This window comes from Staurois parvus, unplaced genomic scaffold (genome assembly GCF_062004578.1).
Source record: "Staurois parvus isolate SC_StPar_1 unplaced genomic scaffold, SC_StPar_1.0 ptg000381l, whole genome shotgun sequence".
Lineage (NCBI taxonomy): Eukaryota > Metazoa > Chordata > Amphibia > Anura > Ranidae > Staurois > Staurois parvus.
The window spans coordinates 2,141,418-2,213,506 of NW_028318177.1; the positions used below are offsets into that span (position 1 = coordinate 2,141,418).

At 42.9% G+C, this 72,089-nt stretch overlaps 1 long non-coding RNA gene across 1 annotated transcript; it reads right to left on the minus strand.

Moving 5' to 3' along the window:
- Positions 1–3,599: 3,599 nt before the first annotated feature.
- On the minus strand, positions 3,600–50,782 carry LOC149455931 (uncharacterized). The gene is made up of 3 exons (XR_016313998.1): positions 50,666–50,782; positions 33,568–33,725; positions 3,600–3,749 (listed from the first exon to the last, which is right to left on the minus strand). It is a non-coding gene; the product is annotated as an uncharacterized LOC149455931 (long non-coding RNA).
- Between the last annotated feature and the right edge of the window lie 21,307 nt (positions 50,783–72,089).

Consider the following 72,089-nt stretch of genomic DNA (forward strand, 5'->3'; position numbering starts at 1 on the left):
TGCGAATATGAATATGCTAATACCAATATTCCCAAAAGTATATATCACACAAATATATAAAAAAAAAAAAAAAAGAAATTTAACAGTCCAAAAATAGATAAGAAATAAAATTAAATAATGTTATAAAAAGTCACTCTGTGCCAACTTCAATCATCAATCTTCATGTTCAGCCTTTCAATGGCTCACAAAGAAACCTCAACATAAAAAGAAAAATCACATAGTGCATTATCTTAAATCAAATATAAATGAAACAGATGTGATAAACGCAAACAACCATGCGTGATCACAAATAGTGAAAAAAGTGAAAGTGTCAAAACAGTGCCAGTGAATCAATCAAGTGAAAAATATGCATCCAAAAACAACATGTGAAACACTGGGGTTTATTTACTAAAGCTGGAGAGTCCAAAATCAGACTCCCTTCTGCATAGAAACCAATCAGCTTCCAGGTTTCATTGCCAAAACTTCATTGAACAAGCTGAGGTTAGAAGCTGATTGGTTTCTATGCAGAAGGGAGTCTGATTTTGGACTCTCCAGCTTTAGTAAATAAACCCCACTGTGTCCACATCCATGGAAACAATTGCTCTTCTCACTCTTGTGAGCACAGTGATATTCAATATCTGTTTATGCAATTGTCATTTGGGTGTGCATCTTGGGGAGACATAGATGTATATTTCTGTGTGGGGTGAGGAGTCCCTAAATGTTTGGATTGGTTTTATGCATTTTAGTTTTATTCCTTTTTTTTTTTTTTGCATCACTTTTTTACTATCATAATATTACAGAAAGCACCTTGATACTTTTTTATGAAGATGATGTACTCTTTAGGAAGTACCTGATTTGGTAAATTTCCTTGAGAAAAGGTCCAGGAAGTGACGAAACGCGCCGGGACACTTGACGACTAACGTATTAACGCTGAACCGGAAGTGCGATCGTAGCCATTTTGAAAGTGGGAACATGTGGTTGTTTCCATACTAATACAATCAATTGAGCTGTCTGTTACTGGGAGCTGTTATCTTCAGTTTTTAATGTAAGTTACTGAATAAATGATAGTTTATTTAATACACCATCATCTCTAATCCCTGATTTATTCCATGAGCAGAATGGAGGTGAAAATACAGGAATAATTTGGACCCTGGAAAGTGTTTTCATCCATTATCTGAGAAATGCCCTATGATACTGACATAGGGTAATTATTCACTGTTACACCAGCTGGAGTGGAACACTTTATCTAATATTTGTCTTTATTTTGCACAAATGAATCAGGAATTTTTTGGATAGAGTTGGTTTGGAAGTTTGATCACTTTTTGATATTAAGTGTGGTTTATACACTAAATTGGAGTGAATCACAGTTTTATTATTTGCAGTTGTAGTGTGCACAATTGGAGTGCATTCACGTTTATTACTTATTATTAATTTTTATATTGATGATATTATACATTTTCATTACTATTTAATATATTGTTTATATAGATACATTTTTTTTTCTCTTTTCTCTTCACGTGTGTTTGCACATGTTATGCAGTTTTTGCATGATTCACGATTAGTGGCACATTAATTATTTTTTAAAGAGTAATACACTATTTTGAGTTTATTTTTTTTTGAGGTACAAGAAAATATCGATACATCACGGGGAATAAAGTAAAGAGATACATTTATTTTGGAGGAAGAAAAAAATTTTATTATATGGAGACTGAATCTATATTTTTTTTGAATATATTGTGATTGAGGACATTTTGGACACTCATGATTGGTTATTGATATAGGTCAATTGTCACTCCACTTCCTTAAACTGAACCTCTCCAAAACTGAGTTTCTTGTCCTCCCTCCAGCCCGCACACCACCCCCCATTGACTTCTCCATCACATCCAACAACGCCACCATCAAACCCGCCCCGCAGGCCAGAGTACTTGGTGTCATTCTGGACTCCAACCTATCCTTCCAGCCCCAAGTCCAATCTTTAACAAACTCGTGCAGACTCCACCTCCGCAACATCGCCAAAATCTGCACGTTCCTAACCCCAGAAACCACTAAACAGCTCATCCACTCCCTCATCATATCACGACTCGACTACTGCAACTCCCTCCTCACTGGCCTGCCTCGCCACAGGCTATCCACGCTTCAGTCGATCCTGAATACGGCAGCCAGACTCATTCACCTTTTCAACCGCTCCGTTTCCGCCACCCCCCTCTGCCAATCCCTCCACTGGCTTCCGATTGCGCAACGGATCAAATTCAAAATCCTAACACTGACGTACAAAGCTGTCCACCATACTGCCCCGAACTACTGACCTAATCACTGACCTAATATCCAAGTACCGCCCAGCACGCACACTCCGCTCCTCACAAGACCTCCTTCTCTCTAGTTCCCTGGTCTCCTTCTCCCATGCCCACCTCCAGGACTTCTCCAGGGTGTCACCCATCCTCTGGAACTCCCTACCCCAACCCATCAGATTATCACCTACTCTCCTCTCCTTTAGGTGCACCCTGAAAACCCATCTCTTCAGGGAAGCCTACCCCACCCCCTGCTAACTTGTCGACCTCCTCCACTCTTCCTACCACTCCATTCCCCACAGCTATCTCCTCCTGTGCCACCATCCCCTCCCTCCTAGATTGTAAGCTCGAAAGAGCAGGGCCCTCAATCCCCTCATGTTTTGCATTGTATTGGTATTGTTCTGTCACATGTTCTGTCCCCCTTTGTAATGTACAGCGCTGAGCGAACTATTGGCGCTTTATAAATACTGTATAATATTAATAATAATTGTATGAGAAAAGGTTTTAAATTTTACATTTACTTTCAAGGGTGAAAGTGTTTGAGTTTTCTTTTAGGGTGTGGTAGTAATTGGTATAGATAGTTTGGGTGCTGTTAGATTGGTTTAAATGTTTGGATTGGTTTTATGCATTTTAGTTTTATTCCTTTTTTTTTTTTTTTTTTTGTGCATCACTTTTTTACTATCATAATATTACAGAAAGCACCTTGATACTTTTTTATGAAGATGATGTACTCTTTAGGAAGTACCTGATTTGGTAAATTTCCAGCCCAATAATGCTTTGGGTTAACACCAGGTAGGTTAATAAATGCAGAGCTGCAATAATTTTTTTCATTTAGATCTACCTGTATTTCAGCTTTAAAGTGATATTCCTTTAATATGGACTGTCACCCCCTCTAGGAAATTCCAGAGAACCCTGCTGTATTTTCTCTTTGAATCATCCCAACTTAATGTTGTGGGTGTTTCCAATACCTAGGTTGCATTCCCAATATTGAATGATCAATGGATTGTATAGAAAACAGAAAATGCCTAGCATCGGCAGTAAAAGACAGGATTAAGCGGACCCTTTTGTGGACAAAAGAAATATGGCTCAGGTCCATGTGTTGGCTGTAGCCCTGACTTTTTTTTTTATGGACTTTATCCGCTCGGTAATCTTGCTTGCTCTTCATGTTTTGCAGTCTGGACAATAAAGTTTGTATTGTTTTATGTTTTTAGGTCAGGTGTTATTTTGACAAAATCAAAGATTACACTACCAAAAGTGCCAAAGGTTTGTTTTTTAATAGAACATTTGATTTGCAAAAATCATTTAATATATGACAAATAATTCCCACAGCACTCTTGCCTATCTAAAGAGCGAGCTAGGTATGCTTTCTTCACAATGTCTTTTACTGTAACCGATGGTGAAGGCATTCAGAGGGAGAGTAATGATGATGAGTCGTTGATCTCTTGCATTCAGCTTTGTGTATACAGCTTGAGCTATTGAGCTCTGTAAAACAAAAAAAAAAAAGCAGGAAAAAAAAACTAAGGACCTGTTAAAAATGGCCTGAAGCCCCACCAGCTGTCAAAAACAAGAACACCTATCATATCATTCATACGCAGTATTTCATAGCTACTTAAAAAAAGAAAACATTTAAAACATTTTAAGTCTCTTAGATTATAAACTCCAAGGAGCAGGGCCCTCCTATTGAACTGTATTGTTGCTGTATTGTCTCCCTTTATTTTGTAAAGACCTGAGCAAACTGTTGGCACTATTTAAATCCTGTATAATAACAAGAAAAAGTGTATTTTTATTTATTTATTACAGGTATTTATATAGCGCCAGCAATTTACTCAATGCTTTACATATTGTACATTCACATCAGTCCCTTGTCTTTTTAGCTCTTTCATAATGAATTAGAAAAAAAAATATACTAGAGCATTATACAGTCCCTATATGTGTAGAAATCACAGACGATCCCCCCCCCCCCCCACAATTGTTTCTGTACCCTTCTTGCTTGACCTGGGCACGCTTTCAAGATTTACATTAGCATTTGAATTGTCCACATTTTGTTACTATTTAGTAGTCAAGTCATTTATAATTAATCGTGGCTACTGTACATCTTTCACGCTTGCAAAAATGTCTAAACTGGATTGTCTGAAGTCCTTGAGATTACAATGTGAAGTGCAGTATGAGGGAGCTCTGCAGTTTGCGCATAAACACTTTACAGTTTTTAGCTGCCATATAAACCCATTACCCAAACTTTTCCTGTTTTTGGTGACAAAACAAAATACAATGCTTTGTTTAATTATTGATACTGGACATTTAGTTTAACAAAATAATACATTTTAATATATTTAACTAAATTCTGTAAAATATTTTATTTATCAGCTTTTTGATACAGTAAACCTACCTGCCTACAGAAGCTTGAACTTCCTGTGTAAGGTTTTATTTTGTTTCCTCATCCCTGTTTGAGCAAGCATTAGCCGTCTGCTGCAATAATCATGATTTTCATCTGTCAGTTTGAAATGGCCCCTGGCACTTTGCTAATTTTCAGTCTCTTAGCTCTTGACAAGGACAGTACTTGTATGGTATTGTTGTTCAGGTTAACCTGTTTTCTGCTGTATGCTACTGGGCCATCTTCTACATAGCAATGTAAATTCTAGCATGCCTATTTTTTTAACAAATAGCTTAAAGAAAATGGAAACAAAAGTGGTGTTTTCCCCATAAATTATCAGCTTATCTTAATTGTACAGTACAGGACTGGTATTCTTAGACCATAGGTTATATGCTGGCTACCATCAGAAGATTGGACATTGGCAAAAGAAACTTGCTGGAACGTACCCATATAACCTCACCCACTTTGTGAGGCTCCAGTTTTTTGTCCTTAGGTGATGGACCGGTTCTCCTCAGGATAAGTAGTTCCTTTTTTTTTTAAACCATTGAATTGTTTTCCTCTAAAGCAGCTTTTATCAATCAGGGTGCCCAGGCACCCCGAAGTGTATTGAAGTTTTTTTCAAGGGTGCGTTGGCAGAATGCCTAAAAATTGGCCAAAAATTGTACACAAGCCAGCGGTGGATCAAGCCTGCCTTTTAGTTACACAAAGCCATAGGTTTTCTTTGTGCACAGTTACAACCTTCCAGCCACTGGCGTTATGACAACCAATGACACCATCAGTTGATATGGAGGATGTTGGTCACCTGCACAGCATCCTTGTTAAACCCTCCCATGCCACTGTCTGTCAGTAATGGGGTCAAAAAGAGAGAAACCTGAGGGAGAAGAGAAACGATGGAATACTATTGAGTATCTGTGTGCAAAAACGCATTTGCTTTGGAAGAATAAATCACCTCTAACATTGGGTGTCCTACATGTGTGGATGTTGCTGTATTAGGTAAAAAAGAATATTAAGAATAGTTTTTTTACATTTTAGAATGGGGTGCTTTGAGACTGTCCATAATTTTAAAGAGTGCCTCAAGATTGTTCATAACTTTAAAGGGTGATTTGACTGAAAAAAGGTTGAGAAACCCTGCTCTAAAGCACTTATGAAGATCTGCGTGGGGCCGGCCTATAGTGTTTACTTTGGGCACTGAATCCTGCTTTCCACTCTCACCTTGACACAAAGTACAATGTATGAAGTTAGCTGCATGGTGCTATACAGGCCCAGAGCTGTGGTCTATTTCTTTGGCTCTCAGGTCCTGAAATCCCCTTTGGTAGTATCAATGTCAGATCACAATTGCAAGGGAGTTGGGACTAAACTAAATTAATCTGAAGGAAGCCTACAGGAAATGAATAACGTCACTCAGGGCGATGGGTTTTCCCTTGTCCCAGAGCTATGTCCTATACTGACACCGCTCCTCCACAATCTGACTCTTTTTGGAAAACTCTCGGCACTTTTAAAAGTGTAAATTTCTAAAGGCTAGAAATGCCACATGTTCTCTGTTCTCTCTGACTCTTTTCAGGAACCTCGTTTACTTGAAGATATTATAGAGGCAGGTATTGAGGACCCTGATTTTGTAGTCAAGACTGCAGAGGATTTTCCCTCTTGCATTCTTGTGAGGTTCAAGCTACAGCTTCGAGCCAAATTGTTTCCACTGTGGACACATTAATTGAAGTGATGCCCATTAGTCTTTGCCCATGACTGGATGATTAGTTAAAGGGGCTTGCATTATTTCCTGCAGCATTCCGCTATTGCTTTTGCTTTATCACTGCTATTCCTTTCTATGGAGTTACAGTTGTTTATTTGCTTGCTAAATACTCAGACAACAGGCTCAAACCAGTATTCTGGGAAAATATTATTATTATACAGTATTTATAAAGCGTCAATAGTTCGCTCAGCGCTGTACATTACAAAGGGGGACAGAACATGTGACAGAACAATACCAATACAATGCAAAACATGAGGGGATTGAGGGCCCTGCTCTTTCGAGCTTACAATCTAGGAATAGGGGTTTTACATATATTAATCTAATCCATGATTGGGTTGGCCCACACCTAGGATATGGGACTGTCCACCGGGCTGTGCTAAGGACATCTGTGGCATGACTAAATTTACCCAGGGTTGTCATGGGCACCCGAGGACTAGTTGCTGAAAATTTGTTTACATACTTTGAGAGCGCTCCCTGGCAATGGTCTTACTGATTATACATAAGGAGTGAATGTGTTTTTCTCTATTGTAGACCTGTTAATACAGTACTTCCAGTGACTTTTGGTGTTTTGAGTTAAGCTAGTTACTGCCTGTTTATCTGCCTCATCTGGGAATGAGATATTCAAGATATTGCTGTGTGATGCATGTTTGACTGAGTGACTGGGGGTTCGGAACCTGTTTTTTACATAACGGCTTGTCATCTCTTTTAAGGGTGAGAGGTGAAGGTTATTCCTTTTTGTAATTGTTAATTTTAATATTTTGTAATTTTAAGTGATCATTTGGGTAACACTGCAGTTGTCCTCATCTGAAGCTACTTTTTGATGGTGGGCTCCTTTTGGCTCCCATCTAGTCTTGTTTTTTGCCTAATAGCACCTGATTCTCTGCAGCTAAAACAAGTCCCTATGTGCACTAAGATACTGGCTAAGTCTAAAAATACTTTTTTCATACAAGCACATTTTGTGCACTTTATCAGGACTGGCTCAACCCTAGTTTTAAAATTATTTGAATATCCCTGGAGTAGTCAAAACTCCCCATCCACATTCTGGAACGAAGAGCCATTAGAATGTCTCTACAACATTGGACATTCCTTCTACAAAGTCGCCTAGTCAGGGCACAGTCAGACAGTGCCACAGCTGTGGTCTATATAAGCCACCTGGAGGAAGCCAGAGGTCAAGCTGCCCTAAGAGAAACTAGTCTGATTCTATCCTGGGTGGAAAATTACATTCTATCCCTCTTGGCTGTCTACATCCCTGGAGTGGACAATTGTTGGTAAGTGGACTTCCTTAGTCACCAGAGCCTAGACCTGGGGGAGTAATCTCTGCACCCCAAGATCTTTAAAGAACTCTGCCACAGGAGGGGAAAGGCAGATGTGGACATCCTGGCCTCCAAGTTCAACACCAAGTTGAACAAATTCATAACCAATACAATGGATCCGGTAGCCTTCACAGTAGATGCTTTTGTGATTCCTTGGACTCCATTCCAACTGATTTATGCCATCCCTCCAGTAAAGATCCTCCCTTGGCTGCTGCTTCATAAGAGGAGGAAAGGGTCTCAGTGATTCTTATTGAACAAAAGTGGCACAGAGGAACAGGGTACCAGACATATGTACTTAGAATTCCGGCAGACTAGCCTTGGCCTCTTCCAAATAGACCAGATTTACTAGTCCAAGGCCCCCCTGGTGAGGAGAACTCACGCTCACTGTCATGGGAAAAGGGGAGATTGGAGGAAAGGGATAAGGATGCTGAACATGCTACTTGTTACCCTAAATACAGGTTTAACAAGTTCAGAAGATAAACTTATCTGCTGGAAGTCACTTCTGCAGAAAATGTTTTTATCTTCTGTTGTCCATTTTATACTTGATCACCTGTCGGAGCAATTGTTTCAGGTGTAATATTAATTTCAGATCTTTGGAATACTTTTTTATATATAACTTCTCTGTAAATAAACCTCTTCAACGAATAAGCATACACTTATATTTTATGAATAAAGCATGCTTCATAAGAAATACAGGATGCAAAATGTGTCAGAATAACTGGGTACTTTTTAAAAATCATTTCTTTCCTTTTTAAAAATGAATTCCATCATAAATTGGTGAAGCTATTAAAGTGTTAAAAATGGAAGGCGTTTCAAGGTTTATTTATTTTGTTTCGTGTGCTGTCTTGAATGCCTAGAACCAGTGCTCCTATCAAATCTGCTTCTGGCCAGGAGTTATCTCTATCTAATCTTCACTGCACTGGGTTCTCCCTCCTTTTTCCTTGGTGTCATGTAGCAGAGCGTTCCTCCTCGTTCCATTGTGGGGTTAAAGCATCCGACCTCATGAAGACATCTGGCAGAAGCTGTGGGTGTTGGCTGTGGCAGATCCTAGGTTCGTACCAGTCTCTACAAGGGAGCTGTCACGCCTGCTGATTTATCATTCCATAATGTCACGGGATATGGGATGTTGAAACTGTGGCTAGAATGTGAAATACCAAAAACATGAAGTTTATGATTTAGTGTCTGGGGAGGATCACTGCTGGCCTTGTGCTCATGACTTGTAGATGAGAGGCATGTGTGTTCTGAAGACCTCTGTGATGTCCAGGGGCATCCCTAACATTGCCATTCCTGTTTTCTTTCCTCTAACCATCTCAAAAGATACCACATGTATGGAACTACATGAATTATGTATGCCCTGTATGAAGATAGAAATACAGGATGTGTTTTGGTTAGCTTTTTATATTGTTTTATGTAGGACCTTGAGGGGTCTATAATTTAATGTAGTATTAAACTTTCAATGTTTCGAAATATATTCTAATCAATTAGTGAGACATTCCCCCAGTACATTGTTTAGCGTATAAATGTGCCCAAGCCCTTACTTTTTTTAAACTTCACTGCCTCCAGTTCCAGGTCCTTTAGTGCAGCTTCTCCAAACTCTCCAAGGAGAATGTGCATTCTGTGCCTAATCTCTATTGAGAGCGCAAGTGTCAGCAGCTGTCCATCAGCATCTTGGAGAAGGTTGGAGCAGGGGAGTGCAGCATTTAGGTTTTGGGGCTGGGTGTTTTGAGCTGGCACACATGGCATAGGGTCATGTCCTGACTGCGAGCGCACACATAAGTGTGGCTCTAAGACCCTGTGAGGGAAAGGAGCCACCCTGAAACAGAAATGGGTGCTAGGGTTGAGAGGAAAAGGTGAATCAAGATTGAAATTACAATTTTCTTTGAAAGCAGATGCCATCTATCTTCTGGTTGACGCAGTAGTTTCTCTGAAATAGCCTATTCATTTCAAATCAAACCGTTAATTCTCTTTGATTTCCTGTTTGTAAGATCAGCAGCTGATATGCCTTTTATTCCCCCAGCCACTTGCCTAGGCACATCCTTTCAGTAGTTCTTTCTCCAGGAAGCAGCAATGTAATTCAGTCCCCCTTACAATGGTGGGCGGACCAAGACTCTCAGACACATTCAACATGTACCCACCCCATTTATTACAATTCCCTGTAGTTGATGGGAACTGTAGTTTTCTTTTACAGCAGAGAGAAATGAGCTGATATAATGTAATCTGCTGTTACACATCCTCCTTGGCAGAGCAGGTGCTGTTATCTCTTGAACTGCAAAGACGAGTTCATGAAAATTCAATTAGACTTTTCTTCTAAATAGTAAGGATTTTCAAGATTTTATTAAAGTGGTAGTAAAGTCTATTGTTTGAAGTTTTACCTACAGGTAAGCATTTAATAAGGCTTACCTGTAGGTACAGTAAATATTTCCCAAACGCGCAACATTTAGGAGATACTTACTTTAGCAGCGCCGATGATGTCATCAGTGCATGCGCACTGCGCTCTCAATGGAAGGCATGCCTTCCATTGAGACAGTTGTGCCATGGCCAAGATTCCCGTGCGAATGTGCGGAAGTGACTTCATTGCAGCTCGGCCCGTTAAACGACCGCAGCCTCAAACCCAGAAGGAAGACCAGGTGAAGATGGAAGCCTCGGAGAGCCGTGACAGCGCTCCGCTGGAGAGCTTCGTTTTTAGGCAAGTCTTTCATAATGTGCTAGGATGGAATGCATTCTTTTTTTTTTTGCCTATCCCGGAGTTCTTTAAGAAGAAGCATACAATGTAAGCCTGTATCTCCAAAGTAGAAATTGCTAAAAATAATGAGGCTGATATAGTAGTATTAACCACTCCAATCACAAGAATTTCCTGATAGGGGAGCTGCAGGTGGGTTGAACAAAAAAAAAAAAAAACTTAACGTGTACCAAGCATTACTTTGCCTGTGTTTACCATTTTTTTTCCCCAAGTATTTATATTTGCAGCTGTCATCCTGTCAGCATCTGGTTTGGCAGCCAAGCAAGGCCCGTGCTTGTAATCACACTGGAGGAAATAACATTAAGGCTAGGTTCACACCTAAGTGGCTTTGTGAGCAGTGTTTGCATGGGCATGGCACCCCATTCATTTGAATGGGCTGCTGTGTCTGCATTTCATGCAGGAAAACGGTTCCTGTACATTTTTTAGAACGCAGTCCTAAGAAAATAGCATGGTGCTTTTATGCCATGCAATTTCCTACAACCGGAAATGTGCTGTGTGTCCAGATGCATGGGGGTGTCGTTAAGAATGAATGGCAGCCCTGTGTGTCTGTAAAAGAGCAGTGCAATTTGGCTGCTGGTGGTTGCAGGTGTGGGAACAGGTGTGATTTATACACTGTCCCACACCCGCACAAGTGTCAACCTAGTCTTAAAGTGTTGCTAAACCCACAACCGTAAAATCAGTGTGTATATGCAGTAAAGCATGCTTGTTATACTTACTGTGGAACTTAAGGGGTTAATCCTCTGCATTTTGTAAAAAGGATGTCTGATCCTGTCTTCTCTGATCCTCCCCTTCTTCCGCAGCCCCCATTTCATCTCCTGATAGAACACTATGCACATGCTCAGTTTGGTGTGTACTGCTAGAAAGTTTTTTTATTTTTCTTGGGAGGGTGCATGTGATCAGCACAGGGCCAATCAGCACTGTCCAGACAGAGGGTCAGGGGTTATGCAGCCTCATAGGGCACTGAGAGGAGAATGAAAATTCCTCCTACAAGCTTTAACCAGTGCTCAGCTAGACACACATAGAAATCACAAGACTGCTCTAACTGCTGATGTGAAAAGGTATTTAGCAGTTTATATTTACTAAAATAATTGCATTTCCATGTTCTGTGTACTGTGGGAGACCAGATATAGTTAATGCAGGGTCCGGGGAGACCAGATATAGTTAATGCAGTGTCCTGGGTTTAGTAACACTTTCAGGTTCAGGCACTTCTAGTTCATTAACATTGAGTGCAATTTAGCCTTGATAAGGGCGATGTTTTTGGACCCCCAAAACGCATTGAATATTCTTTGGATTTTCCCCCTGACCTTTATTGAAACAAATGGTATCTGGACCTCTTAGCAGTGGTGTGGTGCTCAATTTCCATTTTTTTACATTACACTACAAGCCAAGGAGACCATGGAGATCCTCCGGGGTGTAGAAGCCACCTGGAAACCAGACTATTTACATCAGTGTTTTAAGATTGCTTTACGGGTCCTGCTATGTTTTTCTAATTTATTCAACTATGTTAAACAAATGCACCTTGAAGATTCAACTGCAGTAAATGTTTGGTGAATGACAGATTCACAGCTTTAGGGTCTATGCACACTGGCTTAAAATTAAACGCCACTGCTCTTGGCAAAACAAATGCTAATTGTGAGCGTTTTTTTGTAGTAGCGTTTAGAAGCATTCAGCATTTTATATCTGCCAGAAAACCAGTCTTAAAAACGCAAAAAGTTTTTTTTTTTTCTCTCTCTCTCTGCTCTTTAACGCTGAGTTTAAAACATGCCTCTAAATGACCTAATGTTCATGGACACCTAGGATGATATTAGTTGCTTCTACAGGCAAACTGTTAAACTCCTCTATGAGTTTCTGGACAGTCTTGAGGCACCCCATTCTAAAATGTGAAAAACTATTCTAACAGGTTCATATAACGTAGCAACATCCACACATGTAGGACACCCAACATTAGAGGTGATTTATTCTTCCAAAGCAAATACACTTTTGCACACTGGTACTGAGAATGTATTCCAATGTTTCTCTTCTCCCTCAGTTTTTCTCCATCACTGAGCTAATGTGACCCCAGCACTGATGGAGAGGGGCAGGGGAGGGTCAAACTAGGATTCTGAACAGGAAGCTGACATTTTCCTTATCAACTTATGTCATTGTTTGTCAGGATGCCGGTGGCTAGAAGGTCCTAATGGTGCACAATGAAAACTTGTGGCTTTGTATAACTAAAAGGCAGACTTGTTCCACTCACTGGCTACAAGTTTTGGCCAATTTGTAGACATTTTTCCAAGGCTTTCCTGAAGAAACCTCAAGGCTGAGAGGCTGATCTACAAACTGGCTCCAGGGAGCTCTAAAACCTTGGATCATCTGTTTTACAGTTCTGTTTAACAGTTCTGAACCACATAAAGTGGCTGCTGTTCAGTAGCCATTGTTCTTTGTTTGGTGGCCCTGATAACCAAGATGGTTGAGCTCAAAATTTGAATAAGACCTTTCTAAATGATCTAGGCTCTATGCCACCTCTTCAGATATCTAGAGATATCTAGGAGCCTGCCTTGTAGAAATATTGACAATTTTTGAAAGTTTAATCTCTCTACAGGTGTACTCGAAAACATGGTGAAAAGAGACCATACAATTATTTTAGTAGTCTGCTTTAGCCAGTCATTTAATCTGTGTTCAGTATAAGCAACCCTCCTTCAAGTCTATAAATAAAATATTTTAGAACAGATCCACCAATAATAGTGGTTTAAACTGGATTTCTCACTGTTTAAAAATACCTATGAAATAGATCACATACACGCCACTACATTGTGTGATGTTTTTACAAACTGATGGAACAATTGACAAACAGAATATTGTAGTATATAATAATGCAGAGGGAAGCGGATTTCTTTTTTTCTTCTAATAATACAGAATGTTTAATCTCTGAAAGATCACAAGTGGCAGGGTATAAACCTGACATTTTGCTTTAAAGTTTTCCAGGATTGAGTTTAAAATTGCTCTCTAAACCAGAGCTAATTGGATGTGGAGCACTGAATTTTGTTGTCTGGAAATTGTAGCATTAGTCAGAGTTCAACATTCTTCTTTGTCGGGGTCAATGATACAAGATCGTCTGTAGCATATAAACTATTGCTGCTAGTTTCCACTACTTTTTAATTACGGGGAGGTTTTAGTCTAGATCTGATGTTGGGGGGCGGCGGGGAAACATTGCTGTATTAATTTCATGACTGCTCCATGTGTAATTCTGCTGACAACAGGGATAAGGCCACATCATAAAGTGCCTTTTGGATTGGAGTCAGGTATGGAGAAGTCACAGTCCACACAAGTTATAGATTACAGATTTCAAGTAATGTCCTTATATTACTGATGTCCATTACAAAGCATTGTCTGCCTGCCTTTGAAAATGGACTTGATATTTTTTTTCGTAATAAATGCATTTGTAGTGCAGTGTCTTCCTGTTATAACTAATCATCATATACCGGTAGATTGATTAGGCTTAATAGATATAAAGAACAACCTATAGCTTAGAAGGTAGAAAAGAAATTAATGCAAAACTCCAGCCAAAAACAACAAGATAAAAATGAATAGTCTTTAAAATAACAAAACCAGCTGTTATGGCCAAAATCATTCAACCTGCTTCCTCTGAGCACAGGTCACCCTAGACCAGCACCAGCCTGTGAGTGGACAGTGAAAGGAGAAGCAGCACAATAATGGGCTCATTTTTGCCACTCTGCTCTCTCCTATCAGCATGTTCTTTGTCAGCACATGAACTTATTGGCTCTTTGTGCAACTTTTTCCTCTCAAACTCCAGCCCTGCTGTACAAAGGTACCAGGTCCAACTTTGGTTCATACATGGTTTGCTTTTCAAATGGAATAGAACTCAAAAAGTGAATATTTGCTGTGTTCTAGGGAATGTCTAGAAATGTTAGTTGTGCCTTGGCAGTACCTTGAAAAAATGAACCTTTTCTGTCTGGAATATAGACTGAAAAGCAACAGTGCACTTTCAGGTATGCCTAGGCACTACCATGCTTATAGCCTCATAGTTGTATATCAGCAGCATGAGATGGAAGGCACTGTTGCCTCGGACTATTGGTGGTTTCACTGCTGTACTGCTCACTGTTCTATTTTGCTGAAGGCTCTGATATGAGGAAGAAAAGTCCTGCCTTTTTATCAAGTTTGCTGCTACTACTCAGAGGAAGGCATGGTAAGTTCGTAATTGTGAAAAGCTCAAAGCTACACTCAGGAATACTGCCAGGGAGGTTAAGAGAATTTCTAATAATAACCTGAAATAGGATTTTTGTTCTGTAGGAGTCTTCACCTGTAGGCCTGCAGGTAAAAAGCTGGCATTGCAAGCTGACCTAACCTTTAAGGTTGCACCCACACTGGCATTTTTAACAAGTCTGTTCTTGGTTCACCCCCTTGGTGCAGTTAATTTGTATAGTATGAGTGCTCCGAACCTTGCCCCAAAATGGGTAATTGCACTGTGCCCAAGACCACTCGGAAGCAGTGGTCCCGGGCAAGGTCCACTTGTGGTCCAGTGTGGTTTGCTTTAGTGTGGGTACAAACTGTGTCTGAGCATAGAACTCTCCTTAGATCACAGAGCACAGAAGCAAGGTTCAGTATGGTCTATGTAGCACCCTCTAGAGTGCTACTAGAATAGTGTAGTACATTGCAGGCAAAAGCATTGTGAATGACTCATGGGAACTGTAAATCTGTGATTGAGGGCTGGTTACTGCAGGTCAGCTGGATGACATAAACAGGTTGGGACTCTATCGCCACCTCTTGGCCCTGGAGGACTGGGAATCCTCCAGAAGTCAGTGAACAGGAGGGAGTGAAAGCCTAATCTGCATATTTATGGGAGTCTGGCCAATTGAGTGGTACACCAGCACATAAGTATGGGAGAATCAAGCGGATAGAGTCGGTTGGAAGATGGAGTCCCGAGGACAGGATTCATTCAACAGAGAAGCATGAATAGGATAAATGCCAGGAGCAGAGAGGACAGAGTGAGTACAGCACTGCCTGGGATAGACTGCCAAATGTAGCAAGCTTTCAAAGGACAGCGCTGGGCTCAATCCTTTATCCTTGTCCCGGGAGATCTTCAGAGCAGCCAGGAGGGCTGGTAGTGTCTGTGGAGCTGAGAGCAGTTCTAGAGGGGGGGATCCCTGTATGTAGTGAATGGAGCCAAGCTCTTTTTCGAGGGGCTGCGAGTTCCTCGCCCATAAAGGGCTGTTGCTACTGATCTTCATAGACTGAAAGCTTTAGAGAAAAGGAACAGTCCAGGATCACACTCTGTAAAGAAGGAAGTTGTCCCCTATTTTTTTATTCAAGCCAAACCGGACATCCCATGTTCCCTATTCCCTGTCCAAGTTATCCCCTCATAAAATAACAAAAACCAATCCCATGGACTGTTCAATGCCTGTGGATGCAAGTGTGAAAAATGCATGTTGCTTGGCTGTGTAGGGCTTAGGGGTACCCACATTTCAGCGGCCCTCACGAGGGTAGCACTACATCTGGTTGGCACAGGTTATGATGTAAGTTGTCCGGGAACACCTGCTTAGTGCTGAGTGCAGACCATGGGGGAGAGGGAACAATAGAACTTGGGCATGGTTTAGTTCAATCATGCCCAGTGTGAGTGCACCCTAAGATGTAGGGATGATCTCAAGTGGTGGTGATTCTAAGGTCAGAATAGAGCCTCATTTCATGTGGCCTTAATTCAAGCATTATTTCATTGAAACATATAAGCATTAATAAAAAAAACGAAAAAAAGGAGCAACAGGGACAGTTGACAGCTGTAGATGTGGTGCACTCTGGATATCACAGTATCTACAGCAGGAAAAATTGCAAAAATATGTGTAATAGCCCATCATGCATTAACTGCCTGACAATTAAGTCCTTAATTTTTCTTCATGCTATCCAGGTACACGGATGTAATGTAACATTGGGACACTGGGGTTGATTTACTAAAACTAGAGAGAGTAAAATTTGGTGCAGCTCTGCATATAAACCAATCATCTTCCAAGTTTTATTGTCAAAGCTTAATTGAACAAGCTGAAGTTAAAAGCTGATTGGCTTCTACGCAGAGCTGCACCTGATTTTGCGCTCTCCAGTCTTAGTAAATCAACCCCACTGTCTGGTAGGGCTCAGTTTTTAGTTTTCTATCCTTTTCTTATTAACCACTAGCCTACAGGGCACTTATACCCCCTTCCTGCCCAGGCCAATTTCCAGCTTTCAGCACTGTTGCACTTTGAATGACAATTGCGCGGTCATGCAACACTGTACCCATATGAAATTTTTATCATTTTTTTTGTGACAGAGCTTTATTTTGGTGGTATTTAATCACCTCTGGGTTTTTTACTTTTTCTTAAACCAAAAACCACTGAAAATTTTGGGGAAAAAAAATGTTTTTTCTTAGTTTTTGTTATAAAATTTTGTAAATAAGTGATTTTTTTTCCTTCACTGATGTGCGCTAATGAGGCTGCAGTGATGGGCACTAATAGGCTACACTGATAGGTGGCATTGTTGGGCACTGATGAGGAGGCACTGGTAGGTGGCATTGATGGGCATTATTATTATTATACAGTATTTATATAGCGCCAGAAAGGTTTGCTCAGCGCTGTACATTATAGTGGGGGACAGAACATGAGACAATACAGTAACAAAACAAAATACGAGCTTACAATCTAGATTTGACAGGCATCACTGATGGGCACTGAAAGGCAGCACTCATATATGGAACTGATAGGCGGCACTGACTGGCACTGTTAGGTGGCACTGACAGGCAACACTGACGGGCACTGATAGGCGGCATTGTGCACTGGTAGGCACTGAAATGTGGCACTGATGGGCACTGGCAGCTGGCATAGATGAGCACTGACATCTCGCACTGCTGGGGCTACAGAGAACATCAGGGCACACTGCCCTGGTGATCAGTGTACATGTCCCCTCTGAGGGATGCGGATTACCGGCTCTCCTCTCGAGCTGTCAGCGTGACAGCTCTTGAGAGGAGAAATGCTGATAACCGGTATTTTCCTATTTACATGTGATCAGCTGTGATTGGACACAGCTGATCACATGACTGAGCCGATATCTTCAGCTCTTTCCGTTGATCGGTGATCCGCTGTGTCCGAGGGACACAGCGGATCGCCACGCTGTGTGCTCCCGGAGCCGCACATGCATGGTTAGAATGGGAGGACGTCATATGACGTCCTCCCAGAATGAGAGAACCGCCTTGCGCCCGTCATTGTACTATATGGCGGGCGGGAGGTGGTTAAATAACCTTTTTTCTTTTAATCTGCATTTGTGTGTACTGAGCAAAACCTATGCATACCTTAGCAACAAGTAGCCCACTGAACATTATGCAAATTATTACAAAACTATGAACTGTGTACTCATCCCAATTCGTATCATCAATTTAAAAATCCTTTATTAATTTGGAAAAAAGCCCACCCGCACAAGTACAGAACAAATAGAAACTGTACATAGACACAAATGGGGAAATCACTCTCTGCAATGAATTAGTAGAGAACCATTCCATTTGCTAGGACCCAGTGACATCACTGATGCTCTACCTGTCCTATATCGACATAGCTTGTTATCATTCATGATGTACTGGCCTTTGGGGATTCGATAAGTTGCATACTCATATTTAATGTATAGATCACTAAAAGCACCGGGCAGACCTGACAGTCTTAATGCATGTTAGCAAGTGTTGGACTTGTTATTTCAAATCAAAAGTAAAATCTGCTGAGCTGCTGAAAGAGCAATCTAGAAATGGAGTAGAGTATATAGAAAAAAAAGCTGTAAAGCATAATAAGTTTGCAAAATGCAGGTACCCATAGCAACCCACCACATTTTGGTTTACTTCGATCTGGTAAAACTTTTTTTCTGATTGGCTGCTCTGGGCTACTGCAGTTTGTACTATCCTACTAAATAATGCTATTAAAGTATAACTAAAGGCAATTTTTTATTTTAGTGTTGTATAGGGTGGAGGTGGATTAGAGTCCTGTTTACAATTATTATCGAAAGTGAAACTAAACGGAAATCCCAAATTTTGGGTTGCCGCAGAAGAGTAATATAGGGGATATCTTGCAATGGTGGCACTAGCTCTGGTGACTGGGGATCCCCAAGAGGTTTCCTTTAATTTGCAGGGATTTCTTCTCACTTCCTGTTTGGCTATGGGACAGGGTCACAGATGGTGAAAAAAATTCTGACCGGGGTTACAGCCTTCCCTTGCTCTATCCAAAATGGAAAAAGATTTTGCCGATCGTTCCTCTTTAAGGTTACAAAATATGTATATTAGTTACTAGCATATTTTAAAAGTTTGCATTTAATTTTTGGAAGCAACTCATAAGATCGTTACGATTTTACTACAATATTTGTGAAAGTGTGCTGTGTAAATCACCATGGCTTTCTCTACCATCTTGCACCATTATGGTCCTAAGTTTGACTGTGATCCTGGCACTCTCTTGGTGCATTGGTGTCTTCTTTAAGTCTAGAAATCCAGTGGTTTCTTAACTGGCTTCTTAACTAAAGTGTCTTGAGAATATGTTGGTGGGTAGAACATTACGTTTTTATAGTCTCTCCCAGGGAACAGGGACTGCTGCAAATAGCATTCTCTCCTCTGTAAAATTCTACCTAATAATAAAACCATATTTTATCTTATGTTAGGTCTTGCTAGAATAGTGCAGATGGCTTGGAACAATTGTAAGATCTTTTCTTGTGACACCATGCAAGCCCCACTAAGGAATTAGAGGCATGCTGTTTAAATAGACCAGGGGTCTCCAAACTTTCTAAGTAAAGGGCCAGTTGAAATGATGTACCTACTTAAATGTAATTATGTTTTTCAAGATTGTCCTGTTTGGGTCCCCTCCTCCTTCCTTCTTCTTTTTTTTTTTTTTTTACTGATCTTGATAGATGTGTGAGCTCTTTTATTTGGCACAGCTCCCTTCCCCTGTTGGTGAAGACTACCCTTTGGCTTCCTCCTAAGCTGGGTGGTCTGGCACTAACCAATTTTCGGGTATATTTTTGGCCAGCAGTCCTGGTCTCAGTTTACTGGTGGTGTGTTGGCTCTAAATCTAATGCTGTGGTGTGCTTAGAGGCGGCCTTCTTAGGCTTCCTATCAGACTTACATAATTTTATGAACAGGGGGCCGAGAGCGTATGAGGGGCTGCCTGAACCAGCACATACCACACGGAGGGTGTGGGTGGCTGCCAGGTGCTGTTTTATGATTTTAGGCCAGTGGTCCATTAGACTTTAGGGTGGGCAGACTGTGGCCAGGGGAGTAGAAAATGTCCCGGTGTCAGTAGGAGTAAAAAAAAAGATAAAAATGGTGCCCCATCATTGGTGTCCATGGCCGGAATATTGCCCCATTGCTGGTATCAGTGGGAAGAATAGTGCCTAATCATTGGTGTCACTGGGAAACATTATGCCCCATTGTTTGTGTCAGTGGAAGGAATGGTGCACCATCATTGAATAGTGGGAGGAATTATGCCCCACAGTTGATTTCAGTTGAAAGCACAGTGCCTCACAGTTTTTGTCAGTAGGAGGAATATTGTCTCGTATCAGTGGGAGGAATTGTGCCCCAAGGGCTGGATAAAGACAAGCAAAGAGCCACATCCGGCCTGTGGGCCACAGTTTAGAGACCACTGAAATTGACTGTTGTACCCTAGTTAATGTACATTAGATAATTATTTTAAAATGAGGGAATTAAGTGAATGTGTAGCATAAGATCAAAAATAGTATGTGGAAAGTTTCTCAGGTTTTTCACATCAGAGTTGGTAAAAGGTGGAGCAGCAGGAAAAGCAGGACATCACTGAAGGATGATCACAATTCTACTGCTTCACCTAAAAGCTGTCCACTACATGAAATTGAGTATATATAGTCACTAGCTGTCATGCCCATCCAGTGCACCAGCTGCATCTGGAAAGTATAGTAACATTTACTTCAACAGGGGGGCCCCAAAAAATCTTGTGCCAGCCACCAACTTATTATTTTGATTAATTGTACTTAAGTTAATTTCTTTTTTAAAGTAAAAAGGCTTAGTAAATCCCCCACTATAGACAGCCCTTGTCCCTATTAAAATCTGCGCTGTGGTTTCTGAGCTGTGTGGTTGGATGGAGAGGAGCACCATCATTTACAATACAAGCCAACAGAACACCCTCTATATTTGTCTGAGAGAGACTGGTGTACTAGCTGTCAGTGTGTGTTGTGGACTTGTCTTTGTGAATGGCGGTGCTCTACTCCTGCTGCTGTAATTCACAAGTTACTACTGTAGCCATCTACTCCAAACTAGCAGGCAGATGTGGGAGTTTTTGGATTCAGCATTTGATCACCACAAAGGGAGCAGAGGAGGCATGGGAAGAAAGGCTGCAGAATAGAGAGGAGGATGTGGCTTCAGTGCTGCCTGTACCTCCTCCATTAGAACATCCATAATTTGGGCTTTTGCATGGGATGGAGCTACAGCCAGCACTTTCAGAAAAAAAATGTTATTTTACTTCTAAACCACAGCACAGATTTCAATAGGGACAAGTGCACTGGGTCCCTTGGGGCTTTACAAGCCTTTTAAACATCCGGTGAGCGTTCTTTATGTATATGATTTTAAACTGGTGTTTTGTATCTGTTGTATTATTTTTTTTTTTCTGTTTGAAAATGATGCGTCACTGCTGTCAGGACTTGACGTATTGGGGTTAACTTACTAACAGCAAATAGGCTGTTCACTTACTAAAGGAATTTTCCCTTTAGTTTAGTGAATGTGGTGACAACTCACTTTGCAAGGAATTCCCAGTCACACGCAAGGAAAACACTATTATTGCTTGGACAGGGCAGAGCTTCACCTTATTCACTAAGTTAAGGGAAAATTCCTTTGAAAAGTGTGAACCATTGCAGCCTACAAAAAACATTACATTGAAAGAAATGTAAATATTTACAGGAGAGGTTTCATAGTAGAAATGACTAGCAAGAGGCTGTTGTCCCTACCATTGCACTTTGCAACTACAGCAGAACATTTCCCGGAGAACAGTTAGCAGTTTACTGTTCTATTCCTGACTATCTGCTGTAAGGATTGTACATCTGCTCATTCAAACTATGTTGCATTTTAAAGGATAGGTTCACCTTTTGCTAAACAATAATATATGCACATTTTTTTGCAGATAAAAAAATGTGCATTTATTAGGCTACGTTCACACTAGCGTTGTGCGCAGACGGCAGAGAGGCGTTTGGGAAGCATTTTTACCGCTTCCCAAATGCCTCTGCCAATTCTGCACATTACAGCACATGGTGCTGTTCTAACGGGAGCGCTTGCGTCGCGTCACGTTGCGTCAAAACGGACTCCTCTGGTCGAGTCAGGAGGTGTTGAAGCCCCCTATTCTAGTCTATGGTGCGGCTCCGCAAATGCCCGGCCAGCGTTTGCGGTGCGGTTGCGACGCGGTTGCGGGGCGTTTGCGGAGCGGTAACACCATTCAAACTGCATTATAGGTGTTTGTGGGGCGTTTTTAACGCTCGGCAAACGCCTAGCAACTGCCGCTAAACCGCGCATGCGACGTTTGCGGAGCTTTTGCCGAGCGTTAAAAAACGCTCCGCAAACGCCAGACCAACGCTTGCCAAACACTATAGGGGCGTTTGGCAAGCGTTGGTAAAACAGCCAAGTGTGAACGAGCCTTTACTTTGTTGCAGGAGCCTGTAAAGCATTGCACCAGTGATCACATGGCACATGCAGGTCTCCTGCAGACCTGTCATTGTATCTGCTTGCCTGTACAGGATGTATGGGCAAGCAGATATACTGACAGAAGAATCAATGAACTACCACGATCCTCCACGGCTCTGTGGTAGTTCATTGAGAACTACAAGCCGACAGCTGCTAAGGCTGTTGGGACTTGTAGTTTCTCATTCACAGAGGACTGTAAATGAGTGACACAGCCATGCGGGCGGAGCCCCACACAGCCCCGTTTTTTAGAAAAGTTGACAGCGGGAGAGGATCCCCCGCTAGCGGGGGAGCGTTAGCCAGTCTATTCATAACATGTTATATGTTACACCCTGAATATGGGTGTAACATGTTATGAAAGGTGAATTTATCCTGTAATGACTAAAGCTAAATGATCCATACACAGTATGGAATTGTTTCAGTCAGTTCTTCTGGGAGTGTATGTGATCATGTATGTGATCATAAATACACACTTCTATTAAAATATAAGACTTTGTCTTTCAATAGAAATAACATGCATGTAAAAGCTATTCCGGATAGTGGATGTCACCTCGAAGGGCAGGATGATCAAAAACATTTCTGCAAAAATGATGAATGAAGCTGTGTTTAAGGTATTCACACCAGATCCCTGTGTGCCTGACATGCAGCCACCAGCATGTAGAATGCAGAACGAGCTGCTGTTAACACGCTGTCCATCACAAGTGTTTATTCTTGAAATGACAGCTTAACACATCTGGACTACATACTGCTTTTTGATCTGGACTAGCAGATGCTGTCCACCAGTATCGATGACAAAACCATGGTCAGGGTGAGGAGTTCAAATTGTAATATCTCAAGAGATGACTGTGCCAGGGACAGACTTTTCCTCACTCTTGTTTTTATTTCTTTCATGTGGATTTCAGATATGAATATGTGCGTAGCTGTGTTGTTGTCACCGGGGGTGGCTTTCATACCGTCCAGTTATGTCTGGGCAATTGTTGTTGACACCACTCTTTGCAGAGTAGAAACCCCGTAGCATGTTTTTGACAAAACTTTATAAATTTACAAGAAATGTATTTTATTTGCTCCTTAATGGTCTCTTAAAGAATAAGTTTACCTTTTTTATAAAAAAAACAAAAAACATTTTTTTTTTTTTACATACTCTCACCAATGTCCCTTATCTCACCACCACACCAGTTATGTGATGACGCTGTACTGCACTGATGACAGTATGTAAAAAAAAAAAAAAAAAATTTTTTTTTAATTTCATCATTTCCCAACAGAAACAATTGAGTACTGACGTGATACATTTTTTTTTTGCACTAACATACAATTTTGAGGACAAGCTTTCAGGGTATGTCCCCTTCTTCAAGGTCCAGGCAGTTCTGAAGAAGGGGACATACCCCGAAAGTTTGTCCTCAAAATTGTATGTTAGTGCAAATAAAAAATGTATCACGTCAGTACTCAATTGTTTCTGTCACAAGTGCACTAGTACGGCTAGTTTTATTTCCAAAAAGCGGTCATTTGGGGGGTACTGTCCTGGCATTTTCAGGCCTCAAAAAATGAGGCAATCAGTACATCAGGATTGATCAATTTTCAAATATATATATTCCATAGTTTTGTAGACTGTATAACTTTCCTACATACTAACTAATATACACTTATTTGGGTTATTTTCACCAAAAAAATGTACAATACATTTTGGTCACATTTTATGAAGAAAGATCATTTTTATTTTAAATTTTAGAACAGAAATTGGTAAACCGGGTTTTTTTTTTTTTCATTTATTTAGCAAAAATTAAACCCAGTGGAGATTAATTACCACCAGAAAAGCTCTATTTGTGATTGTCATTTAAAGTGTGACTGTGCTGAAAGCTGAAATTTGGCTTGCGCAGGAAGGGGGTGAAAGTGTCCGGTATGGAAGTGGTTAAATATACAGCCTTCATTAAAACACCCAGCAATCTTTTGTCAAGGTCCCTGTTCAGGCACTTCTTGTTATTGGGTGACAGTTGTCTCTGAAATGTGCTCTTGGTTGTCACCTGGTCATTCACCCTCCTGATAAAGACTACAGGTGGCTGTGGTAACACACATTGAAGTTATGTGTAGCAGACACTGGAGAGCAGATAGATAAGAAGAGGCTACAAGAGGCTGGAGGAAATGAGCAGCACTGAGGTGCTATCAAAGAATAAAAAAGTTGGAAAACAATTTTATAAACCGAAATTCCAATTGTTTGTGATACACAGGGACAGGGGGAAATCTACTAAAACTGGAGAGATCTGGTACAGCTCTGTATTATTATTATTATACAGGATTTATATAGCGCCAATAGTTTGCGCAGCGCTTTACAAAATGAAGGTAGACATTACAGTTACAATACAATTTGGTACAAGAGGAAACAGAGGGCCCTGCTCATTAGAGCTTACAATCTAGGAGGAAGGGTTGAGTGATGCAAAAGGTAATAGCTGTGGGGGGATGAGCTGATGGAGGAAATAGATGGTGGTTTACTAGGTAGAAGCAGGATAGACTTCTTTAAAGCGATTTTCAGGGATCGTCTAAAGGTGGATAGATTAGGAGACAGCTGGACAGATTGGGGTAGAGAGTTCCATAGAATGGGAGAAGCTCGGGAGAAGTCCTGGAGGAGAGAATGGTAGGAGGTGACATGGGAAGAAGAGAGCAGAATGTCTTGGGAGGATCGAAGAAAGAGAGCGGTTTGTTTGATATTTTGAGACCAGGTTGGTGATGTAGCTGGGGGCAGAGTTGTGGATTGCTTTGTAAGTTGTTGTTAGTATTTTGAATTTTATTTGTTGAGCGAGTGGAAGTCATTGGAGGGATTGGCAGAGAGGGGTAGCAGACCCTGAATGGTTGGTAAGGTGGATGAGTCTGGCAGCAGTATTCATGATGGACTGGAGGGGGGATAGCCTATGTAAAGGTAAGCCAATGAGAAGTGTGTAGAAACCAATCAGCTTCCAGGTTTGAACAAGCTGAAGTTAGAAGCTGATTGGCTACCATGCACAGCCGCACCAGATTCTGCGTGCACCAGTTTTAGTAAAAATTTTCCCCTAAGTGTCCTTACCAAGCTAATCTGGCTCAACAAAGTATGGTTTAAAAGGAATAATAAAATACACTCAGTGGCCACTTTATGAGGTACACCTGTTCAATTGCTTGGTAACACAAATTGCTAATCAGCCAATCACATTGCAGCAACTCATTTAGGCATCTAGACGTGGTGAAGATGACTTGCTGAATTTCAAACCGAGCATCAGAATGGGGAAGAAAGGGGATTTAGGTGGCTTTGAACGTGGCATGGTTGTTAGTGTCAAACGGACTGGTCTGAGTATTTAAAAAACTGCTGATCTACTGGGATTTTTACGCACAACCCTGTCTAGGGTTTACAAAGAATGTTCCAAAAAAAGAGAAAATATCCAGCGAGTGGCAGTCGTGTGGACAAAAATGCCTCGTTGAGGTCAGAGGAGAAAGAAATGCCCGTAGCAAAAAAGAAAGAGAAGAAATGGCGCAGGGCATATATGACTAGGCCCAGAGTGGGGAAGGAGGAACAGAAAGGGTTAAGGCAGATCCAAGGGGTTTGTTTTGATAGTGGGGGTATTTGGTTGGTGGAAGGTTGAGAGTAGGTGGGGTTTCCTGCACCTTAGGGTGGGGGGTTTCAGTGAGGGGGCGTCAGTTGAGCTGGAAGTCAGGAGTGTGAGCTTCCCTCCCGCCCTCCCTGTTTTTGGTGAGTATTGGGTCTCTCCAGGTAAAGGGGGGTTATGTTGGTTCCTGGGCGGTTGTTGGTCTTTGGAGGCGGTTCTTATCTTGGAAGGTAAAAACAATGGTGTGGGACCCATCGGTGGTATGGGATGCCCGGGGACATTCCCAGTTAACCAAGGTTTAACTGGAAGGTGGTGGTGCTGCACTGCGGACGGTATGGTTGTCTCCGAGCTGGTTGGTTGCGGCTGGAGGCCTAGTGTATATGGTTGTCCGCGGGTGCATTTCGGATTGTTTGGGGGTGCCTTCGAAGACCAACAACAATTCTTTGGGTTTCTGTTATAAGGAATGGGTGGTGTATTTAAATTTGTGTTGTTAATAAAAGGCCATGTTGGCCATTTACTCCAAAATTGGTGTCATGTGTTTTGTAAGTATAATTGGTTAAGGGGAAAGGGGGGTTTGTACGGAACGGTCATGGTGGTAATGGGGAGTGGACCAGCCTATCTCTGGTGCAATAGTCATGGGCAGACTGGTTTAAGATGATAGAAAGGCATGCTATCATGTCAATATGGACCAAAATCTCTGAGGAATGTTTCCAACACCTTGTTGAATCTATGCCATGAATAATTAAGGCTGTTCTGAAGAAAAAAGGGGGTTCAACCCGGCACTAGCAAGGTGTACCTAATAAAGTGGCCGGTGAGTGTAGTGCTGGCTCAGAATTTTTACATTGAAATGTTTAAATTGGTATATAAATGCAGAGGACAAGCGCCATCTTACACTTATAATTTTTTTTTTAAGGGTTGTTTCCTCCAATCACACTGAGATTTATATATGTTATTTTGTCTTTCATAGACTGTATTTGATAATTGTGGATGCTGATTGATGTAAATTTGGCTTGAGTGGCCTTTTGGCATGGATGGAACAGGTGTGTATGTGTCCCATACTGTAGCTAAGGTTTGCTCTATCGTAGCACAATGAGGTCATTGTTTAACGCCAGCATTCCTACAAAGACGAGATACTTTAAGCAGAGAGCATGACATCTGGGAAATGGATCCCAGGTGAGAGATTGGAGCCATGTTGTTCAAAGACAAGACTCTGCATCTGCTTGTTCTATTTATTTAGCGTGCATTGGCTCTTCAGTTCCTTCTTGGCGGTGCGATGAAATGTATTGTCACTCAGTGTTTCATTCACAATTTTTTTTTCTTTTTCCAAGATAGTCTTCCTCTGGGTAAAAGAGACATTCCAGTATGGTTATCGTTTTTTACAGTATGGTATTCATGCATTCAAAATGTCAAGTATTGGCATGTACACCAGTTGCAGATCTATCTATCTATCTATCCTTCTATCTATCTATCCTTCTATCTATCTATCCTTCTATCTATCTATCCTTCTATCTATCTATCCTTCTATCTATCTATCCTTCTATCTATCTATCCTTCTATCTATCTATCCTTCTATCTATCTATCCTTCTATCTATCTATCTATCTGACTAGCTATCTATCTATCTGACTAGCTATCTATCTATCTGACTAGCTATCTATCTATCTGACTAGCTATCTATCTATCTGACTATCTATCTATCTATCTATCTTGCGATGCTAGTCCATTCAAAATGAATGGGTTCAAACATCGATTACAAAATAAGAGCAAATGCCCACCATAGCATAAAGCCATCAAAAAACTTTACTATAAAATTGTAATTCACTTACTTTTAAAACTCCACATTTCTGCCTATACATCAAACACTTTCTGCCCGGTAATAGTATGGCTTCTAGGAATGGGTTGCGTTAAGGCAGCTAAGAATGTGAATGGGCCCTAAATGAAGAGTGTAAGGAATTTAGAATTGTCTAACAAACTGCCTGTACTGTGGATGTCTCAAACCAGAGACTACAAATCCATTCCTTTTACAGACATGTTAAAAACATGATCCCCAAAGCCCCTAATACACAGACACAAAGCCCAGCCAGTACAGTGATTCAGCATCGCTGTCATGCAGCTGAGGTCCTGAGTCCATGTCCTATTAGGGCACCAGCTGAAAGGATTGTTCCTGCTCTCAGACTAAACATGGGTTCCCTCCAGTATGTTGTTTTCTACCCCCCCCCCCAAAAAAAAAAACACTAGTAGGTTAATTTACCTGAGTAATTCGACTGTTTGTCTATGCGAAGTGCAATGTAGGATCCGTAAAGCAGCTATTCAGCCTAAAAAAAAAAAATCAGCAGCTACAAACACTGCAACTGCTGACTTTTAATAGTAGGACACTTACCTGTCCAGAGATCCAGCGCTCTCCTCACCCCCCGCCAGCCATCTTCGGGTCAAGGCACCAGCATGTTTCCTTTGGGAAGCTTGCGACTTCCCACTGCGCATATCCGATCTGCTCTGCACTTTGTGAATGCTCCCGCAGCCTTCTGAGACCTGTGAAGGCTGCAGGGGAAGGATTGGGGGGATCAAACTTCTGCTCAGATCCCCTCGCAAAACCAGTTACCACGCCCCACCCCCGAAAATTGACAAAACATAAAGAGGAGGAAACAAGTGGAACTTCCCTTTTAGGTGAAGTTCCACTTTAAATCAGAACTAAAGTTGCCGATTTAGCCCTGGTTCACACTGATGTGGTCTGGAATTCGCAGCGTTTTCTGTGCAAATTTTGCAAAGCATCAGAATCGCACCCCATTCATGTGAACCGCTGCGTGTGTGTATGTTAAGTTAACAACACCCTGAAAGCGGTCCGCAAAACGCTGTGCGATGTGTAGAATCTGATCACATAGGTGTGAATACCCATGCGATACGATTCTAGTGCCGACCCAAAATGGGTTCTGCACGTTTTTGGTGCGGGTGAGGTGTGATTAGAGCCATACAAAATGTATGGCTCCAATCGCACCGCAGACAAATCGCATGTGATTTGAATAGGAATGCGGTGCAGTTCCTGTGCGAATCCCATGCGATATACCGCACCGCATGAATGTGAACCCGGGCTTAAATGTTTCCCAAATTTGTTACAATCCAGACATGCCATGAAAGATGACTGTCACAAGTGCTTGTGGTCTCAACCGAACTGTTATTCCATCACATAGCTCATATTATACCTGATCACGTGCAGCACAATGGTGACTGCTGACCAAACAGGGGCTAAGATAGCAGCTTCCTTTTGCTGTAAAGGATAGAAGGAATTAGTTCCACTTTAAAGAGCTATTAAACTCAAGAGCAAACGTGTATTATATTGCAGCTTACCAATTCTTAGAAGTGGTGTCTGCATTCATTTTCTTTTTTATGTGTTTGTTCCTTTATTTTCACCTGGTGATCTGGCCAGTAAGTCTGTTGTTTTTCAATAGAACAAGATGTCCTGAAGATGTAGTCGTTAGAGGCTGAGACAAGCCATTTACCACTAGTAGTGATACTTACAATGATCAGCTTTTATTTAAGTAAAACCTTTATCCAAAAAAAAAAAAAACACTGTTGCTGTAAATGCCTATAAAGTGTGAGCTGGAGTTTGGCTTCCATTTGTTAATGTATCTAAACATGCTAGTACACCCAACATCCCCCCCAACTGACAATGCTGCTGTCCAAAGGTGCTCCCTGTGCGCTTTCATCCAGAGTGGAGGCACTCAAATACAGGAGGTGTTACTGGCCAGATCACCAGGTGAAAACAGGGAGGAAAGCCTAAAAAAAGAAAACGAATGCAGCCACTACATTTAATGATTGGTGCACTCTATTACATTTTTGGTCACAATAAAACCCAGGCTTTGACAGAAGGTGAGCAGCAATGCTAATCACTTAGGCATCTTTCACACATCCGCCCTCCCCCCCAAAAAAAGGGTCTGCAATTTGATCATGTTTTTGAAGACAGTGAATGGAGGTTTGCAGGCAGTAGATGATGCTTCTACCCCCTGATTTTTTTTTTTTTTTTGCAGGACCATGCCACAATGCGGAGTTAAGTATTTGGCGGTGTGTCTCTATTCACTTAGGCCCTGTTTACTCGTCGTGATCTGGGGTTGCGCAGCAATTGCAGCATAATAAGTTGTGCACGTTTTGGGTGCCATTTTCCTTCAATGTCACCCCAAATGCGATGTACTTTTTCCACCATTTCTGCATGGTAAACCGTGCCTTCAGAAATTGCATGAAGCTGATCTGGATGAATGGGCTGATTTAGGTGAATGGGCTTCCCTATGCAACACGCAGAATCACATAAAAATCACAATGTCAAAATCGTGTAGTGTGAGCACTCATTTCCGCTATGCAATGGTATAAACAGGGCCTTTCATGGTGTTAACATTGCTGCACCATAATGCAAAGCATCACATCTGCAGAAGGGTGTACCCATCCAAATGCCCCCATGTTCACTTGTTGGTAAGCAATGGGGGGTGGTAAAAATATGGCTCAAACGTCTGTTTTTAGTGCCCTTAGCTGCCCATGTGAAAGGAGCCTTAAAGTGTTCTTTTCCCTATTTAACTTTGCAGATTTATTTCTCTAGCCTACGTAAGATCCATTAAATGTTTGGTGTTTCACTACAGTAATTGCATGTTTGAAAATTGTGCAGCAGTTTGTAAATACATTACTAGAATGTGTTCATGTATATTAAAATAGGATTTATTTATTTATTCTTTATATAAGCATTAAAAAATATGTCTGCGACTACTTTAATTTGGAATGTTCACAGCTGCTACCCACACAGATAAGAGCTAGTATGTCAAATGTTTGGGAATGCAAGCAGAGTTAGGCAGGGATCTCAAGGCATTATTATATCACATGTAGCCTAGAAAACCAGCTTACATTGAGGGCCCATTCACAATCCACACTGGCTGGTGGCAGTCCATACAGTTGCAGCACGGTAGTGTGGATTTACAGAGTTAAAACCAGTGGTAAGGAAGTGATATTTCGCCTCCCAGCTGCCTGTCAAACACCCTCTGAAAAGCGATCAAATTTTAGAGGACTGGCAAAGCCTGCCACAAATGTAAATGAGCCTTTAACACATGATGTCACAATGTATGACAACTCACCTGCTCCACACGTTGTGCCGTCTAAATTGGCCCTAGAATGTGTATGTATGAATGTGAGTTAGGGACCTTAGATTGTACGCCCCTTGAGGGTTAGGGACTGATGTGAATGTACAATATATATATGTAAAGCAATGTGTAAATTGACAGCGCTATACAAGTACCTGGAATAAATAAATAAATTTATTGTGACCAAGAGCAGCAGAGCAGAACACACCACACTGCATTACAATGCATATACCCTGTGATGTAGTTCACTGTGTTTAAAAAAAAAAGGGGGGGGGGCCGTGCATGTTTTTTCCTTTATTGTGGGGTGTTGGCAGGCCATTGATAATAAATGAGCTGCCTTAATGCAAGCCTTAGCATCCGGTTGTGTATGTGTGTTAATGCACTGCAACGCATTGCTTGAGTGTGAATGGTCCCTAAATGTTTAAATTGGTCGGGCGTGAAGATATTGCAGCAAATGAGTCAGCAATAGGGATGTCTATTAGAAGGGCTAGAAAATGTAGCAGTATTGCCATTGTTGGTGCTGCATGTAGTGTTCTCTAGAAAGCTCATCCCATGTGCTAGTTCTACCAGGTGGATGTACATGTATGGACAAATGTACATTTCAGGCTACTAATTGTTCTTCTTGGAGTGGTCAGTAGATGTTGTGTATGGTAATTTAAATAATGGAAAACTCATATTTTTGAACAAATGGCATGTTTTGTTGTCATATTTCAATGGCCATGGTGGTTGCAGTACCACTTGGTAGTGAATTCATTATCACTCCTACTTGCACCAACATTGTGTCTGCTCAGACTTCCATATTACCCATACCTTTCGTTCTTACTTTTATAATTATTTGCATTTGTTTAGTGCGGTGTTGAAAATATTAAAGCAAACTCCAGATATTTTTCTCTCTCTTTTCTGGAGTGAATTCTCCATATATTCTTTAAGAGATCTAGTAGAGAATGGTGACACTGGAACTCCAGAGAAGAGAAAAAGGAAGCTCCTAGGTGATCAATGGTACAAGAAACACGGGAAATCCCCCCACTGGACAACAGTACAGTGTTCAAAGGATCTACCCTTTTACTGGTCTTTTCAAAATGTGAAAACCATTTTACGTGCAGTCACAAATTTAAGCAGCGTTTTTCCTGGTACACGTCAACAAAAGTTCACTTAAAAATATACCTATAGGTCTATAGCCCAGTTATTTCACTATTGAAAGAACTGAAGTAGAGGTTCCATGCATAAAGACTCTCTTGATACTTATCTTGACAAAGGATGCGAAGTCCAGTCTTTACCCGGGGCGGACTGACCATTTGGAAACTCGGGCACTGCCCGAGGGCCCGGGGTCAGTAGGCGGCCCCATGAGATGCCCCTGGTACCTTTTTTCATAGGCTTTTTTTGAGTTTGAGCAAGGACACAGGGGCCCCATGATCTCCTATTGCCCGGGGGCCCCATGAGTTGTCAGTCCATCCCTTGTGTTTACTCTGAATCTTTAGCATCGTGCAGACTTCTGGCTGTCATAGATGACGGATCCCCCACTGTTCTCTATGGTTCCATCCTGCTGTCCTCTAGTGATATAGGGGAAGGCAGATGGAACCACATGGTGTAAAGGGGAACACAGGCATCGGACTCGCACAGAAATACCAGATGCTGAAAATTCTCTTGTAATCTGTAGCTAAAAAAAAGAGAATGAAGTTAGGATTTGCTGCCTGCCAGAGAGGTATACTACATTTTTTAAGAGTTTTTTTTTCTAATTTTTTTTTTTTTTTTTGGATAGTGACAGCTTCACTTTTAGCACTCAACACAAGAGCCAGTTTTAGAGAGAATCAAAAACCCAGTTTGGATTGTGGGAAGAAACCAGAATGCTGAAAAGTTCATGCAGATATAGAACATACGGTCCCTATGAAAATCTCTCGTTGTGGCAGGATTTTAACCAAGCATCCTCATTCCACCAACCACTGTTACACTTTGTTTTCCTATTGTTACTTCCTAGAAGTCACTAGTTGGTATCAGCAATAGGGATAAAAACTTGTGTGAACTAATTTTTAAATAAATTTGCACTTTAAAGTTGTATATTAAAATAAATGTGAATTTCTCCTTAAAATTCCAACAAGGTATGCAATCTGGATGGCCAGGAAAGGAAGGGCAGAAAGCACGCAGCCCCTCTTCTGTACCATAACAGGCCTCATGCCTTTCAGCATGGAGACAAGTCCTCTGTCCCACATCTGGTCCCTTCAGAGGGCTGTGGTGGATTGTGGGGGGTGGGAGGTGCTTACATGAATCCGGGAGCCCCTTTTATAATAAAGGGGCTGCCAAATATTCACCCCCTCTCAGGGGAGTAAAGGGGTACATTGGTGCCAAAAATGATGAAAAGCAAATAAAAACCCCATCACTGTGAAAAAGTACTATGATAACATTACAGAAAAAAAACAAACAAAAAAAATTTAATTCATGACCACCAATGTAAATTCATCATCAGTCATGGTGGCCACCCTTGCAAGTCATGATGCCCCACTACTTAACAATATTTCATCGCCCCCATGAGGACCTGCTGTCCAACGATGTATCCCTACCACACTCCTGTCACAAATGACAGAATCCCTGATGCTACAGTGATGTAAACACAGGAAGGGGATCCTGGGTGATGTCATTAACCAAATAGTCATGGACAATCAGCAAACACTGTCTGTTAGTTTACATTACAGCAGTTGGGGATATGGATGGGCAGTGAGTTCTTCCACTTAAAGGAAACGTGGTAAAATACTAACATGACCTTAAAAATAGGTACCTGTGAAAGCTTTGAAACGTGCCTTGGAGTCCTGAAACCTTTGTATTTGTAGATTGTCAAGAAACTTCCACCTCCTCTTGTCTTCCATGTCCCACTTGTTGGCAGGTGCAGTCTGTTCCTCCACTGTAAGTGGTGTCCACCCAGAAAGGCATCATAACCTGGACAGGAAGTCAAGGGAAACTTGGTTTCTCTGTGTTTTCCTGGTTCCTGGAGACAACGTTCTGGTTGCCTGCGCTGGATCTAGGCGACCCTTGGCAGCCATCTTGGGTCAGCAGAGTCTTTTGAAATCCCTGTTTCCCAGGTTTTGGCTCGCAATTGTGTGTGAGTAGTGTAAAGACAGGTACTCCTTCTGTCAGGGACAGTACTAGCATCAAGGAACGATTCAGACGAAAGCATAGGGTTCACAACTCTCTGGACTCCTTCCTGCTTGGGCATGAGACGGCCAGGCCGCATTCTACCCCTCCTAACAGGCACTGTCAGTTCGGCTGAAAAGTTGTAGTTTCCCATTTATGAATGTCTGGGAAAGTTGGCTTTAAAACTTGTCGCCTGCGGATTCTATTCTTTAACCCTGGGGTAGGCAATAAATTTTCCCAAGGGTCCACATAAGAAATTGGAACTGTTGTGGAGGGCCCTCTACTTCCAGTTCTTGCAGCTCTCCACACAGACATCGGTCTATGTCCCTCTATGAACCAGTCAGCTTGCTCAGTGACTCAGTGAAGAAGCGGACAGGCTTAGAGAGGCATGCTGACAGTGAAAGCTTCAATAGGGGCAGCCAAAGGTACGGATGTGGTGCTGGGGCCGCAATTTGCCAGATCTGTTCTAACCCCTTTGAGAGATAGCTCCCCCACCCCTTTTAATTTGGGTAACTGCAGAGGACTTAAGCACTTGACACCAAATCACGTACATGTATGTCATTTGTCATTAAATGGTTGTACCGGGATGATGCCTGCAGCTGCATCCCGGTATGGTTTTTTTAAACTAGAGCCCGCTGCCAGAAGGTTTCCAATGGTCTCTACAGGTGTAGGAAACCAGAAGCATTTTCATCACTTCCGGTTTTCCGGAAGTAAACGGCACCATTTTTTAAATAGGCAAAACATCTGAACATACCGATCTTGGTGTCATCAGTGGCTTAATAGCCCCCCCCGATCTCTTTATAAATAGTACCTGTCACTGCTTTTTGCTGTTACAAGGGATAGTTACATTCCTTGTGACAGCAATGAAAGCGATTAAATAAAAAATAAAAAAATTAAAGAAACTGTGTACAAATTAGAAAAAAAAGTAATAATTAATGAAAAAAATTTAAAGCACCCCCATCTCCCCGTGTTCACATGCAAAGACGAACGCACGCAGGCTTTGGTCTTGCATGTATAAGTAAATGGCGATCTCACCACACATATGTTGCAAATGTCAGAGCAAGACCATTGATTCTAACACCAGAACTCCTCTATAACTCTAAACTGTAACTCCTCTGTAACTCTAAAGGCTTTTAAAACGTTGCCTGCATACCACAAGCGAGCGCAATTTTAAAGCGCGACATGTTGGGTTTCTATTTACTCGGAGTAACACCCTCTTTTATATTTTACCAAAAACTGGGTATTATATTGTTTGTGTGCATTAAAATTTATTAAAGTGTACTTTTACCCCAAAAAATTCTGTTAGAAAAACTGCTATGTGACATTAAAGATTCTCTAGGGCCTCTGCTAAAATATATATATATATATATATATATATATATATATAATGGCTGAGGATTCTAAGTAATTTCCCAGAAAAAAATAGTCTTTTACTTGAAAACAAAAAGTGTCAGAAAAAAGGGTTGGTCTTCAGGTGGATAATGATTTTTCTCTCCTCCTGTTTGACCTCCTTCACTAAAGTACATGAGCCAAATTCAATAGCTGTTTACTTGTTACCATTTGTAAAATTGTAATTGTTTAACAAGTGACCACCTCTGCATGGGCTTAGCCACTTGGAGTTCGTATCACCCTTTTATAAAACTACAATAAAAAATGTATTCTAAAAAAAAAAGGTTGTCTTCCCTTTATGCGCAAACTTCTAACAGTCAGAAAGAAGCCTAAGGCCTTTGTCAGAGGATGTCATGGATTGGGGTGAAATTTTAAGTGTATGACTAATTGGCATTTCTTTCAGAAATATCCTGGGGTCTGCACAGCCCTCTCTGTAGCAGCAGTAATGTAACAGCTATGTGCTGAGCAGAAGAGTTCAGGGTAGAATAGAAAAAAAAAACGTGAAGGAGTCAGAGCGCAGCGCCAAGTCATGGTACTGACACTGTCAGCCCTCTGTGGGGAGTGAAGGAATGAATACCTTATGTAACCCAGCGATTATACCAAGTACATGGTGGTACTCCTTAAATAAACTTTTTTTTTTTCCTGTCTTAGGTATGTTTGGAGCTCTGCCTTATGTTTAAGTGGACCAGAGACATTTACGAATGGTACAAGTCATACAGCGTTCATTAACCCTTGCTTTCCATGGATTGTAACAATAATGTTAATGGGTAAAAGGTTTGAAACAAAGAAAATGTTGAAGATCTGGTAAAGTCTGTAGTGTTCAATGTGTTTTGATACTGGTAATCCAGAAGAAGGAAAATTATTTGGGCCTCATTGACATGGGCGTACTTATGCATACATCCAAGAGAAAGGCCGTCGCAGGATGCACAGGGGTTATGTGCACCCACATGCAGGCAGTTCTATTTATGTCTATTGGGTTGCAGTGGCTGCATGGACACCGCTATTGGTCACACTTTGACAGCTGTGCAGTTGCAGATGAGTGTCCCTGAATGCGCACTGTCATTTCGGAACCAGTGGCTGGGTCTGCTGCTGAGTCCCATAGACATGAATTGGTCTAACTGCACACGGATGCCTGGAACACCTGTGCATCCCATGCGGGCAAAGACAGCCCTTTGCACCGGTGTACGCATACACTGTGTGTACAATTATTAGGCAAGTTGCATTTTTGATGATTCATTATTGTACAACTACAGTGCTCTCGGTCAATCCAAAATGTTAATAAACCTCAAACCTGAATATTCAAGAAAGTAAAAGTGAGGTTTTGGCTTTCTTTAGGAGAATATCTATGTGTGCACAATTATTATGCAACTAAATGAAAACAAACATTTCCCATCTCATTTGTTTATTTTCATCTGTTAACCACTTGCCCTCCTGAGGATTTACCCCCTTCCTGACCAGGACATTTTTTGCGTTATGGCTCTGTTACTTTAACAGACAATTGCGCGGTTATGCGACAGTGCACCCAAATGAAATTTATGTCTCCCCCCACACACACACACACACAAATAGACCTTTCTTTCAGTGTATTTGATCACCTCTGCTTGTTTTGCACTATAAACAAAAAACACTGAAAATTTTGAGAAAAAAACATATTTTTGACTTTTTGCTATTAAACATGTCCAGTAAAAAATCAAATTTCGTCATAATTTTAGGGCAAAATGTATTCTGCTACATGTCTTTCCTAAAAAAAAAAATAAATCCCAATACGTGTAAACTAATTGGTTTGTGTGAAAGTTATAGCGTTTACAAATGGCAGTATATATAGTGGAATAATTTTTTTCTCTTACTATTAATGGCGGCGATCAGTGACTCATAGCGGAACTGCAGTGGGCATTCTGACACTGGGGGGAACTGACTTGGTGTCACTGACATCCCCAGTGACACCAATGCAGTGATCAGTGCTAATAAAAAGCACTGACACTGTACTAATTGCACTGGGTAGGAAGGGGTTAACATGTGGGGCAATCAAAGTGGGGCGATCACTGTAAGCACACTGCTCTGTATGGCTCTGCTATACAGCGCAATACAAAGCAGTGTGCAGGAGCTGACGGGAGAGATCTGTGTTGTTTATACACAGGTCTCTCCCCCGTCAGAGATACTCAGTTATAACCGGGTGCTGGTGAGAAATTGCTGGCCTGGACCCAGTGATTGACAGCCGAGGCAGCAAATGGCAGCATGGGTATGTCACACGTAGGGGAGGACTGACAACTCATGGGGCCCCCGGGCAATAGGGGATCATGGGGCCCCTGTGTCCTTGCCCAAACTCATAAAAGCCTATGAAGAATGTACCAGGGGCATCTCATGGGGCCCCCTACTGACCTCGGGCCCTCGGGCAGTGCCTGAGTTTCCAAATGGTCAATCTGCCCCTGGTCACACACATGCCCCCTACCCGGAACTGCAAAATCTCATGTATACAGTGGGGCAAAAAAGTATTTAGTCAGCCACCAATTGTGCAAGTTCTCCCACTTAAAAAGATGAGAGAGGCCTGTAATTGGCATCATAGGTAGACCTCAACTATGAGAGACAAAATGAGAAAAAAAATCCAAACAATCACATTGGCTGATTTGGAAAGAATTTATTTGCAAATTATGGTGGAAAATAAGTATTTGGTCACCTAAAAACAAGCAAGATTTCTGGCTCTCACAGACCTGTACCTTCTTCTTTAAGAGGCTCCTCTGTCCTGCACTCATTACCTCTATCAATGGCACCTGTTTTAACTTGTTATCAGTATAAAAGACACCTGTCCACAACCTCAAACAGTCACACTCCAAACTCCACTATGGTGAAGACCAAAGAGCTGTTGAAGGACACCAGAAACAAAATTGTAGACCTGCACCAGGCTGGGAAGACTGAATCTGCAATAGGCAAGCAGCTTGGTGTGAACAAATCAACTGTGGGAGCAATAATTAGAAAATGGAAGACATACAAGACCACTGATAATCTCCCTTGATCTGGGGCTCCACGCAAGATCTCACCCCGTGGGGTCAAAATGATCACAAGAATGGTGAGCAAAAATCCCAGGACCACACGGGGGGACCTAGTGTATGACCTGCAGAGAGCTGGGACCAACGTAACAAAGGCTACCATCAATAACACACTACGCCGCCAGGGACACAGAACCTGCAGTGCCAGACGTGTCACCGTGCTTAAGCCAGTACATGTCTGGGCCGTCTGAAGTTTGCTAGAGAGCATTTGGATGATCCAGAAGAGGATTGGGAGAATGTCATATGGTCAGATGAAACCAAAATAGAACTGTTTGGTAGAAACACAACTCGTCGTGTTTGGAGGAGAGAGAATGCTGAGTTGCGTCCAAAGAACACCATACCTACTGTGAAGCATGGGGGTGTCAACATCATGCTTTGGGGCTGTTTCTCTGCAAAGGGACCAGGACGACTGATCCTTGTACAGGACAGAATGAATGGGGCCATGTATCGTGAGATTTTGAGTGCAAACCTCCTTCCATCAGCAAGGGCATTGAAGATGAAACGTGGCTGGGTCTTCCAACATGACAATGATCCCAAACATACCACCTGGGCAACAAAGGAGTTATTATTATTATACAGTATTTATAAAGCGCCAATAGTTCGCTCAGCGCTGTACATTACAACGGGGGACAGAACATGTGACAGAACAATACCAATACAATGCAAAACATGAGGGGATTGAGGGCCCTGCTCTTTCAAGCTTACAATCTAGGAGGGAGGGGGTGGTGGCACAGGAGGAGATAGCTGTGGGGGATGGAGTGGTAGGAAGAGTGGAGGTCAGCAAGTTAGCAGGGGGTGGGGTAGGCTTCCCTGAAGAGATGGGTTTTCAGGGTGCACCTAAAGGAGAGGAGAGTAGGTGATAATCTGATGGGTTGGGGCAGGGAGTTCCAGAGGATGGGTGATACCTTGGAGAAGTCCTGGAGGCGGGCATGGGAGGAGGAGACCAGGGAACTAGAGAGAAGGTCTTTTGAGGAGCGGAGTGTGCGTGCTGGGCGGTACTTGGATATTAGGTCAGTGATGTAGTTTGGGGCAGTATGATGGACAGCTTTGTACGTCAGCGTTAGGATTTTGAATTTGATCCGTTGCGCAATCGGAAGCCAGTGGAGGGATTGGCAGAGGGGGGTGGCGGAGACAGAGCGGTTGAAAAGGTGGATGAGTCTGGCAGCCGTATTCAGGATCGACTGAAGCGGGGATAGCCAGCGGCGAGGCAGGCCAGTGAGGAGGGAGTTGCAGTAGTCGAGTCGTGATATGATGAGGGAGTGGATGAGCTGTTTAACGGTTTCTGGGGTTAGGAACGTGCGTATTTTGGCGATGTTGCGGAGGTGGAGTCTGCACGAGTTTGTTAAGGATTGGACTTGGGGTTGAAAGGATAGGTTGGAGTCCAGAATGACACCAAGTACTCTGGCCTGCAGGGCGGGTTTGATGGTAGCGTTGTTGGATGTGACGGAGAAGTCAATGGGGGGTGGTGTCCGGGCTGGGGAGAAGACAAGAAACTCGGTTTTGGAGAGGTTCAATTTAAGGAAGTGGAGTGACATCCAGTCTGATATGTCGCTCAGTAGGTGTGTGATTCGGGCTGAGACCAAGGGGGTGAGGTGGGGGGTTGAGAGATAGATTTGTGTGTCGTCGGCATAGAGGTGGTAGTTGAAGCCGTGAGAGTGTATGTTGGCCAAGGGAGGAGGTATAGATGGAGAAGAGAAGGGGCCCGAGGACAGAGCATGAGGGCCCCAACAGAGAGGGGGAGTGAGGGGGAGGTGGTAGCATTATAGGTAACGCTGAAGGAGCGTTGTGACAGGTAGGATGAGAGCCAGGAGAGAGCAGAATCTCTGAGCCCGAGGGAGTGTAGTATTTTGAGGAGGAGGGGGTGGTCGACTGTGTCGAAGGCCGCAGAGAGGTCAAGGAGTAGGAGCGCTGAATAGTGGCCATTAGCTTTGGCGGTTAGCAGGTCGTTGGAGAGTTTGAGTAAGGCAGTTTCGGTGGAGTGTAGGGGACGGAAGCCGGACTGTAGGGGATCGAGGAGGTTGTTGTCGTTGAGATGAGAGCATAGGCGGGTGTAGACTAGGCGCTCGAGGAGTTTAGATGTAAATGGGAGCAGGGAGATGGGTCTGAGGTTGTTCGGGTCATTGGGGTCCAGGGAGGGCTTTTTAAGTATGGGGGTGATGTGTGCATGTTTCAGAGGGGAGGGGAAAGTGCCAGAGGAGAGGGAGAGATTGAAGATGTGAATGAGGGAGCGTAGGATGGAGGGGGAAGGAGGTCGTAGGAGTTGTGAGGGGATAGGGTCGAGGGGGCAGGTGGTGAGGCGGGCATCAGAGAGGATCTTGGAGACTTCCTCGATGGTAGTAAGGTCAAAGGTGCGGAGTGTTGGGGGAGCTTCAGTATGAGGAATGTAGGGTGTGGTGGAAGAGGAGGTCAGAGCAGTGGTGGGGCCGTGGGAGAGGGGTGATGAGGGGGTAGCTGAGTGAGGGTGAAGGGGGTTGGAGAGAGTTTGAGCAGCGACAAAGTCCCTGCGGGTTATGTCGAGGGGGGATAAGGGGGTAGCTGTGTGAGAGGGGAAGGGTTGAGAGGGCGTGTGAGTTGCGGCAATGTCCTTGCGAATTGTGTCAATCTTGTTTTTGAAGTGATTGGCAATCTCAAGGGCAGTGAGTGAGGTGCTGGGTGGAGGTGGGGGTGGAGAGAGTAGAGAGTTGAAGGCGGAGAATAGTCGGTGAGGATTGGAGGAGAGGGCCTTGATGAGGGTCAAGAAGTAGGCCTGTTTGGCAGCATGGAGGGAGGAGGTGTAGGTGTGGAAGGCAGATTTGTAGCGGGTGAAGGCTTGTTGGGATTTGGTTTTGCGCCATAGTCGCTCCAGGGCACGACTGTGTCGTTTGAGGGTTTTGGTGTGATCAGTCTGCCAGGGCTGGAGCGGTCGGGGTCTGATGTTGCGTGTGGTTAAAGGCGCTAGTGAGTCAAGGGCTGTTGACAGCGCGTTGTTGTAGGCAGTCATAGCCAAGTCAGGGCAGGACAGGGGGAGGATGCGGTCGTGGAGTTGATCAGCTGCAGAGTGGAGGGAGGCAGGGTTAAGGTTGCGGAGGTTACGGCTGGTAGTAGTGTGACATTTGGAGGGGTAGGCGTTGGAGGACGAGGAGATAGAGAAGGTAATCAGGTTGTGGTCAGAGAGAGGAAAGGGGTTATTAGTGAGGTTGTGGGGAGCGCAGCGGTTGGAGAAGACGAGATCAAGGATATTACCGTCGGAGTGGGTGGTGGATTGTATGCACTGTGCAAGTGTAAAGGAGGAGGTTAAGTGGAGGAGACGGGGTGTGTCCGGGTTGTCGAGGTTGACAGGGATGTTGAAATCCCCAAGGATGATGGTGGGTAGCTCACAGGAAAGGAAGAAGGGTAGCCAGGAGGAGAAGTCATCCAGGAAGCGGGGTATGGATCCAGGAGGCCGGTATATCACAGCAATCTTCAGGGGGGTTGGGGAGAATAGTCGGACGCAGTGGGCCTCGAAGGAGGAGAAGGATAGGGAGGGGGGGTTTGGGAGGACTCGGAAGGTGCTCATAAGAAGCAGTGGCTTCATAAGAAGCATTTCAAGGTCCAGGAGTGGCCTAGCCAGTCTCCAGATCTTGACCCCATAGAAAACCTTTGGAGGGAGTTGAAAGTCTGTGTTGCCCAGCGACAGCCCCAAAACATCACTGCTCTAGAGGAGATCTGCATGGAGGAATGGGCCAACATACCAGCAACAGTGTGTTCCAACCTTCTGAAGACAGGAAACGTTTGACCTCTGTCATTGCCAACAAAGGATATATAACAAAGTATGGAGATGAACTTTTGATATTGACCAAATACTTATTTTCCACCATAATTTGCAAATACATTCTTTCCAAATAAGCCAATGTGATTGTCTGGATTTTTTTTCTCATTTTGTCTCTCATAGTTGAGGTCTACCTATGATGCCAATTACAGGCCTCTCTCATCTTTTTAGGTGGGAGAACTTGCACAATTGGTGGCTGACTAAATACTTTTTTGCCCCACTGTATATATGGGATTTTGCGCACCCGTGTAGCAGTATTTCTGCTATAAGGCGGCACGAAAGCGGTTAAAGTGAGAATAATAAACTCAAAATTTGCAAATAAACATTACTGACATTGAAAAGGAGGGCGGCAATGTTGGTCACGTTGTTTTTTTTTTTTAAATAATAGTCATAAGCCTTCCGGTCAAGGAGTCTGTCAGTTTCTTGATCTGTTGACTATCAACTTTTTGTGCAGCAGTAACCACAGCCTCCTAGCCACTGTTCAGAAAGGTGAATAGTTTTTCCTTCACCGTAAATCTCCCGGAAGGGCCTACAAGTACTCAATAAAGATTAGGTCAGGTGAGGAAGTCCATTATACTTTCATGTCATTATTCTTTCATCTTTAAGGCCTTACTGGCTAGCCATGCAGTGGAGTATTCCAATGCATGCGATGAAGCATTGCCCTGCATAAATATCATGATGTTTTTGAAAGATGCAGACTTTTTCCTGTACCACTGCTTGAAAAAGGTGTCTTCTAAAAACTGGCAGTAGGTTTGGTAGTTGATTTTGAGTCCTTCTTCAACCCAAAAAGGTCCAACTAGCTCATCATTAATAATACCAGCCCATACCAGTACCCCACCTCCACCTTGAGTTGAAGTGGAGCTCTGTGCCTGTTAATGATCGAGCCACGGGCCCATCCATCTGGTCCATCAGGAGTTACTCTCATCTCATCAGTCCATAAAACCTTTGAAAAAACAGTCTTCAGATATTTCTTGGCCCAGTCTTGACGTTTCAACTTATGTGTCTTGTTCAGTGGTGGTCGGGTTTCAGCCTTCCTTACCTTGGCCATGTCCCTGAGCACTGAACACCTTGTACTTCTGGGCACTCCAGGTAGATTGCAGTTCTAGAATATGACAGCCCCGGAGGATAATGGGTTCCTGGTAGCTTCACGTTTTGATTCTTTTCAAATCTTCGGCAGTAAATTTCAATCTTTTTTTATCAACACGTTTCTTGTGACCCTGTTGACTATTTGCAACAAAACATTTGATGGTTCTGTGGTCATGACCCAATATCTGAGCAATTTCAAGAGAGCTGCATCCCTCTAAAACAGCGGTTCTCAACCTGGGGGTCGCGACCCCTTTGGGGGTCGAACGACACTTTCCCAGGGGTCGCCTAAGACCATCGGAAAACACATATTTCCGATGACCTTAGGAACCGAGACACCGCTCCTTGATCCATCTGCAGGTGTGGGCGGGATGACATGCCGTCCCTGTCATCTGGACACACCCGCGGGATCAATCCTTCCTCGTCGGTGATTGGCCGCCGGAACTGTAGCTCAAGAGAGGCACACAGGCGGCCAATCACCGGCGAGGAGGTGGAGCTTGGAAAGGAGGAGCCGAGCGGCACCGCGAAGCACGAGCGAGTGAAGAGGAGGAAAGCGGCCGCAGAAGGAAGACATCTGACCGGTAAGTGTTTGTACCATGGGAGAGGGAGGGAGCGAGCGAGCCCAGGCTGGAGCAGGGGTCAGCAAGGTAAGTATCATTGGTGTCAGTGGGAGGAATAGTGCCCAATCATTGGTGTCACTATTACCAATGATGGGGCACTATTCCTCCCCCCACTGACACCAACGATGGGGCACTATTCCTCCCACTGACACCAACGATGGGGCACTATTCCTCCCACTGACACCAACGATGGGGCACTATTCCTCCCACTGACACCAACGATGGGGCACTATTCCTCCCACTGACACCAACGATGGGGCACTATTCCTCCCACTGACACCAACGATGGGGCACTATTCCTCCCACTGACACCAACGTTGGGGCACTATTCCTCCCACTGACACCAACGATGGGGCACTATTCCTCCCACTGATACCAACGATGGGGCACTATTCCTCCCACTGACACCAATGTTGGGGCACTATTGCTCCCCCTGATGCCAACGATGGGGCACTATTCCTCCCACTGACACCAATGATGGGGCACTATTCCTCCCACTGATACCAATGATGGGGCACTATTCCTCCCACTGACACCAATAATGGGGCCGTATTCCCCCCACTGACACCAATGATGGGGCACTATTCCTCCCACTGACACCAGTGATGGGGCACTATTCCTCCCACTGACACCAATGATGGGGCACTTTTCCTCCCACTGACACCAGTGATGGGACACTATTCCTCCCACTGACACCAGTGATGGGGCACTATTCCTCCCACTGACACCAAGGATGGGGCACTATTCCCCCCACTGACACCAATGATGGGGCACTATTCCCCCCACTGACACCAATGATGGGGCACTATTCCCCCCACTGACACCAATGATGGGGCACTATTCCCCCCACTGACACCAATGATGGGGCACTATTCCCCCCACTGACACCAATGATGGGGCACTATTCCCCCCACTGACACCTATGATGGGGCACTATTCCTCCCATTGACACCAACGATGGGGCACTATTCCTCCCCCCACTGACACCAATGATGGGGCACTATTCCTCCCCCCACTGACACCAATGATGGGGCACTATTCCTCCCCCCACTGACACCAATGATGGGGCACTATTCCTCCCCCCACTGACACCAATGATGGGGCACTATTCCTCCCCCCACTGACACCAATGATGGGGCACTATTCCTCCCACTGACACCAATGATGGGGCACTATACTTCCCTCTGATGCCAACGATGGGGCACTATTCCTCCCACTGACGCCAATGTTGGGGCACTATTGCTCCCCCTGATGCCAATGTTGGGGCACTATTGCTCCCCCTGATGCCAACGATGGGGCACTATTCCTCCCACTGACGCCAATGTTGGGGCACTATTCCTCCCACTGACGCCAATGTTGGGGCACTATTGCTCCCCCTGATGCCAACGATGGGGCACTATTCCTCCCACTGACACCAATGATGGGGGCACTATTCCTCCCACTGATACCAATGATGGGGCACTATTCCTCCCACTGACACCAATGATGGGGCACTATTCCCCCCACTGACACCAATAATGGGGCCGCATTCCCCCCACTGACACCAATGATGGGGCACTATTCCTCCCACTGACACCAGTGATGGGGCACTATTCCTCCCACTGACACCAGTGATGGGGCACTATTCCTCCCACTGACACCAATGATGGGGCACTATTCCCCCCCACTGACACCAATGATGGGGCACTATTCCCCCCACTGACACCAATGATGGGGCACTATTCCCCCCACTGACACCAATGATGGGGCACTATTCCCCCCACTGACACCAATGATGGGGCACTATTCCCCCCACTGACACCAATAATGGGGCACTATTCCCCCCACTGACACCAATGATGGGGCACTATTCCCCCCACTGACACCTATGATGGGGCACTATTCCTCCCATTGACACCAACGATGGGGCACTATTCCTCCCCCCACTGACACCAACGATGGGGCACTATTCCTCCCCCCACTGACACCAACGATGGGGCACTATTCCCCCCACTGACACCTATGATGGGGCACTATTCCTCCCATTGACACCAACGATGGGGCACTATTCCTCCCCCCACTGACACCAACGATGGGGCACTATTCCTCCCCCCACTGACACCAACGATGGGGCACTATTCCTCCCACTGACACCAACGATGGGGCACTATTCCCCCCACTGACACCAACGATGGGGCACTATTCCCCCCACTGACACCAACGATGGGGGCACTATTCCCCCCACTGACACCAACGATGGGGGCACTATTCCCACCACTGACACCAATGATGGGGGCACTATTCCTACCACTGACACCAATGATGGGGGCACTATTCCTACCACTGATACCAATGATGGGGCACTATTCCTCCCATTGACATCAGTGATGGGGCACTATTCCTCCCACTGATATCAATGATGGGACACTATTCCTCCCACTGACACCAATGATGAGGCACTATTCCTCCCACTGCAAAATTACAGTTATGAAGTAGCAACGAAAATAATTTTATGGTTGGGGGTCACCACAACATGAGGAACTGTATTAAGGGGTCGCGGCATTAGAAAGGTTGAGAACCACTGCTCTAAAAGATTTTTTATAATTTTTGACTTTTCAGAGTCAGTTAAATCTTTTTTGGCCTATTTTTGCCTGAGGAAAAGAAGCTGCCTATTAATTATGCACACCTTGTTGATCTCCTTAGACCACACCCTCCCTCGATACACAAAAACACATCACCTGATATGCTTAAATCCAATAAGCATTCAAGTTTATACAGCTTGGAGTTGGACAATATGCATAAAAATGATGATTTGGTAAAAATACTCACTTGCCTAATAATTGTGCACTCAGTGTATATACGCCTGTGTGAACAAGGCCTTGTGGACCAGTGTAGTATAATAGGATATACAGTCATGGCCAAAAATATTGGCACCCCTTAATTTCTGTTGGAAAATGCACCGCTTCACCCAGACGATTGTTGCAATTATAAATGTTTAGGTTTTCTCATGTTTATTTCTTTTGTTTGCATTGGTATGACACAAAAAAGTGGAGAAACAAAAAGCCAAATCTGACACATTCAACGCAAAACCCCAAAAATGGACTGGACAAAATTATTGGCACCCTTAATTTAATATTTGGTAGCACACCCTATGGAAAAAATAACTGAAATCAATTGCTTCTTGTAACCATCGATGAGTTTTTTACATTACTCTACTGGAATTTTGGACCACTCTTCTTTTGCCAACGTCTTCAGGTCTCTCAGATTGGAAGGGTTTCTTTTCCCAACTGATGTTTTGAGATCTCTCCACAGGTGCTCTATAGGTTTGAGATCTGGACTTGTTGCTGGCCAGTTCAGTATTCTCCGGCACTTTGTCTGAAACCATTTCTGGGTGCTTTTTGACATGTGTCTTGGGTCATTGACTTACTACATGACCTCTGTACTACATCCAACTTTCTGACATTGGGCCCTAGATTGCACCTCAGAATTCGTTGATAGTCTTCAGATTTCATAATGCCCTGCACAGGGTCAAGATATCCAGTGCCTGAAGCAGCAATGCAACCCCTAAACATTAGTGAACGACCATCATGTTTGACTGTAGGGGCTGTATTCGTTTCTTTAAAGGCCTCATTTCTGAAAACTGAATAGTGGACTTTACCAAAAAGCTGTAATTTTGTTTTGTCTGTCCACAGCACATTCTCCCAAAAGCTTTTTGGCTTCCTCTGGTAAGTTTTGGCAAACTCTAATCTGGCTTTTTTATATTTCTGTGTCAGCAGTGGGGTCCTCCTGGGTCTCCTACCATAGCTTCTTTTTTCATTCAGATGGTGACGTATAGTGGGAGCTGACACAGTTTGTACCCTGTGCCTGAAGGGCAGCATGAATTTGTCTAGAAGCTGATCAAGGTTCTTTATCCACCATTTGAACAATCCTTTGTTGCAATCTTTTGAAGTTTTTCTCTTTTGTCCACATCCAGGGAGATTAGCTACAGTGCTATGGACTGTACATTTCTTGACAATGTTATGCACAGTGGCCACATGAACATTAAGATCTGTTAACTGATACAATAGAGTTTACTTCAAATTACAGGAGCATCACAAACTTGGAATGTAATTATTTCTTACAATTCTGAGAAGGTGCCAATAATTTTGTGTAGTCCATTTTTGGAGTTTTGCGTAGAATGTGACAGATTTGGCTTTTTCATTTTTTGTGTCATACCAATACAAACAAAAATCAACATGAGAATGCTTAAACATTTGTAATTGCAACAATATTCTGGGAGAAGTGGTGCATTATCTGACAGATATGCAGGGGTGCCAACAGGGGCGGACTGACAACTCATGGGGCCCCCGGGCAATAGGGGATCATGGGACCCCTGTGTTCTTGCCCAAACTCAAAAAAGCCTATGAAAAAGGTACCAAGGGCATCTCATGGGACCCCCTACTGACCTCGGGCCCTCGGGCAGTGCCCGAGTTTCCAAATGGTCAGTCTGCCCCTGGGTGCCAATATTTTTGGCCATGAGCGTGTTACATGGGGGTCTTATAAAATAAAATTAGCTAAAGGAAAACTGTCAGGTTCTCCAAACATTTCCTTTTGCAGGAAGATGACCAAAGGAAAAGTTCTGCATGCAGTTTTGGTGCGCTTTAAGAGCGTGCTCAAAAAACGCTGGCCGCAATAGAACCCGGGCGTACTCCTGCAATGCTCCCACGGTACGGTCAAACCACACCGCATCAGTGTGAATGCTGCCTTAGAAAAATGCAGCCATTCCAACCAACAGCAAATAGTTCTAAGGATGGAGTTTGTAAAAGTTTTGGTTTTTGCACTTCAATAAAATGTGACCCAGACAGAATCTCTGCTTAACTAATGCCCTTTCAGCCAGACAAAGGATGTCAATGCATATGGATTAGATTAACCCAAATGGAAGTGATATGCGAAGTACAAGGTGCTCTAGTTAGGTTCCTTTAGTTAGTGCTGGGATAGAGGTTTAGTGTAGTATTTATCTTACTCTTGGCATTTTTGATTTTTAGATGCCCTTGTTATGATGGATATGCAAATAACAATCTGATCAAATGATTTACAACAGAATCGGACAAAATGTTCAAATCTATGAGTTATTGAATAGACATGAGCTGCATCATTGACTGATTTTGTGCAAAACCAATCGATTTCAACAAACATTTTTTTGATTGGTCTGGACATAAAAATCCGAATGAAGGAAAATATGATCGTAATGATTGGTATGATTAAGTGTATGGCGCATCAAACAATCTTTTCAGTTTTTTTATGAATGTTTTTATTTTTATGATTTATATAAGACTGTTCCACTTACGGCCACCATCAGAATCTTGTTGAATTCTAGTTCTTATGTGGGAGATTTGCAGAGTGCTAAAAAAATGAGCAGCAGTAAAAAATGAATGCATGTTGTTTAACCCTAATTTAATGTAAGGTATATTTACATGTAGCAAAGGCTGCTGCACCTCTGAAAGGGTATCCACATTTGGTTTGCTTTTGAAAGGCGTTTGACAGGCAGTGAGGGAGTGACAAGTTGCCTCCTCACTGCCTGTTTTGATCCCAAAAATATCGCATCACCATGCAGCAACTGTGTGCATTGCATGCAATTGCGGGGCAGTTGCAGTGCATCTCCAATCACTTTTTTTTTTTTTGGTAATTCTCTATTTAAGTCAGAATCTTCATACGCTCCACAAAGAATAGCAGAAGAATCATAAGCAAGTAGCAAGCCGTATTCTGAACATTACAACTTTTGATATTACAATACAAACGTCATAAAGATAGACATAGAAGAACATACAGCGTCTCCAATTACTTGACCCCGTTCACCCCAATGCACTACCACCAAATGAAACGTGACGGGTTTAATTCTGGCTGTGGTGCAAAACATCAAAGCAGTTTTTTTGTTGGGGGGGGGGGGGGACACGTAAAAATCTGCAGTTCAACAACTGTAAAGGAGCCCTAAAGCAACCAAGTGGAGAGCAAAGTAATACTCATCACTATTGTCTGTGGCTCGCCTGCAGCAGATCTACGACCTTATTGTGTCTTGTTTAACACTGTGTCTCTGTGTGCTTTGCTTCCTCATAGTAAGTTAAGCAGAAGCAGGAAGATCCTTGCATTGCAGGTCCTCAGGTTACCACTTCTCTCTCCGGCAAGGAGAACATTGAGCAGCACGGTGATGGCATCACCAAATCCAAGTCCAAATATTGTGAGACTAACAGGCATAAGCAGCAGAGCCTTAAACGATCTCAAACTGCACACATACAGATATGGGGCTAAAGGAACAGGAATCACTGTTATTGTTCAGGCATGATTCCGTAGAGTTTTCACTGTACTGCTTAGGCACATTTAAAGCTGAACTCCAGGAATGATTTTCATTACATAGCTCTATTGATCCAAGCTGGACCAATATAAGTATGTATATTTCATACCTGATGGACTGCTACAGGAAACAGACAAACACTGTACAAGTCGGTGCTACAGCAATAATTGCTGTTATTTTCTGGGTACTGTACTGAGCAGCTGCCCCACTGCATACTGACCACAGGGGGTCGCTTGCTTTCATTTACAGAACCCCTTGTATTTTTTTTATTGCATACAAGGCATTCTCTAATTGGACAGGGTGGAGATTATGACATCACTATCCTTCCCCTCCTCTTCACCTTATCCAGTCAGAGAATGCCTTGTATTCATTGACAACAATACAAGGCATACTATGAAAGGTGGCAGTGCTGATGTTCCCTATAAGATAGCAAATCTTTACTTTTTGAGTTTAGGTCCTCTTTAAAGGATTGTAAAGTTATTTTTTTTTTTAAATAGTAAACATGTTATGCTTACCTTTTCTGTGTAACGGTATTGCACAAGGCAGCCCCGAACCTCCTCCTCTGGGGTCCCATGCTGGCTGTCTGCATGTGCCACCGTAGGAAGCCACTTCCTATGGTGGCACAAGTGCGGGCTTGCACCCGAGCCAGGCTCTGTGTGCTTGGCCCCTTCCCCGCTCCCTCCTCACTGAATTTGATTGATAGCAGCAGTTGCAAATGACTACCACTGCTCTCGACCAAGTCTGTGAAAGAGAGAAGAGAAGTCCTGCAGTCTAGCACAGCGCAGGGTCGATACAGGACTCTCAAGTAAGTGTTGGAGGGAATGAGGGAAAAACAGGATTTTTTACTTCAATGCATTAAGGTAGAAAAACCTTATGACTTTAGAAACACTTTACGTTCCTAGTTCATATAGACATTTTTTAGACTGTTTAGTAAACCAGGTTGTTGAAATTTTATTAACTTTGTATCATTAAATGAGCTAAGGTTAAATCGTGAAATCTGAACTTCAGAATTATTGCACCCATTTCACTATACAACTGTGGCCTTTGCCACTTTAGTCCTTGTTCAGCAGAGGTATACAAAATGCAATGGCCTGTTACAGTCAATCAGAAATCAGAGGAGTGATTGAAGGTCTGAGCAGAGTCCTGGTTGTCTTCACATCTAGATATGAGCTGGTAGTGGTACCACGTGTCAGTTCCTCAGCGACTCTCCTGATCACTCTTGCATCCCATTTTCTGTAGCCCTGGGGCTCCTTTAGAATTCCCATAGGGGGGAAGGCAAAACCAGATGACTGAGCTCCACCTTAAGCTGTAAAGGCAGTTTAAAGGAGAAGTACAGCCAAAGCTCTTTTGGCTGTACTTGTGTGGATAACAGGAGTGCAGTTTGTTCTGCACTCCTGTGACTAGCTTTCAGCTGACAGCAGGCTGTTGGCTGATGTCACTCAGTCGGCCCAGGCTGGGGAAAGATCCTGACTTTACCCCAGAATCTGGAGCAGAACCTGGCTCAGCCTTTCAGCAATCCGCTGAGAGCCTGAGCCAGCTGCTCTCTCCCTCTCCACAGCCCAGCGCTCAAGTGAGCTCTGGAGGGGGCAGAGCAGGGAGCAGTGACTGACAGTTACCACTCTCTGCTCACTGCAGCTGTGAGAACTCGGAGATCATGTGATTGCTGAGTGCTCACCCTTAGAGCCAGAGGGGGACAGATGCAGCATCATACGGATTCTACATGCACCTAGGTAAGTATATCTGGGAGAAAAAAGCCATCCCATACTTCTCTTTTAATGGGGGTGCTCACATGCCACAGTACAAATGCCATGTTTTCCAGGCAGTACCACAGCCGAACATGACCCATTGCGGCTCGGTGGTGCATCATTTACAGGGTAGGTGACCTATTGCCTCCTCGTCGCTCGTCAGTCTCCTTTCAAAAGTTATCTACTGCAGATCCCTTTTCAGAGGAGTTAATTTGAGCTAGGGACCCCCCTAGACTGAATAGGCTATTTTTAGTCTGTAGTAAGTGGTTCTGTTAATAAGTGGTGGTATTTGACTCCCTTTTGGAAGTCTGGGCTGCTACCTAACTGATACGACTATGATGTTGCTTCAGTAGAAAAGATATTTAAATGGGAAGAGAGGAGCACCTGGTGTCCTTAGTGATGCCACACTTGATGGAAGGATAACTCATTTACTGCGAATAAAGAATTTACAAATTAAACCAACACGTTTCAGAGGAACTGCCTCCCCTTTCTACGGGGCTATTCGTATGTGTAAGCGCCTGGTGTCCTTAGTGATGCCACACTTGATGGAAGGATAACTCATTTACTGAGAATAAAAAATTTACAAATTAAACCAACACGTTTCAGAGGAACTGCCTCCCCCATCTTCGGGGCTATTCGTATGTGTAAATGGAGATGGGTAGTCTCTGCGTAGGCACCAGAGTCGGAACAGATTTCAGCTGGAATGGTACAGAGGAAGCCTTTAGAGGAATGACCGCCACACGTCTAAACATAGCCTAAGGCCATTTCAGTTACAAGCAGATAGAAGTGGTGTTCCTTCATTGGTCTGCAGTACTGGATACTGTGCCATCTCCGATAAAGAAACAAAACGTTTTCAAAAGCTTGCCTTCCTTAAACTGGCCATACATGGCATGAATTTGGCCGACTCATGTGAATTAGCAGAAATTTGAGTCTTCGGTGGACCTGCAATACCACCTGGCTCAACAAACTAAGATGAAGAAATCAAAGATGGGAAAAAATCAGCTGAACAGTGACAACAGGCAATTGGCTGCAGTCACTATTCAGGTGTTCTGATACCTGAGCCAGCAGCAGGAGATTCTTCCATCCACACTGTTTAGAATAAATAGGCAAATCTAATTTAGTTTTCTGGGTTAAACAAGAGAAATCTTTATGTATGACCAGCTCTAGTTTGTTACGTCGACCAAAAAAATGTAACCCCTATGGGGTAGATTTACTGAAACCGGTGTACTCAGAATCTGGTGGAGCTGTTCATAGTAGCCAATCAGCTTCTAACTTCAGTAATAAAACCTGGAAGCTGATTGGTTTCTGTGCAGATCCGTACAAGATTTTGCACTCTCCAGTTTTGGTAAATAACCCCTTTTATATGTAATTATATAGATTTGTATCTGTATATGCATGTTATATTTTGTATTTGTCTGAAAATTTTTGATAATTTTTTTTTAATCCCCAGCATGCTCACATTTTCCCTGCAAATTCATGCTGTATTCTCTTTGGGCTGAATATTGGAAGACTCTGGCTGACAAGGAGAAGGTATGTGCAAATGTATACATATAATCTATGTTGTAATCTTTATAAAGCAGAGGTTTTTTTTCTGATATCAGAGGAATGTCTGTTGCTCAGAGCTTGAAAAGTGACAGTGCTTTGGGTTTATCCGTGAAGTTTGAATGTCTGGATTAGGTCACTTAACTCCTTTATACTTCTAACCAGCCACAACTTGTACGGCAGTGACACACATCTGCTGACTCGATGGATCAGCGCTTTAAGCTTGAGGCTGACTGGTGGGCCATGCTTGAAAGCGTTTTGGCATGTGCTGGTGCCTGCATTTTTCACCCTTGACTTAAAGCATATGCTTCATACAATTGAGACAGTGTTAGCGTGTGGGTCCCAGGCAGCTTCCTACACATCTGGCAGAGCCTGGCCCTCCTTCCAGGTGAATCATCTCTCCTGGGAGGGTGGCTTCCAGCACTGTGGCATCTGCAGAGTGGCAGGAAGTGTCTGAATTCATCTGAGAGTGATTTCTATCTACACATGCTTTTCCAATTTCATCAGGCCCCGTTCTGCTCCATTCCAAGTGACATGATCAAATACAGCGAAGAAAAGAAAGATTGATTTATAAAGACTTTTCCTTTGACCTCACAAACTTTTGAAGGATTCGCCGGGGCAAACTATTAAAGTGGAAGGGTTTTTGCTGTCTAAGGAAAGGCTTGGAAAAAATGTAAAAGTAAACATTTATGCTTTTGAGACTTTTTTTTTGCTGATTTTTTGAAAACTGCTACAGTTCTGGATTACTTGATGCCCCATGACGTCTCTCCTTTGATCCTCTGGGTGAGCCTTCAGGATGCCAGAGGAATTCTAAAAGGGAATATTTTTGTCTTGTGCAGATATTAATCAGGGTAACAGCAGTCTATATTGAACATTGGGATTCTTACTATCTCTCCCATACTGAAAAGTGGCAGGTTAATATGAAATTGTGTAAATTGTGCTGCTGAGTTCATGTTTAATACTTTGGGTCACCATAAGGATCTGTATTTTTTCCAACATTTTTCTGCATAATAAAACACATCCTGTTGCCCAATGAGGATAAAAATGATACCAAATGATATCTATATTTATAAAAAAAATGATCCATACACATCTGCTACATAAAGTGATTGTAAAGGTTTTGAAAAGGGCAGCACGGTAGTTAATTGGTTAGCACTTCCGCCTGGCAGTACCAGGGTAACTGGTTTGAATTCCAACCATGGCACCACCTGCCTGGAGTTTGCAAGTTCTCCCTGTGCTTGTGTGGGTTTCCTCTGGATACTCCTGTTTCCTCCCACACGCCAAAGACATGCTGGTAGGTTGATTGGTTCCTGTCTAAATTGGCTCTAGTATGTGTATGTATGAATGTAAGTTAGGGGCCTTAGATTGTACACCCCTTGAGGGTTAGGGACTGATGTGAATATACAATATATATGTGAAGCGCTCCGTAAAACTGAAGGTGCTATAGACGTACCTGAAATAAATTAATAAAGGTTTCTTTCTTTCTTTTCTTTTTTTTTTTTTTAAATAAAATAATATGCATGTCATACTTACCTGCTCTGTGCAATGGTATTGCACAGAGCAGCCCAATCTTCCTCTTCTTGGGTGCCCTGCTGGCCTACCTAGTTCCACCCCACCACCAAGTGTCCCCATAGCAAGCTGCTTGCTCTAGGGGCACTGGTGCGTGCTTACTCCCAAGCCCTGCTCAGTGAGTCCATAAGACACAAAAAGCAGGGCGGGGCTCTGCCCCCCCACCCCCACTACTGGCTCTGACTGACAGCAGCGGGAGCCAATGGCTCCTGCTGTTGTAACTGAGGAGTGAGAGAACTGAGAGAGCCTCAACTCTCATGAACACCGCTAGATTGGGATCAGGCTCAGGTATTTACAGGGCTGAAGGGGACGATACACCCTGCAGGTTGTTTACCTTACTGCATAGAATGCAGAAAAAAAAATCTTCTGCCTTTACAACCATTTTAACAAGGTAGTAAAGTCATGGTATTTAAATCCCCTGACTGGCAGGGTTTTTATAACTGACAAGATCTTCGTGAGCTCTTGTCATAAATGTCCCCCCTACATGTCAATAGGTATTGTGATCTGAGCCACGCATGCGCATCTCAGATCACATTTATGGCTCACTCTGTACACTGTAGCTATGTGACTCCAATGCGAATGCGCAGGAGTGATGTTACTGCAATCTGACCATTCAAGTAGCCGAAGACATGAAACCCGAAAAGAACAGCAGGCTAAGATGGAAGTGCCGGGGGAGCTGTGACAGTGATGCAATGGAGGGCTCCATTGTCCAAGTCTACTAGACAGCATACAGTGCATACTGGTACATTATTACTTAAACCTACAGAGGCACTAGGTTTTTTTTTTTTTTTCTTTTAATACATGACCTTACAGCTGCTTTAATGGTCCTGTAATCTACTTTTCATTAAATGGTTTTTCACTGTGTTTTTCTGCCTCCTCTGTGAGAACCCGAACGTCTCCTTTTACCCCCTCATTTCTGTTTGTTTGGACCGAGCAGTACACGTTAATGTGGTCATGTGCCTTGCTCCACGCATACTACAATCCCCATAGTCTGTGGTCCCTGCTTCATCTTGGCAGTGAAAAAGCAAGGGTCGCTACGCTTTTACTTACAGTGAGACCATAGAGAATGATAATAGCTTTTATTTCCATACACACAAATGCATTGGGAACATTACACATTCTATTCCAAATCAAAACATGAAGAAAAATATATCAAATTTGTGTTGTTCCTCTACAGAAATTGAAGAAAAGTGAATATTAGACTGTTCAAAAAAATAGCAGTGTTTGTATTCTTCTTTACAAACTCGAACATTCACTATATAAACTGAAAAATGTTTGAAGATTTTGCTTTCCTTTGAATCACTTAATGAATATTTGGTTGTATAAGCACTGTTTCTGAGAACTGCTGTACATCTATGTTGCATGGAGTCACCCAACTTCTGGCACCTGTGAACAGGTATTCCAGGCCAGGATGATTGGACTACATTCCACAGTTCTTCTCTATTTCTTGGTTTTGCCTCAGAAACTACATTTTTGATGTCACCCCACAAGTTTTCTATTGGATTAAGATCCGGGGATTGGGCTGGCCACTCCATAACATCAATCTTGTTGGTCTGGAACCAAGATGTTGCACGTTTACTGGTGTGTTTGGGGTCGTTGTCTTGTTGGAACACCCATTTCAAGGGCATTTCCTCTTCAGCATAAGGCAGCATGACCTCTTCAAGTATTCTGATGTATTCAACCTGATCCATGATCCCTGGTATGCGATAAATAGGCCCAACACCGTAGTATGAGAAACATCCCCATATCATGATGCTTGCACAACCATGCTTCACTGTCTTCACAGTGTACTGTGGCTTGAATTCAGTGTTTGGGGGTCATCTGACAAACTGTCTCCGGCCACTAGACCCAAAAAGAACAATCTTACTTCCATCAGTCCACAAAATGTTGCACCATTTCTCTTTAGGCCAGTCAATGTGCTGTTTGGCAAATTGTAACCTCTTCAGCATGTCTTTTTTTCAACAGTGGGACTTTGGGGGGGCTTCTTGCAGATAGCTTGGCTTCACATAGGCGTCTTCTAATTGTAACAGTACTCACAGGTAACTTTAGACCTTCTTTGATCTTCCTGGAGCTGATTGTTGGCTGAGTCCGCGCCATTTTGGCTATTCTTCTATCCATTCGAATGGTAGTTTTTCGCTTTCTTCCACGTCTTTCAGGTTTTGGTTGCCATTTTAAAGCATTTGCGATCATTTTAGCTGAGCAGCCTATCATTTTCTGCACTCTTTATATGTTTTCCCCTCTCCAATCAACTTTTTAATCAAGGTACGCTGTTCTTCTGAACAATGTCTGGAACGACCCATTTTCCTCAGAATTTCAGAGAGAAATGCACTGTAACCAGCATGTACAACATTTGCTGCCTTCCTTCCTTAAATAAGGGCAATAATTGCCACCTGTTTTTCAAAGAATGAATGACCTCACTAATAGAACTCCACACTGCTATTATTTTGAACATGCCCCTTTCAATTAGTGATTCAGTTACACAGAATCAGCAGCATGCATGTCATGACTGTTGGGTCTGTTGGATTTCTATTACTCTACTACACCTGCTAGTAAATGATTTGCCATGTAGAAATATCATTTCTACTAAAAACAGTGATTGATCAGGTTAGTGATGTTTGACTGCTATTATTTTGAACACAACTGTGTGTGTGTGTATATATATAAATATGTATATATATAAATATATATAGAATTTTTTTTTCTTTTAAACCAGAGTTAGTTCACTTTAAAGCTAAAGCATGGATATGATTAGGCACATGTAACAAATATAGTAGTTGTTAACCCAATGTACCTACAAAAGTGGAAATACACCTTAAAGTGGAATTCTGTACTTTTGTTTTGTATGGCCATACTAAAGGGGTCAATCCATTTTTTTGTTCTTATTACTGTGTCCATGTAGGTCAGGTTTCTCCTCTCTTGCTGTCCCTGTGCAAATCCACTGTTCTGGCTGGAGGTCTACTTTAATTTGTACTACATTAAATTATTTCAAATTCCTAGTGGTCTAGTTCACATAGGCTTCATTTGCAAAAACTAGGCTTAAGAGCATTGTGCGCAATATACAAGTATTTTCAGTATGCTTTAGGCGTCTTTAAGCTCTCTGCTTGCTGCTACACAGCATTCCTTTTAAAAATATTATTTTCTTAGCGTACGCCATGGCCCTATTCATTCCTATTAGTGAGCTATATTTGGGATGGTGGCTGGAATATGATTCACCCATAGGAATTAATAGTGTTGCAGTTCACATGTGCACTTTCTTAAGAATGTGTTTTTCTTTTTGCCATCTGTGTTCCATTGGGGAAATTTACCTTAACTTCCTGTCCCATAGCCAAAACAGGAAGTGAGAGGAAATCCCTGCAAATAAGTGTTCCTAATCCCACAACAGTAAAATCAATCTGTATATACAGTAAAACATGCTATACTCATTGTGGAACCTGAGGGGTTAAACCATCACATTGTGCAAAAAGGCTGTTTGATCCTGTCTTCTCTGATCCTCCCCTCCTCTTCTTCTACTGTGTCCAATCTATCTGCTGATTGAACTGAGCATGTGCAGAGTAACTCTTAGAGCTCTGTACTGTGTATATTGCTAGAGAGTTTTTTTTTTTTCTTTGGAATGGTGCATGTGATTAGCACAGGGCCAATCAGCACTGTCCAGACAGAGGGTCAGGGGTCATGCAGCCTCATAGGACAGTCAGAGCAGAATTTAAACTCCTCCTACAACGTTTAACCAGTGCTCAGCTGGAGACATAGAAGTCACAAGACTGCTACAGTTGTGGCCAAAATTATTCAACCCCCACTGAAATTGAGTGTTTTGGCCAGTTTGACATTGCTTTTGATCATTCAGTCATCTTGCTTACATTTACATTAAAGAGGCACTTGTAGGTCAGACAAATATAACATAACAGTTATAATGAAATAACCACAAATGTCTTTTCTGTGCTCACAGCATTATCAGTTTTATTCAACCCCCAAGTGACATTCAATCTTAGTACTTAGTACAGCATCCTTTTACAGTTATAACAGCTTTTAAACGTGAAGCATAGCTTGACACAAGTGTCTTGCAGCGATCTACGGGTATCTTCGCCCATTCTTCATGGGCAAAGGCCTCCAGTTCAGTCACATTCTTAGGCTTGCGCACTGCAACTGCTTTCTTTAAGTCCCACCAGAGGTTCTCAATCGGATTTAAGTCTGGTGACTGCGATGGCCACTCCAAAATGTTCCAGCCTTTCCTCTGCAACCATGCTCTAGTGGACTTGGAGGTATGCTTGGGATCATTGTCCTGTTGAAAGGTCCAACGTCTCCCAAGCCTCAGGTGTGTGACGGACTGCATCACGTTTCCATCCAATATCTCCTGGTACTGAAGAGAATTCATGGTACCTTGCACACGCTGAAGCTTCCCTGTACCTGCAGAAGCAAAACAGCCCCAAAGCATGATTGACCCTCCACCATGCTTCACAGTAGGCAAGGTGTTCTTTTCATCATAGGCCTTGTTCTTCCTCCTCCAAACATAGCGTTGATCCATGGGCCCAAACAGTTCTAATTTTGTTTCATCAGTCCACAGAACACTATCCCACAACTTTTGTGGTTTGTCCACATGGCTTTTGGCATACTGCAGTCGACTCTTCTTATTCTTTGGAGACAGCAAGGGGGTACGCCTGGGAGTTCTGGCACGGAGGCCTTCATTACGCAGTGTGCGTCTTATTGTCTGGGCTGAAACTTCTGTACCCACATCTGACAAATCTTTTCTCAGTTCCTCAGCAGTCACACGGGGACTTCTCTCCACTCTACGCTTCAGGTAGCGCACAGCAGTCGAAGTCAGCATCTTCTTTCTGCCACGACCAGGTAGCGTTTCAACAGTGCCCTTTGCCTTGAATTTGCGAATGATGCTTCCTAAGGTGTCTCTTGGTATGTTTAACATCTTTGCAATCTTCTTATAGCCATTGCCCTTCCTGTGAAGAGAAATCACCTCTTCTCTTGTCTTCCTGGACCATTCTCTTGCCTTCACCATGTTTGTAACCACACCAGTAAATGTCTAGAAGGAGCTGAGTATCACAGTCATTTTAAAGCTGCCTAATTGGTGCTTATTATGCTTGATTGCTGCTCGGTGACATCCACAGGTGTTTTCAATACCTGATGGAAAGCACCTGTATGAACCTCTGTTCTTCAGAGTGGTAGTCTTTAAGGGGTTGAATAATTGTGGCAATGAAGAAACCACATAAGAACCATTTACTACTGTATTACATAAACAATTGATGTCATTTTAGTTGCATTTGGGTAGTTACAACGTCCTTGTAGGATTTGATTCTGAATACAATTCCAAATGTACACTATAGTCCCTAAACCCCTTTACAGCATTGGGGGTTGAATAATTTTGGCCACAACTGTATATACTTCTGATGAGAAAAGGTAATTAGCAGTTTATATTTACTAAAATAATTGCACTTCCATGTTCTGTGTACTGTGGGAGACCAGATATAGTGAATGTAGGGTCCTGGGTTTAGCAACACTTTAAGGAAATCCATTGGGGCCCCAGATTAATTTCCCCTCTATTAATGTTCTGGGGAGAACCCAAAATTTTGAGATTTTCTTTACTGTCACTTTTGATGACAACAGTAAACAGGATACATTGAGAGGATGAATCTCCCTAACCGGGGCACAGACAGCAATAAAAACCTGACTAATCCATCGCCACTCTGTCGAAGGCAAAGTTTTGCCTTTTAGTTACACTTTTAAATCAAAAACATTGTAGATCAAAGCTGAATTCCAGATAGATATAAAATATAAAAGTAAATGCAACTGTGTAATCATTAATACATCATTCAATTTCTTTTTTAAATGCAAGCAGCGTAAGTACCTGAATTTCACCTGGTATCAGCCTCTTGAAGTCCCTGTATATAGCAGGGCTGCTGTGTACATGGAAGAAGCAGCACAAGGAGCAAATCATTTCATGTGCTGACAAGAAGCATGCTGATAGGAGGAGAGAGTAAAGTGACAGATCTGAGTTTATTACTGCACTGCTTCTACTTTCACTGTCCATTACCAAGCTGGGCTGGGTGCACAACTACCTGGGCTCAGAAGAAGTCAGTTGCTGGCCATCAAACCAAGGGCATTTAGCAGAGGAAAGAAGTACTGCAAATAAACGCAAATGTCCCCTTTCACAGTAAATCCGGTTATTGACTTTCCTTTCCTCAGACAGCCAGCGATGAGGAAAGGAAATGCAGATAACTGGCATTTGTTTACATGTGATCAGCTGTGATTGGGCACAGAGGATCACATGGTAAAGAGACAGCATCATTGGCTCTTTACCATGATCGGTAATGTGCTGTGTCCGAGGGACACAGCTTACCACTGATCGCCGTGCTGCACGCCCCCGGGGGCATATGATGTCCTCCCAGAACAAAAGCGGTCCCACTAGGACCAGTATAATAGGCCAGGCAGGAACCAGTTAATCACCCCTACAAGTGTTAAATGGTCTCATCCTTGTAAACAGATACATTCTGCTGGAGAGCTTGAGCTTCTGAAAAATGGCAAAGTTACTGGCTGAATCACTAATAAAAATATAAGAAAGAAAGCCTAAAAAAGAAAATGATTGTTATTACATCTAAGAATTGTTAAGTGACAATATAATATTTCACTTTCTGAGATTCCGCTCTCTCCTGGCTATCATCCTACCTATCACAACACTCTTTCAGCATTACCTATAATGCTACCAACTCCCCCTCACTCCCCCTCTCTGTTGGGGTCCCTCAAGGCTCTGTCCTCGGGCCCCTTCTCTTCTCCATCTACACCTCCTCCCTTGGCCAACTCATACACTCTCATGGCTTCAACTCCCATCTCTATGCCGACGACACAAATCTATCTCTCAACCCCTCACCTCACCCCCTCAGTCTCTGCCCGAATCACAAACCTACTGAACGACATATCAGACTGGATGCCGCTCCACTTCCTTAAACTGAACCTCTGCAAAACCGAGCTCCTATTCTTCCCCCCAGCCCGGACACCACCCCCCACTGACTTCTCCATCACGTCCAGCAACACCACTATCAGGCCCGCCCGCAGGCCAGAGTACTTGGTGTCATTCTGGACTCCAACCTATCCTTCCAGCCCCAAGTCCAATCACTAACAAACTCATGCAGATTCCACCTCCGCAACATCGCCGAAATCCGCACGTTCCTAACCCCAGAAACCACTAAACCGCTCATCCACTCCCTCATCATATCACGACTCAATTACTGCAACTCCATCCTCACTGGCCTTCCTCGCCACAGGCTATCCCCGCTTCAGTCGATCCTGAATACAGTAGCCAGACTCATCCACCTTACCAACCGCTCCGTTTCCACCACCCCCCTCTGCCAATCCCTCCACTGGCTTCCGATTGTGCAATGGATCAAATTCAAAATCCTAACACTGACATACAAAGCTGTGCACCATACTGCCCCAAATTACATCACCGACCTAATATCCAAGTACCACCCAACACGCACCCTCCGCTCCTCACAAGACCCCCTTCTCTCTAGCTCCCTGGTCTCCTCCTCCCATGCCCACCTCCAGGACTTCTCCAGGGTGTCACCCATCCTCTGGAACTCCCTGCCCCAACCCATCAGACTATCATCTACTCTCCTCTCCTTTAGGTGCACACTGAAAACCCATCTCTTCAGGGAAGCCTACCCCACCCCCTGCTAATTGCCGACCTCCTCCACTCTTCCTACCACTCCATGCCCCACAGCTATTTCCTCCTGTACCACTATCCCCTCCCTCCTAGATTGTAAGCTCGAAAGAGCAGGGCCCTCGAACCCCTCATGTATTGTATTGTTATTGTACTGTCGCATGTTCTATCCCCCTTTGTAATGTACAGCGCTGAGCGAACTGTTGGCTCTTTATAAATACTGTATAATATTAATAATGTTTGCTTTGGGTTTAATATTTCACTTTCTGGAAGAGCTCCCAGAACTGATATTTCATATTTGAGGTTGTGCACACTAGTGTGTTCCCTGCTGGCCACTGTGGTTCCCCCACTGAACCCATGTCACTACTGTGTACTGCAGTGACGTAGATGTCAGCAGAAGGAACCACAGCAGCCATGGTGAGATGGGGCAGTTGGATAGTGTTAGTAACAAAAGGCCTTAGAGGGAAGTTTCAGCTTACCAGCCCCTGAATAGGTACGTATGTTACTAATATAAAGCTAAAAAACTATATTACTGTAATAGAATCAATAAGATAATATACATAAATAATCAATAAAATGTATGGGTCAAGTGAAAACCATAAATGATCATCATAGTAAAATTCTTAAAATATGAAATGTTAAAATAAAAGTCCAGAAATAAATTCAAATTCAAGGATCATGTGTGGGCCCCAAGGTGACGTTTTTAATCCCGGTGGTATATCAGCTCTGGGGAATTAAAAAGCTCACCAAAGAGCCATAAGGGGAATGCTCATAGTGTAGTATTTAAGATGACTTTTATTAGTAATCATACGAGATATAAAATATGAAATAGCGGACACTGTGCTTCCAGAGCAACACAATGCAAAGTTATTAAGCAGCAAAAAATGCAGAGTAACGCAGCAGCAAAAAGCGCCGCTATGAGCACTGACCAGCTGGTATGATGTGGGGGCCGCCGGAACTCCGTGATCCGGCGGCACAGCGTCACAGGCGTGTAGGCTCCTCCTCCAACATGTATGTTACTTTCATAGGCCATTGCTACTGGATTTTTTGACCCCCTGACAAAGTTGCTTTGAGATCTGATATGGCTACATAAAAAGGAGAATTTAACAAACCTGGACCTGGAGCAGCCAGAATCTAGAGCAGTTGTGCATGGCAACCACTCATCTTTCTAATATTTTTAAAGTTTAGGTGAAGAAGCTGACGATAGAAGCTGATTGGTTGCCATACACAGTTGTTCCAGTTTTAAAAATTTCCCCCAATGAGTATCTTTTATGTGTAATTATTTTTATTATTACTTTGGCCAAGAAAAAAAGTAACCCATGCACTATAGAGACTATTGCACGATAATTAACATATTATGTCAATATTTGAGGTGGTGGGTGGAAAAATACAAAAGGTATTGATTGAGGATCTGAGAGTATGAGAATTCTCTGTCCTAGTGGTGTAAATTCTAGCAGCAGTCTGGTGTTACTTTAGATCTTTTCCAGTTTGTCGTATTTAACAAGATGAGCTTTAAGATAGTTGGCAATACTAACACAGAGATGAGTTTCTAGAAGAGAAACTTCAAGCAGAATAATGTATATTAGCTTGTCCTCTTAACCACACGAATGGAGAGTGTAGGGTTTTCAGTGAGTCAGCCGAAGCAGAATATGGAGCTGGCAAATATGGCTGTGCCATTGAAGTCCTTGAGCTTGATCCCATGATCTGAGATTATCCCAGCACTTTAAATTCCTAATTCAATGATCCTATATTGACAAGATCTGCAGTTGTATTGTCTGGAAGTGTTCATCTTTAAAATTGGTTTGCAATCATCATGAATAATGATTTAAGTCTCTCAAAAAGGAACAATGTGCACAATTAGAAAGAATTAAAAAACCCAACAATTTTTCATAACTGATAACAGATGATAGAATACAAAATAGCAGTTTCAGGTCTCGCTCTTCGATTCCTTTCATAACAGCAGGGCCTTGCTTGCAGTCACCTTGCACTTCCAGTCTTTGGATTTCAGGGGTCATGATGGCATTTCTCCCATTAGAGCCCCTCCATCTAGCACATCTCCTTTCAGACCTGTATTGTTAAGAGCAATGACTCAGTACAATGTGACTTCTAAGTTTGGGACTTAAACAACTTCACTCCAAAAAACTAAAAACCGTAACGCTAAGCTACTTGATTGGCTGACTGCTAATTTAATTTCTCTGTGTATGCTTTTATACTGCACTAAAGAATGCATTCAACAAAGAAATGAATCTGTTCAGGGCCCTCCTATTCCTTCTGTACTGAATTGTATTGTAATTGTACTGTCTCCCCTATATTGTAAAGTGCTGCGCAAACTGACGGCGCTTTATAAATCCTGTATAATAATAATAATAATCTGTTTTCAATGAGCCTTGTTTACACTGTTGCAGTGCATTCACATGTGACTAAGTACAACATGCGGCACTTTTTTGCAGGTGAACACACTGCAATACATGTAAATGTGACTCAACAATAAAAAGTGTGAAAGCAACCAAAATAACACTGCAACTCACCAAAAATGCATGGTAACATGCCCAAAACGCATGATATATGGTGTAAATGAGCCTTTTATGCAGTTTTCCTGTGAATTATATTGTTGGCTTGAGTCTAAGCTAATGTTTTATTGTGATGATTTGATATTTAAGTATATGTAAACCTTCACCTTCTAAAACTACCCATTCAGTTTAAAGTAAAAATGAAAGGCAAAACATTTGTGTATTCTGTACATAGAAAAAAAACATGATAAATTATTGATCATTGGAGGAGAGCAAACTGGGTTCCCAGCACAGCCAGAAAACTGACCACACTGTGCTCTCCTGCTTAGTGTGGTCAGTTTGTAATAGGACAACAGAGAGACTGGCAGGAACACCAGGGATTTCATACAAAGGAAACAATACAAAAAGAACAGATTACTTTTGTAATATAAGTATATGGTACAGCAGGCACAAAGTTGGGATCCACCCCAGAGTTTGAAGCGGCACCTGGCTCAGTCCCTCAGCGAGTCGCTGAGAGCCTGAGCCAGCTGCTCCCTCCCCCTCCACAGCCCAGTGCTCCAGTGAGCAAGCACGCACGCGTGTGCATGTGTGTGTGTAGGGGGGGGGGGCAGAACAGACACCGCTGTCTGCTCAGAGTGGCTGTGACAACTGTGCTATCAGTGGTCATGTGACTACTAAGTTCTCACACTTAGAGCTGGCGGGGGACAGATGCAGCATCACTGCATCGGAAGAAAAAAAACGTCCACACGTCTCTTTTAATTTAACTTTCCATCTATAACACCATAGCCATGTACTTAGTCACGTGAGAAAGTAAATACACCTCTGACTTATTCAACCTATTTACACAGACAAACAGATTGAAATTGGGCCCACAAATAAAGCTTATTATTTTTGACATGGCACTTTCATTTTCATGATCTAAATGACCAAAAAAGCAGATTTGTCATATGGAAACAGTAAGTACACCCCTTTTACCTGTAGGCTAATATACTAAAGGAGGCATCATCCCAAAAATGAAATATACTAAATATCGATAAGAATTCAATGGGACTTTAAATATGCCTCCAAAAGTAAAGAAACTAAATTCACAAACATAAAATCCATAATTTTATTACATATTTCATTAAAAATTATCCCAGCAAGAATACTCTCTCAAAACCAACAGAAAATCCTATTTAAAAACAGTATATAAATGGCACAGCAATATGATTGTATACAAATATGTAGTTGTTGCATGGAAATCTTTGAAAAGAAATCAGACAAAGTTGAAACATGGGTCTTGGTTGACACGTTTTGCAGCTTAATGTTACTGTATTGTGATCTGCACCCCTACATTTACCACCACTTCAAACCCATGATATTAGAAGACGTACATGATCTCCAGATTAGGTGTCAATGAGCAGAACATTTTTAGGGAGTATGTAGACGGAACTAGTCTTATTTAAACCTCAGAAATCCATGATCTGGTGTACTATTTGCCATTGATGTGTGTGGCATCTTTATGCTGAGAAAATTAGAGCTCTCTAGAACTCTAAGAAAGAAAGTTATGAATCCTTCAGTGCAATATAAGACCTCACATACACTAGGTGTTTGCCCAGCTCCTCTACACTAGGTGTTTGCCCAGCTCCTCTACACTAGGTGTTTGCCCAGCTCCTCTACACTAGGTGTTTGCCCAGCTCCTCTACACTCGGTGTTTGCCCAGCTCCTCTGCACTAGGTGTTTGCCCAGCTCCTCTGCACTAGGTGTTTGCCCAGCTCCTTTGCACTAGGTGTTTGCCCAGCTCCTCTACACTAGGTGTTTGCCCAGCTCCTCTACACTAGGTGTTTGCCCAGCTCCTCTGCACTAGGTGTTTGCCCGGCTCCTCTACACTAGGTGTTTGCCCAGCTCCTCTACACTAGGTGTTTGCCCAGCTCCTCTGCACTCGGTGTTTGCCCGGCTCCTCTACACTAGGTGTTTGCCCGGCTCCTCTACACTAGGTGTTTACCCGCCTCCTCTGCAATAGGTGTTTGCCCGGCTCCTCTGCACTAGGTGTTTGCCCGGCTCCTCTACACTAGGTGTTTGCCCGGCTCCTCTGCACTAGGTGTTTGCCCGGCTCCTCTGCACTAGGTGTTTGCCCGGCTCCTCTGCACTAGGTGTTTGCCCGGCTCCTCTGCACTAGGTGTTTGCCCAGCTCCTCTGCACTAGGTGTTTGCCCAGCTCCTCTGCACTAGGTGTTTGCCCGGCTCCTCTGCACTAGGTGTTTGCCCGGCTCCTCTACACTAGGTGTTTGCCTGGCTCCTCTACACTAGGTGTTTGCCCGGCTCCTCTACACTAGGTGTTTGCCCGGCTCCTCTACACTAGGTGTTTGCCCGGCTCCTCTACACTAGGTGCTTGCCCGGCTCCTTTACACTAGGTGCTTGCCCGGCTCCTCTACACTAGGTGCTTGCCCGGCTCCTCTACACTAGGTGCTTGCCCGGCTCCTCCACACTAGGTGTTTGCCCGGCTCCTCTAAACATCTTTACTCTTGGCAGGAGAAAAGCAGCTTAAAAAAAATGCACCTTAAAGCTGCATTTTGAAAATGTGCTTTGCATGTTCATTCACTCATTTGGTCAGAATATTATTTTTTTCTGAGCATTGGAATGTATTTATTTTATTTATTACAGGTACTTATATGGTGCAGCACTTTACACATATATTTTACAGTCACACCAGTCACTAACCCTCAAGGAGCATACAATCTAAGGTCCCTAACTTACATTCATATATACACATACTAGGGCCAATTTAGACCAGAACCAATTCACCTACCAGCATGTCTTTGGGAGGAAACTGGAGTACATGGAGGAAACCCATACAGGCACATTGAGAACATGCAAACTCCAGGCAGGTGGTGCCATGATTGGGATTTGAACTAACAACCCTAGTACTGGCAGGCAGATGTGCTAAGCATTTAGCCACTGTGCTGCCCATGGAATGAATGAATGCTCAAGTAGTAAATGCACTGAGCGGTTAGATGTGTTTACATTTTTTCTGCGCAAATGCTTTTCTGAATGCGCAAGTGATATATTTTTTTTTTCTAGTCTCTAATTGCTCCTCTTCTAATACTCCTATAAATGTGTGTACGGCCACCTAGGCTAACATTGAGGTGCATTTAGAGGATAAAAAAAAGTTCAACTTAAGTTATAACAAAAGTGTATGTGAGCAGTAGACAAAATGCAGGAAAAGATTAAAAGACAGACTACACTTAAGCTTGGTCTGTTTTTCATGATAGCCAGCTGGCTGATTGAAGAGAAAACTGAACAGATTCCCCCATCCACACAAGGATGGGGGAATCCTGTCTGCTGCACTATTGTATTCTGACATTGTGGGCTCCTCCGCTGTCAGAATACACTGATCAGCAGTACAGATAGTCTGACAGGGACATGCCCCCTTCTTCCTCCTATGTGAAATGTTTTCTTATTTATTACATTGCAACAATCTGTGAATCAGGGAGAGGATCCTACAACTGACTCCCAGATCCCCCCCTTCCCATTCACAGATAGTGTCTCAGGCAGTGTAGTCAATGAAAGTGCTTGTCTAAATGAAGGAGTGGGCATGTCTCGGTCTGACCATCTGTACTGCTGTCCTGCCTGAAGCCTTGAAGCTGTTAACTTTGGCATCCCAGAGACAGTAAGAGGACAGGCATCCCTGCAGTGAAGATTTCTATATAACCTGCCTGCACAACATGGGACATCCTATTGTACAGGTAACTGATGTGACTACAGCTGTGGAGAATATTTTTTTTTTTATTTTAAGTGTCATTGTGTAAGCTGTAGCAATAAACATTTTTTACCAGTTCATCAACCTACAAATAATTTATTAAAAACTAGGAAAAATTTTAAGGTCACAGATGCTTGTACTTCTGATTACTTCTGATTTAATTGATTGCTTATTGGAACAATAAACAGCTGGATTTCTCTTCTGCTTCATTTTACAATAGTATAATCTGATTATTAGAACTGACAGACACAGCGTGCAGCATAAACATACATACACTGCTAAATCCCAGTCATGCATACTGTAGACATTTCACTATTGGTAACTTCTGTGTACAGTTCTTTCAGTTGTAGATCTGTTCAAGTCTGTAAATGTATTGTAGTGTTAGTTGTTGAATTGCCATAGTGCTGCAACAAAAGTTGCTTTAGGATGTGTGTTAATGGGTTTTTGTGCCACAGGATTTGCATTCCTGTACAAGTTTGTGGGAATGTAAAACCTGCATAAAACGGTTTAAGGGCTTGTTCACATCATAAGGTGCAACCTGCACGTGCATGCACTTTTTTGCATGTTTCCACGAGTCGCTTTCTAGGGCAGCCCATACATTTCAATGGGCTGACCTATGCATGTCAAACGTGCAAAAAAAAGTGCAGGCATGTTTTTAAAATCGCACTGCACTGCAATACCATGCATTTTGGAAGGCATGAAAGTGCACAAGTATGCTAGCTGCTTGGGGATGCCATTGAGAATTTTTAATTTATTACAGGTACTTTTATAGCACTGTCAATTTATGCAGCGCTTTACGTATATATTGTACATTCACATCAGTCCCTAACCCTCAAGGGGCGTACAATCTAAGGTCCCTAACTTACATTCATACATACACATACTAGGGCCAATTTAGACAGGATCCAATTAACCTATCAGCATGTTTTTGGAGTGTGAGAGGAAACTGGAGTACCCAGAGGAAACCGACACAAGCACAGTGAGAACATGCAAACTCCATGCAGGTGGTGCCATGGTTGGGATTAAAACCAGCAACTCCAGTACTGCCAGGCAGAAGTGCTAACCATTTAGCCACTGTGGGTGAGTGGAACCTGCCCGTGTCTGCAAAAGATGGCAATTTTGCACGCATTCCCACACCACACATGGTGTGAACAATCCCTAAATCCAAATCCAGTAGGTCAGAAGGAGGTTTACATGAAGGCTAAATGAACCCTTCAATTAATTCTGAGTGACCTTAGGAGCATCTCAAAATGATGGCAAACTGATGTCAGTGTCACAGGCCTTTAACGCTCTCGCTGTCGGAGACTTTTTTGCATTTTTTTGCACATGTGTTATGCACATTTTAGGCCTAAGGATTAGCTAAAACACATAAAAGCAGAGACCCTGAAGAATAAAATGGTGGAAATGTATCTTTTTTTTTTTTGTTGGTCACGTAAAAGGCTAAAATTAATTTTAGCGCACACAAACACAATAAACTATCCATTTTGGCAACATTTATAAGATGAGGCTGTGTTGAATAAATGGATACCCAATATGTCAAACCTTAAAATTGCGTGCCTGTGAGACGGTGGCAAATTCTATACTCAAAATTGTCCATAAGTGACATTTTAAAAGCTTTTATGGGCTAACCATTTGGATTTTTCCATGAATGATGACCCTAGAATCATTGCTCATCATACATAAGGATATGTAACGTGTAGCGCAATCGTCATTTTTGTAAATAGCTGCACCCCAAACGTATTCATGTATGTAAGTGCATGTACATGGAGGCTTTACAGCTGCACAACTTCCTTCAGCCAGAAAATTGACAGTTGCCTGAGAAAGTACAAATACGTTACTAGCTGCTGTAGTAGCTTGTATTTTGTAAAAGCCGCTGCTACCACCGATGTAAGCCTTACTTCAGTGGAAGGGTTAAAATACAACTGTGGCCAGTGCAATAACACGCGTTATATTGAATGTTAACATGGATTGAATTAAGGCAGCCTTATTGAATGGGCTGCCAATGCACAACGACAGACCAAAAATTGCACCTGTGCTATTTATTGCAACACAGTGTGCAATAACGCGTGATAGTGTATTCAGGTAGACTATCGCCTACTCTGCTCACTTTTAGGTGGTCTTTGAAAACCTATCTCTTCTGGAAGCCTATCTTGCCCTCAGCTAATAATGGAATCTTCTACTCTTCCTACCAGTCCATTCCCCACAGTTACTACCTTTTGTACCACCAGCCCCTCCCTCTTAGATTGTAAGCTCCAAGGAGCAGGGCCCTTCTAACCCTCTTGTATTGAACTGTACTGTTGCTGTATTGTCTCCTGTTATATTGTAAAGCGCTGACGAAACTGTTGGCACTGTATAAATCCTGTATAATAATAATAATAATAAGGTGCCATTCAAAATGATTGCACATTTTTGTTTTTACTACATTTCAATTAAAAGTATATGATTGTATGAGCCTCTGTGAAAATGCAGTATGATGGACAAAAGAAAAGGTCCAATTTCCAGCAATACGCCCAGCAGCGTTCTGACTCTGAGTACTCCTGCTGTGCTGTGAATATTTTAGCTTCTGGGAAGCTGAACTTCTCTTATTAAAAATTTTATATCTAAGGATCTAATTTTTGTTTAGTCTAGGAGAATATACGTAATACAGATAAATGCATACATTAATCCTTGGTCTTGCAGCAGTCATCACTCTTCCTTACTTACACTCGATCCCCGAATGTGAATGGTGGGTCTTTGATATCTTGGCCTACAATGCAGGACCAGTGGTGGCCTCTGGTGCTGAGTTGTGAATTAGGACATTGGAGAGTGGGCAGCAACACGATCGTGGGACAGGAGTGACTTCACAAAACAGGTTGTCTACACCAGAACTGGCAGAGAGGAAGCCTGCAGGACCAAGAAATAAGGGAAGTAATTCTCTGATATATGTTTAGATATAATGTAGGTTAGCTGTAGTTCAGCTTTAAAAAGCCCAAGTATAAGAAAATTTAAAAAATTCACAAGGGATGTAACTTACTATCCGATGTGTCCCATGTGCTGTTGGCACCTTGTTTAGTTGAATTCTTCCTCCTTTCATCCCACCCCTGCTGCGTAATCTGCTATGGTGGAGTTTAATAGAGTCCTTTCTCATCAAGAGTGCCAACTATGTCTGGCCTTTTCACCCACCTCCTCCTTT